The sequence below is a fragment of the Tachypleus tridentatus genome, chromosome 9 (genome assembly GCF_004210375.1).
Source record: "Tachypleus tridentatus isolate NWPU-2018 chromosome 9, ASM421037v1, whole genome shotgun sequence".
Lineage (NCBI taxonomy): Eukaryota > Metazoa > Arthropoda > Merostomata > Xiphosura > Limulidae > Tachypleus > Tachypleus tridentatus.
Window position 1 is genome coordinate 127990364 of NC_134833.1, and position 61218 is coordinate 128051581.

The 61218-nt window shown below is 34.3% G+C and overlaps 1 protein-coding gene across 6 annotated transcripts; it reads right to left on the reverse strand.

The window, feature by feature from the left end:
* Window positions 1–5667: 5667 nt before the first annotated feature.
* On the reverse strand, window positions 5668–60636 carry LOC143226335 (LIM domain only protein 3-like). Of its 6 annotated transcripts, XM_076457162.1 has the most exons (6): window positions 60490–60635; window positions 41416–41475; window positions 40473–40547; window positions 34014–34301; window positions 30930–31055; window positions 26672–27421 (listed from the first exon to the last, which is right to left on the reverse strand). In XM_076457162.1, the coding sequence occupies exons 4-6, from the start codon at window positions 34235–34237 to the stop codon at window positions 27202–27204; spliced, it is 570 nt and encodes a 189-aa protein (XP_076313277.1). In that variant the 5' UTR covers window positions 34238–34301; window positions 40473–40547; window positions 41416–41475; window positions 60490–60635; the 3' UTR covers window positions 26672–27201. The 6 variants fall into 6 exon arrangements, with proteins under 6 accessions (XP_076313280.1, XP_076313277.1, XP_076313276.1 ...); XM_076457161.1 differs by lacking the exon at window positions 40473–40547; XM_076457163.1 differs by lacking the exon at window positions 41416–41475 and having other exon boundaries at window positions 60490–60598.
* Window positions 60637–61218: the final 582 nt, after the last annotated feature.

The window sequence follows — 61218 nt, forward strand, 5'->3', positions numbered from 1 at the left end:
TTTCTATGAAACATGTTCTTACGGAATGTTCATGACATTCCAATAAATGGGCCAAGCATTGAGGGTTCGCTATTAGCATTCCATTACTGTCAAAAATAATATATCTATATGTGAACCACACTTTGGGATTATGGATGTGCTATAATAATGACTGTTAAACTCTACTATTTGATCAGACAAGAAGAATTCAAAAGCTGGCACTAGGTGGCGTTGACTAGTTTTTCATCCTTCTAGTTTATCGCTTCTAAATTATACGCGGCTATCATAGACTGGCCGCGAGTAGCTTTGCGCAAAGTTGAAGAAAGAAACAAATAAAAGTAACTCACACTACTTATGACTTGTTTTAGAATATCTTACGAGTAAAGAAAGAAACATCACCAGTACTCCACGTCAGTAACTCAGAAAAACAATCAGTGTAACTCGAACTGCTCATGAATAACTTTCACTACTTAACAATGGCAGGAATATAAATCTGAATATTTTCGTGGTAATTTCGTACTGTTCTTAACAAACACTTGTGAACACCCCAAACTGAAGAGTGCGCGTGAAGTAATGAACCAGAGAACTAAGGAAGATACAAAGAAGTAGTGCAAGAATTATAAGGACATAAGAAATGTCAGCTTAAGAATGGCACTTAAGAATGTCAGCTTGAGAACGAAATAGAAAAAATATCCCGGATGAGGTTGATGTTTTTTGTGACATTAATTCCACGAAACTGAGCGATCACTGTTCCATAGAAAGTAATGTCTGACGAGGATAATGAATCCCAAAGTAAGAAACGCAAAACAAAAGTAGCTTCTGGAGATAAGAGGAGGTCTTACAGAGATATATCCTAGCGAATGATATCCAAACAAAAACAAGTATGTAAATTTGTAGACTGATATCTAAGGGTTTGTTTGTTTAGTTTAGAATTTCGTGCAAAGCTACACGAGGGCTATCTGTGCTAGCCGTCCCTAATTTTGCAGTGTAAGACTAGAGGGAAGGCAGCAAGTCATCACCACCCACCGTCAACTCTTGGGCTACTATTTTACCCATGAATAGTAGGATTGACCGTAACATTGTAACGCCCTCATGGCTGAAAGGGCTCAAGGAGTTAGTTACTTTTTGGACTTAGGTAACTATCTCTGGACTTGAAAAAATACTTGGAATCAAATGATTAATCAATGAGGCTGGTTATGGTGAAGGCTACTCTCTGAAGAACACTTCTGGTCCCTTCTGCACAAAAGTTTTATCTTTAAAAAATATATATATACGATACACTGTCCTTAAGAAGACTTGTATCTGCAACTAGGATACCAAAATCTAGAAATACCTTTATATGTATTTGAAAACGAATGTAGCTTCTACATATTATTCTTAAAAGTGTCTCTTTGCAGTGGTCACAATGAAACCTTAAGTAGTGCGTCCTTGACTAGGCTTTGAGAGATATGATATTTCGCACTCGCTTTTTGTTCTTAAAGTTCTTAATGTGATGTATTAGTAAGTTATACTTGTGAGTGTAAGTTAAAGTTTCTATCAATTACGTATTAGAAACACCCTTCCTTTACCCTAATTTAATTACTTAATTTTTCTTGTCCCTTCTCTTTTCTCAAGATAGTTCTAAGAAGAAAGATTTGTGATAAAAACAGACAGAAGAAGAGATATCTAGGAGTAAACAGGTGGAAAAATGGAATTGTATGAGAAGATAAATAGACGAAGACAAGTGAGTGAGGTATAAAGATAGAAGAAAAGGTATATGTCAGCTAGACAGCTGGATGAACTAAGATGTTTCAGCTAGATAACTGAAAAGAAAAAACAATCTGTGAGCTAGATAACTGAATAGAAGAAAGATCTGTGAGCTAGATAACTGAATAGAAGAAACATCTGTGGGTTAGATAACTGAATAGAAGTAAGATCTGTGAGCTAGATAGCTATAAGAAATAAAATGTCTGAGCTAGATAACTGAATAGAAAAAACAATCTGTGAGCTAGATAACTGAAAAGAAGAAACATCTGTGGGTTAGATAACTGAATAGAAGAAAGATCTGTGAGCTAGATAACTGAAAAGAAAAAAGATCTGTGAGCTAGATAACTGAATAGAAGAAAGATCTGTGAGCTAGATAACTGAAAAGAAGAAACATCTGTGGGTTAGATAACTAAATAGAAGAAAGATCTGTGAGCTAGATAACTGAATAGAAGAAAGATCTGTGAGCTAGATAACTGAAAAGAAGAAACATCTGTGGGTTAGATAACTAAATAGAAGAAAGATCTCTGAACTAGATAATTGACTAGAAGCAAGATCTGCGAGCTGGATAACTGAATAGAAGAAAGATCTGTAAACTAGATAACTGAATAGAAAAAAAGATCTGTGAGCTAGATGGAAGAATAGGAGGAAGGTCTGTGAGCTAGATGGAAGAATAGGAGGAAGGTCTGTGAGCTATATGGATGAATAGGAGGAAGGTCTGTGAACTAGATAATTGAACAGAAGGTAGATCTGTGAGCTAGGTGGATGAAAAAAGAAGAAAAAATATTGATTTTTTTGGCTATTATCCAAATAATACCTTACGAAATTCCACCAACTTATAAGGTTTAAGTAAATCCTACGCCCTTAAACTAAGCAAACAATACAATGTTTGTAATAATTTCAAAACTATTCATAATTTCTTCTAAATAGCACAACCACCATAATTCGATTAAAGTTATTATAAACAAAAATGAAATAGGCCAATACGTACAAAAACCAAAGAATCATTTATTATCAAGATTTGCCAAATATAAACTTGCTTATAGACTTTCTTGTATTCTAAGCAGAGCATATTCAACATCACCTACCGACAAAAGTTGTAAATAAAGACGGAAAAAAAAAACTACCAAACGTACGAACAAAAACACGGCAGTCGACTATCCGGAGTTAAAAATAATAAAACCCTTCCGACATTCTGTTAGAAGGCTTTTATTGTTTTTTAAACAGTGCGTTTCAGTGAAATATAGATAGAAATAGGTTCGGATATTTTCGTGAAGCTACTCTAAGGTCACTCGCTTTAGCCATCTCTACTTTTGAACTGATAGACTAGAGAGAGTGGCTATTTAACAGCATCCATTGTCGACACTTGGAGTACTCTAATCGAATAGAGGAACTTTACCATCACCTTTATAACATACCTACGGCCCAAGCGTGAGGCGCGCGAAAACTGGATTCGATCTTATCACTCGTGAGGATCTCTGTCAATCTACGTTCCAATCTGATCATATGTTAAAAGTGGTGCATCGTCCGTTTTACACATATATGTTAATATTTCGGTTTACGAAAGGAATCATTGGGACCCCAGACAGAAGAGTTCTGTGAAAGAATTAGAGCGATAAGTTTCGTTATTTTATTTTTTGTACGCTTGTCTGTAAAAGTCGCTTGTTTGCTTACATGAAAATTCGTTCGAAACAGTAAATCTGTTATTCAATAATTCCATTAACACGTATATAGCAATAGAAATGGTTTTGTAAGTGCAGTAAGGTTTATTTTAGGTCAGCCAATATTAAGAAATAGTTATTGTTAATATTCAGATATTTTAAAGATGTTTTTGAACGCGAGATTTATGACGAGGTTGTAGATACTGGATACCAATTCTTGTCATTGTCAGTTACCTTTACGACCACCGTAAGAAAATCATCCAATCAATAATTAAATCTAGATGATCTTTTAAGCTATAAACAATTCCAGGGAGTTTGATAAACCACAAACAAGCAGTGCTTTGAACATTCTATATCTGTATTTTTTACACTGCATATCAGACAAATGACTGGTGTTTGATTTCTTTGATTATCGTTGTATGCAAAAATTAATACACAAAAATTAGTGAAGAGGACAGATCTCTTGTATTTTCGTTGCGGGATATAGCTATAATCCTCAGCAAACGTCTGGAGCCATTAGCCCCAGACATTCCAGATTTATTTATAGTAATTACAACTTTTATTAGAACACTTCTTGCTGTAAAAAAGAGCTCGTATTCCTCCATTGCCAGTTCCCTATGCACGAAGTAATTCTGTTATAATTACTAATTTATAATGCCAATTTCTAACAATTCGGTGAATGAAATAAGTTTTAGTTTATTACTGATACTAACGGGTAAAAAAATCAAACGCACAGAAAATAAACAGAATCGAACTTAAGTCATAAAGGGAAACTTTGCTAGGTTGTATCTGCCTTCAGTGATACAATCTACAAAATACAAGTCCTCAACTGGTGCTCATTACCAATTTCAAATATATACTAAACTGTGACCTCAGTTTTGTGAAGGTGGCAATTAGCTATAACTTACACCAATAGATAATTGTGAAGATACGGATTAGCTATATATAAAGGTTTTAAATAATATCAACAAGCGAAAGGCCTAACATTTGCCACAAGTACAATGTTAGCGTTAAATACATATATACGTATTTGGCTATCTGTTAAGGTGTGACTTGTATTTTAAAACATACATCGAATTGGTGCATATTTTTGTTTTCGAAGAAATAAAAAGACGAGTAAACGTTGCTTCAAGACAGTTACTGTTAAAGATAAAACACTTTCACTTACAAACATTCAGAATATCATAATATGTTTTTAATGGCGATACGCGTGGTTTCATCTCGAAAGCTACGTTTAAAAAAAATACCATAGAACGGGTAATCCTGGAAAAGTCGTGTCGCCTCCAGACAAGCCAGATTCCATTCGGTGAGCTAGTAATAAAACCATAAGGAGACGGGAAAAAACAACCAATAAATCGCTTCCATTAGTTACACTTTTGTAGCAGTTTGTGGCTTTTTTATCGAAAGAGACAACAGTCACACAAGAATGAAGATAATATTATCTATTTTATCGTCTTTCATGTAAATGGCCAAGTAGATAAACCCCCTCCTGACACAATCTTTGTGCAATTTAATGAAGAGAACTCTAGTATATATTGACTCATCAAAAAATCATTAAAAAGTCGTTATATGATATCCATTTCCGTCTCCCTATTTCTGAATAGACTTAAGTGGAGAGCACTCGCTTTAGAACAAGTTCTTTATAAACTTAAAAGTTCTAGCCTGGCAAATTGAACGTTTAGGCTTAAACTACGTATTGTCGTGAGTTGCGTATGGATGTTCATCGTTGTCCAATAAAACTAACGACTTTACGTATGTCGACACCTTTATCTAAAAACATCGTTCGTTTACGCTTAGAAATTATTTTATCTGAACATTTACTTGATTTTTCTTTTTCTTTTTTGACAATCTGGAAAGAGTTAAAACTGTGAAATGGTACAGAATTAAAAAACAGATGTCCTGAAAAAATAAAATAAATGTCACAGATGGCTGAGATCTAGCAGTTAGCTCACCTGATTATTAGTTCATATATTTACATATACTTTCAGTGTTTCCTTTTATTTACCAGGCTGAGCTTAGTAAGTCTGGCGTGTTGTATTTTTTATCCTCTTATACAACACTTCACCTTAAGTTTTATATCTAGCCTTGTTCTTATAACCAATTTGATAATCACACGTAAAGGTTGTTTTGCACTATAATTACCGTTTTTACGTATGGATGTATATTATAGCAAATGAATATATTATATTAGTACACTGTAATAATACGCAATTAGATTAGAATTATTGCTTCGCTTGGTGATATAATAATAAAACCGATAACGACTGCATTACGTATAGGTTTTAATTTAATACAAGTCCAATCGAAGCATACAAGTTTATCCCACACACGTAATTATCTTATTGCTTGGAAATCGTATATGAATGACTTAACTCATCGAACAACGTAATCTGCTTTTGATTTCCAAAGCCACAAAAATAAGTTAACTTGTTGTAATAAAAAATTAATCACTTAACGAATATTTTCAATACTATAAGCACTTCTCGTTGGGGACTTCTGTTCATCAGAAATTACAACACGAAACTTGATTAAACTTGCGAGAATACCTTGATGTAGAGATATTCTGTCGATAGGTTAACGGTAAGTTCCGGCTTTCTTTTCCTCCAGGTGGGAAGATTACAGATTGTCCATTGAGTAGTTTTGTGCTAGAAAAAACAAACAATAGCCTAAAAATAGATAATAATTGGATTTTACATCAATTCTTTATTTCTATTTATTTGTTTTTTTTCTTCTTATTTCTAGTTGAAACGAAGACTACACTGCAAATGAGGACAGTCTGTAATATATATATATATATACGTTTTCAATGCAAAGACTGTGACTTTGATACCCAATTATTTAGGGGGTAACTATCAGCTAAAAATTTAATATTTTCCTAAGTGATGGCCCATGTGGGTCCTTAGGATCGGAAAATGTTTGGTTTTGGTTTTGAATTTCGCGCAAAGCTACAAGAGGGTTATCTGCACTAGCCGTCCCTAATTTTGCAATGTAAGACTAGAAGAAAGGCAGCTAGTCATTATCACCCACCCACCGCCAACTCTTGGGCTACTCTTTACCAACGAATAGTGGGATTGACTGTTTCATTATAACGTCCCCACGGCTGAAAGGGCGAGCATGTTTGGCGTGACGGGGATTCGAACCCGCGACTCTTGGATTACGAGTCGCGTGCCTTGACCCACCTGGCCATGCCGGACTGTGCCTTTAAGTCGACTGAGTTTTTATCAGTTCTACCTGTATTGTTTTCTTATTAAAATCATCATAAAAATTTGAAGAACAAAATATAACTTTCCGTTAATTTCTTTGTGTTATACTAGCTTAACCTTGAAAGTATATAATAATAAAAATTAATAATTTAATCTTGAACAAAGGAATAGATATAGATTATTTTAGTATGTGTAAAGTGGAATTTCTTTCTAATCAGAAAATCTAAGCTTTCAAACGGACATGGTTATTATGTAATTACCAATAAATAATTCTAATTGTATATTCATACAAATATAAAACCAATGTGTTATTACATTTTGAATCTTGCCCAAAACGTTGCGTTTTGAATCTATGCCATAGTTAGTTGCTTATATGATTACCTAAATATAATTATTATTTAACTTACTTTTCAAACATTACTATATCCTAATTCCCAAGCAAGAATATTCAGGATTGGATAATTTGTATTGCGGTTACTTGTATTTCCTTCAGCAGTGACATAAAATTGACGATCTGCATTACATTGAAATTGAGAAGTCAAAAAAGCAGTTTTATCAGTCACAAACAGGAAACCCTGGCTTAACTGGTACTTAGAGCATAAAGCTTGGACAATGAATGGCATAAAGCGTGTGATGTGATCTATGAAATCGTATTTCACTCTTCCATTTACTGACAACAGTAAATGTGTGGATATTTTTCCAACACTACTTATCATGCTCTGATAGTGCAAGCCTCTGGTTGCAATATAATGGCATGGAAGTCTTTTCTTAAGAAAGGTAGAGGTTTTCTTGTTTGTTTACAAGTGAGACTAACATCCAAGATGTACCTGGACTTCGTTACCTATCACGTGCACCCCACAATGCTGCAATTCCACCCAAAAAACTAAGACCCTTCACGGGTCATAAAAAACAAACAACCTAGTTCTACGAGTCTCAGATTGGTTGTAAGAAGGTTAAATAATATTTCTTGGCCAAAATGACCTTTATATTCTCAAACCGATTTCAGACAAAACTCATATATGGATGGGCTGCATTAGAACAAGATGTTTTCGACAACTTGGTAGAGTTTATATCATGCTAACCTCAGACTGAACTTGATAAAGTGGCCATTCAGTAAAATTTAACACACCTGAATATGTTTTAGACAATTTTAGTTTTGAGTTGTGAGTCGATAAAAAACAACAACTATTAGCTGACCAATCAACGTTTGTCAAATACAATCAGCCGTTTCTTAGTTTCTATGGTCAAAAGAATATCAGCCACCAAAAATATATTTCTCTTTTTTTCAACCTTAATCGTTTAAAATTTTTGAATATGTTTTTATCGACATTATCTTCGAATTTTTATCAATTATTTAGCGTTTCATCAAAATTGTTTTCAAGCTCAATAATAAGCACAATAAATTCTTTGTCGCTTTTATATGACCCAAATGCTCATCTTTTTACATATACCAAAATATTATGCCCGGCATGGCCAGGTGGGTTAAGGCATTCGACTCGTAATCTGAGTGAGGGTCGTAGGTTCAAATCCCGTCGCACCAAACATGCTCACCCTTTCAATCGTGGGGGTGTTATAATCCCACTATTCGTTGGTAAAAGAGTGACCCAAGAGCTAGCGATGGGTGGTGATGACTAGCTGCTTTCCCTCTAGTCTTAAACTGCTAAATTAGGGACGGCTAGCGCAGATAGTCCTCGAGTAGCATTGCGCGATAATTCAAAAAACAAACAAACAAACCAAAACGTTCAATCCAACATAGTTGTAAGTCTTGAATTATCTGCAAACAGCGCGCATTTTGCAAAACGCCGTTTTAAACCAATGAATCATAAAGTTTTGCTTCTTTTTTCTTTCTTTATGTTTTGACGATTTGATCCTCATCATTTGTTAGTCTGTCCGTTATACTATTTTATTTTCTCTTCACAAACCACACATTCATCCGACGAATATTCGGTCAGAATTTCATCTGGGATCTTTATCAGCAACCCAAAGTAATGAACGAAAAACCTCCTAATAATTGATATCTCTAGGCAGTTTCTTGCCTCAGAGTGTACACTTAAAACATTGAGAGTATAAGCCTCTCCACCAACATGGTGGAGAGATACATTTGTATTTTACATCAGGGATGAAATCCCACGTGGTTTTCTAACCAAATGGACTGTCTTTAGTTTTGCTTTAAAATTCGCCAGCATTTTGTTGTTCATCACGACCTTTGAAACTGGCCATGTTCGTAATGAATTAATGTGGCGAATCAAATAACATTACAATAAAAAAACATATTACAAAACATAATGATAACTTGTTCCTCTTTCTCTTGTGCTGGGGAAAATAGAAAGTTGTTTGATTTGTCCCGTGAAGGTTGTTGAGAAATGTTTGTTCAACATTACACGTTATAGCAGTATTTCATATTTTCTTTCTGTTGACTGTGCTACAAGCTGAAGGTATATAAAGAATTTTGAGTTTCGCATTCACAATATGTATTAATTGAATATGTTTAGAAAGATATTTCTCTTCTACGGCAATTGATTGCACAGACCTATCCCAGGTTTGAATGGCAAAGCCCATCGAGTTGAACAAGCTTTTACTTAAGAAAAGGCTTCGACAAAGATGATTGCACTAAACTACATCTTTACGAGTCGAGGCAGATGCAACCCATAACTTTCTAATCCATTGCACAAAGTTTACTGAGTGTATCCGGAACCAAGATGACCTTTCAAATGGCTGCTAGCGCTGAAAATGTGACTGCTCAGTCATAAAAAAATTTAAGAACCTTTTATTTTGATTGTATCGTCTGGCACAATAGAGATTAGCGTGCACGTTACCGTAAAACAAATCACGTTCCGCACTTCGAGGCTGTAGGTGGATTGTAAGACTGACGGTCAAACTCTACTATTCAATTAGTGTAACTCAACCGTTAGCAGTGGACGGTATCGACACTCTGCTTTACCTCTAGTATATCACGTCAAAATTAGGGACGATTAGTTCATACAGACTTTGTTATAGATTTGCACAAAAATCCAACGAACAACAACTGCAAAAATATAAAGTAATTTTTATGGTCCTAGACCAGTAATATTTTTTCGAACTTTCCTGTACAATACTTAGCGGTGTGTAACAATTGTTAGTGTTAGCAAATTAAAAAAACAACAACAAACTAGTTCTTATAAATTCCACAAACTCCTTCAATGTACATATTACTCCAGCTGTCAGTAATTATGCTTACTCTGGAGTAATTTGGTGGCCCGGCATGGCCAAGCGTGTTAAGGCGTGCGACTCGTAATCTGAGTGTCGCGGGTTCGCGTCCACGTCACGCCAAACATGCTCGCCCTTTCAGCCGTGAGGACGTTATAATGTGACAGTCAATCCCACTATTCGTTAGTAAAAGAGTAGCCCAAGAGTTGGCGGTGGGTGGTGATGACTAGCTGCCTTCCCTCTAGTCTTACACTGCTAAATTAGGGACGGCTAGCACAGGTAGCCCTCGAGTAGCTTTGTGCGAAATTCAAAAAAACAATAACAAACAAGTAATTTGGTTGCTTTCCAATGGAGGAAAGAACGAATAGACATTAATAACTAAAATAAAAGAGGATTTAACCACCCACTTCTTGTTGTTTGACATGTATTTTTCCTATAATAAAAAGGAACTTACAAGTAACATAAAGTTCTACGAGGGGCCTAGCATACGCAGGTGGTTAGAGAGCTCGACTCGCAATCTGAGAGTCACGGGTTCCGATCCACGTGCCATCAAACATATTCTTTCAGCCTCGGGGATATTATTACGTGATGGTCATTCCCACTATTCGTTAGTAAAAGAGTAGCCCAAGAGTTGACGGTGGGTGGTGATGACTAACTTCTTTCCCTTTAGTCTTTCACTACTAAATTAGAGAAGGCTAGCGCAGATATCCTTCGCGTAAATTGCCGGAAAAGTATTACGAATGTTGCGTGATTTAAAACTGCTCCCTTAGCAAATTCGACCTTGTACGTGACTGGGACTTTATATTAAGTATTATACACAGTACTGAATTGCATGAAATGCTACAATACTCTTATTACCATGACAATTTACTTTTTCAGATTTCCATAGCAAACCATGTTAATTATACGTCTACAGCAAATGTGATATAAAATTCACCAGAAAATGAATATTTTTATTGCAATAAAAACATAAGACTTCGCTTGTACTTAAAATAAATAACATTTGTAAATTCAATGTAAAACGTAAAGAAAAAAATTTGTTTGTATATTTTTATGTAATTTTGAATTTATAGACACGGCCCGGCATGGCCAGGTGAGTTAAGGCGTGCGACTCGTAATCTGAGTGTCGCGGGTTCGCATCCCCGTCACACCAAACATGCTAACCCTTTCAGCCGTGGGGGCGTTATACAGTGACGGTCAATCCCACTATTCGTTGGTAAAAGAGTAGCCCAAGAGTTGGCGGTGGGTGGTGATGACTAAAATCAAATCCCAGGAGTTTCAAAATGCCAATTTTTAGTGTTTGACACTATTGACACTCAGTAAATCTTATTAATCTCAACGTTAATTGTCTCTTAGTGTCTCAAAGACTTTTCTTTTATTCTCAACTGCTCTGATAATCTTACAGACAGAACAATCACCACAATAGCTGGAGCAATAGCAGAAGTTGTTTTTGACCTAACTGAGTTGAAGAAGAGTCTGAACCCAAAGTACAAAGTGTGAATAAATCAGTCTTTGTTTATTCAGATCAGATGTACTTACTCTCTAAGATTTGGAAAGGCTTTAAATCAGACGAAAAATTTACCAAACTGATCAAGGTTTAAAAAACGGATTAACCACAATAAAGTCAATTTTTCCAGTGTGCACTCTCCACCAATGTAACTTTGTTATATCATACGTCAAACTAAAAATGGCACAGGTTAACAAAGGGATGCATTAAAACTTCTGCTCTGCTGGTGCTACTAGAGAATTAATGTTCCCAGATTACAGGCTTTTCCAGTGGAATATTGTATGAAAAAGTGCAGTAACACTAAAACTTCAAGACATAGCATACTTGATTTAATCGCACAAGCATAGTACATGCGTATAACTAAACCTGTCCATCTAAACGAAAAAGAAAATATTTAGTTTCTTGCACACTACTTAAAAGCCTTCAAAACGTATCTGCAATAACTAGCTGTTTCTGGTTGCTATTCTGGATGAATCTTTTATTGATATTCTAAATAAACGCGTGTTCTGAATGTAAAACAAAAAAAACAGTCTAGTTCCTTTCAGTCTGTCGTACAATAATTATCCAGATGGAAGAAGGTGTCGCTACGTTACTTGTCGTCAAGCGATGTCTTTTTATCGAACAATAAACAGAAATTTGTCTACTTGTCAGATCTGAGAAGAAACAGATGTAGGATAACATTGATGAACGATTTACAAATAATATTCATTCCATTTGATTATTATTCACATTATCAAGAAAAAATCTTGTGTGATTAACATGTGAATTTTATTGTTTTTATGGCCAATGTTAAAGGTCAAGTTATCACGAATGGTTGGTATAAAAAACATTCATTTGGTTGCAGAATCACGTGAATGTAGAACATGACGAAAAGCAAAATATTATATTAGGTTTTAAGATTTTTGTTTCAAGCAGTATTAAAATATTGAATTCCATTCTCGTACACATGCTTATACACTAAAGTTGGAATAACATAAAATGCTAATTCATCTTGGTCGAAAACGACAACATCGTTAAGTTAATTGGGCCTTGATAATTTAAAAAACATGTAGAAACTCAACCTTGTTTTGTCGCTCAACAATATTTAAAAAAGTTCTCAGAGAGTGTGGAAACAACAATTTTTACTATAATTAACTTGTGTTTGTTTTTGTAGCATTTAAAAATTATACAACTAATTTCTTCATAAGTAACCGACTAGAGTGATATGTCATTTCAATAAATTTCTTTACCATATATAAATTTGTATGTTGACAAATGATTAGATATTTAGCAGCAAACATGAGAAGACAGTGTTATAAAAACTATATAATTTGCACTGCATATAAAGGTTGTGATATTTAAAATAAATGAATGACAAAATATAGTACGAATTAGTGCACAACTACGTAGTTACTTCCGGCTACTCATGTGTTAGAAACTGTTACAAATACTACTGTACTTACGTTTGAACGCCACGATTTTGGTAGATTACTGTTACACATTTTAGTATACCCAATTTGCAAATCCTATAGTGGCGAATTATTGTTATAAATGCTATTATAGCTACTTTTTCACACCACGGTATTGGTTATTGATATTGTAAATATTGGTAAAACTTAAGTTTTGACACCTCAGTGATGATGAACTACTGTTATAAAGACTAGTTGTTACGTATTATAATTTATGTGACGTATGTTACGTATTACGATTTCAAATAGCCGGAAATTTTAATTTTAATTTATAAGTTAATTGAACATCGATATGTATCGAATTTATGATATTTGCCAATAAGATTCATACACACAGTTTTCTTTCTTAATATAAATATATTTTAATATACAAACAACATTAAAATTTATAATAACGGTTATTATAGATAGTTATTAGAAATAATGATTTATTTACAAACGTTTTACAAGCTTACAAACAATACTAAGTATTCTATCTGGTCTGAAACTGAATATTTTATCGATGGCTCATGATGAGCGAATTAATACCGAGTTTATATTGTTAAACTTTACTTAATGACCAGCTAACAACCTCTCTATGCTTGGCTGGACTCACGCTGTCTAAAAGCTCACTTTACTCCAACGAAGACATCTAACGTTTCCGTAGAAATACTAGCATGCGAAGTTAATTCACTGAAGTTAAATGGTTTGTAATGTTCGAAATCTATAAACGTTTCTGTTCAAATATCTGTAGTTTTCGATTAATAAGCGTTTATCACAATTATAGCTTCCGAGGTTTATAACATATTAGCTACAGCATACCTACAATATTAACCTTTCTCTTCACACGTCGATTTACGAATTTTAAGGCTAGGTTCTCGAAAGTTCAGTTGGCAACAATTTTGGTAATCACTAGTATCTTACATACACACACAGTACATTATTTATTCTTAAGCTTGAGAATCTTCTACAGATTTAGAGAATAAGCTGAACTCTCACAATGCACATTTTAACAATATAACTTACAAGCATTTCTAAATATATATTTAAATGAAAACTAAAATCAATATTAAAATAAATATATATTAGTAAATCCGTTACACACTATATCTATCATTACCCGTCTCGGTATTGGTGAGTTACTAATATAAATATTGGTATGGTTACGTTTTATGTATACATATGTATATAAACACTATAGCACTGCATACACATATCGAGAAAACGCAATACTTACTCTGAGTTTAACTTCTAGAAGGAAGAGACCATAAAGCGGAAACAGCTCACCAGTTTCTAATAGGTTTAAGTACCCATATCTATTTGTACATTTTAATCTCTAATTTTATTTGACTTTTGATGCATGGAAATGAACGTAAAAGTACATGGATTATGTGTTCTATCCCTACCGTCACATAGATACACTCTTTATGTTTTTTTTATATATCTTACTTTTTCTGGTTATTCCTTTGAAGTTTAGTATTAATATGTTATATAATTTTACCATGTTATTACCATCTTTGCGATGAAATAAAAACCCTATAACCCGAGCATTTTCGAAAGGTGGACCTTTCTTCTTCAGGGGTAAACCTATGTGTTTTTTTTTAACATAATAAATTATCATTTTTGCCATATTCTTATGGACATGATTATATTATTATTCTATAGTGTCTGCTTGAAAGAAAACTGACGGTACAACAGCATATATTATTCATTATTTGATCATTTTATTAATATTATTGACTATAACATTTAAAATAATTTGGTACATCGTTTATATTGTACATTTCACACTTATAAAGACTATTGAGAGATAGTTGCTAAAACCCCGTTAATATCAACACATACAGATAATTCTGGACTCAGATTTTTCTTTTGTTTTAATATTTAGCATTATGCACTTATTGTTAGTTTGCTGTACAGAATTTACTTTATTAATTTTAAAGTCACCTTTTAGTTTGGATTGACTTTACCCGTCTTGGTTGTTTCTTTCTTCAAGTGGCATACACAGACGAGATGTCTCGAATGCAGCAAACAGGAACCACCAATTAAAATTCAGTATAAATGAGTAATCTAGTCTTTGTATTATGCAAAGTCTAAATAAATTATTGTCTTAGACCTCCAGAGAACACTAACTGCAACTCCATCTGGTGATTATTAACAACAGTGCAGCACAAATTCCTTCACTCATAACTGATTGTACAAGTTCCAAAGGTTTCATGCATCTGTGTTTTGTTCATCTTTTTGTCAAACGAACTTCATGGCACTGACGCGTAAGAAGCACTTATGTTAGATCTGGATCCTTAAGTTACTCCTTTTAACAGTAACATCCATCTACTAGTAGGATCTCTCACTGCATGACTTGACGTTGCTGTGGTGAAAATTGTTTCAACTTCCTTCAGTATTCTGGATCAGAATATTGAATAAACGAACAGAATAACACCTTGTGAGAAAATCTACTCGCATTTGTGAGTTATGGGTGTAGGCAATGGGTTCTAACCAAGTCGTGTAGCATTGTTATCTAATGTACTGTAATTCTTTCTCGATTTTTAAAGTTCATTAACAATTTCAGTGAAGTATGGTACACCTAGATAATGGAGATTTTACAATACAGGTAGTGTTGATGGTTCTTTACAAAAACAAAAACTGCAAGCAGTTCATCATACAGTATCTTTGTTTCAGGAGCCATGAGCACACAATTAGCAAAAACAGGTTGTTCGACGCGTTGTTTCTGCAACTGTGTTACATGGCATCAGTATACTAGCTTTTATCTGTAACAAACCAATGAACAGTACTTGTGTATGCAGAGGTACACTTTGATTTTATTCTCTATTCTATGTACACTCGTTCATAGACGTGAGTTCACTAACGTTGGATAATTCTCTCATGAAACTTCAGATCACTTGTTGTACAGGTGAAAGTTCCTAATGGTTTCTGCAGCATGATTAACCTGAATTTGCTAATGCTAAAACCAAGATCAGAGATGACTGCCTTCATTCTGTGAATGACAACTTTTAGACACAGCTGAATATCTACTTTTCCATTCACATATAGATTGTCATCCTTTATCCGAACAAAGCTAATACTCATTTGTTGAAGTGGTGGTCTCACTTGGAGGACTTGAAAAACCAAAAGATCTACCAGTATTCTGGCCATTCCAGAAACTATATCTCCCGCCTTATACCCTCAAAGTTATGCACTGAGCTTTACTCAGCTTCCAGAGAAGATGATAAGTTGGAACAGAACAGTCCATTGTAGTATTCTGTCTTTTGGAGATTTAAGACATTAAAGTTTCTGACTAAGCCATGCTATGATAATGCTGTTACTAAAGTGGATCCAAAAAGAGAGTTTTACCTCTTTAACAACTGCATAAGGGAGCTGGGCTGACCTACAAATATTTCAGTACAAGCTGATAGCAATGCTTCCCATATCGCTGATCAGACTCAGTTTGGTTTCTGTTAACAGTGTGAAGTTGTAGTAGCAACGTTTACTACTTACTGTTGGTTCTTTTGCATCTGTTAAACCAGCAGTCAAAACTGATAGCATTAATTACTTTGCTGCTTGGCAAATTTGACAGTTCACTCAAAATTGAACAACATCTAAAGCACATGTTTTGTTTCTCTCTTCGAAAATGTCACCTGGATAAAAGCATCACTAGTATAGCCTTTGACATAAAAACAATGGAAGGACTTGAATAACCCTGCCCATTCACTGGAAGTCAGTGTGGTTACATCACAGTATCAAGATGTGTGAGTAAATAGTTAATAGCTGCATGGATCGAGTTCAATGTGGTTGAGGTATCTTGGTAGAATGGTCTGTACCATGCGTAACCACAACAGATGCTACTCCACCATTCTTCCTCTTTTGTAATTGGTTCAAGGCTACTACTGTGTACCTAGTCACTATGGAAGTTGCTTATTTAAATGTGAGGATATTTCTCACATCGAGTTGATGTGTCATCATTTCACTTGAAAGTACTTTAAGAAAATTGTCCACGAGGATGTCACCTGCTAAAGTCATCTCAAGGTATGCTTAATCATGAAGATCATCCACGAATTGAGCTTTTGTTTCAAGTCTTGAACTCGATATGGTAAATCGCTTGATTTTCTACTGGGTCAAATATTCAGTATAACTTGGCCACAACTGTATCCAAATCTTCCAGTTATGCCTCACTTAAGTGTTCAATGCAGTTCAGAGCTTGACCATCTAAACTCAAGATTATATATTAAATTGTCAGTCCCTGAGACCAGTTATTTAATAAAGTTACTTGCCTTAAACTTGTAGGAAATGACCTAGGTTTGCCTTTTCAAATCCTTAAACATCGCGTGTGTTAACTTGCTTCTTTATATTCACATGGTCTTACCTTGTGAATTCTCAACCAAAACCTAGTAGCAGGTATAATGCAGTATGCATAGTCATGACTTCGACCTTCAAATCGGATTGTCGATCTATGATTCAGAATTGTAGAGTATAATTGTCTATTGTTTATCATTATCCATAATTCAATGAGATGAAAGATTTAAAGATTAGTCTTTATGTACTATTAGAGAGTTTTATTTTCGTCGACTTTTGTGTTTGTGTAATTAGAGTCGACCCAGTTTAGATCTGACGTGGATAGTGATTACCATATCGGACTACGAATCAGAAAGCTCACAATTCGAGCCACAATGCCGCCAAACATGCTCAGTATTTTTATTTAGGGGTACGTTATAGGAGCGGCACTTAGTCCTATCATTCTGTTTCAAGTTGAAAAATATTGGGACTTCCTGAACTGATTGTTTAACACACAAGCACATAAGGCTTAGCATGAATATATCAATACCACCTTTTGCCTAGCTTAGAGTTGTACATCTGTGTATATATATATATATATATATCTTAGCTTTAACACATTTATTAGAACCCTGATAGGAAATCGCTCTAATATGAAAAACTTAAACAATGTACAGGTTTGTAATTGAGAATAAATAACTTTAAAAGTACATACATTAGTGGATACAATAGTTTTCTCGACAGTAAGTTTTAATGTTTGTGGACGGTGATTGGTGGGCTTATAAGTAGAAAATAATAATATAATTTGTTCAGTTATACTTGTGAGTAAGCATTATGTTCCCCGCTAGTACAGCGGTAAGTATACGGATTTACAACGCTAAAATCAGGCGTTCGATTCCCCTCGGTGGGCTCAGCAGATAACCCGATGTGGCTTTGCTATAAGAAACACACACAAACAGTAAACATTACTGGCTTGTAATATTATATTACTACAATCTTTATCTTGTTCCTTAGGGATTTCCAGGTATTAGAAAACTGTATAACAATAGTGTTTGAACCGTACTGTTCTTTACATTCATTTAGCCAAGTACAGAACTCTTAAGACCGGTTAGGACACAGTAATGGTCACATTGTTTCTTAGTTGGTTTGTTTACGGATATTCGTTCAGTACTAATCAAGTGTCACGTGTATTAGTCATTCTTTTTTTTACGTTGCAGCCAGACTTATTCCGTTCATGGACTACGGTCCTATGTTCAAGGCTGGGCTTTGCGCCTGTTGACAGCATGCATGGGACAAAGAACGTTCCAACAGGTTCTTCTAGATCAAACCTACTCTCGCTGTTTGGCCGTCTAGTTTCCACATTGGTCATACCTTTTTCACCCATTGTTTTCTTTTGTTTAATGTCGATGCATTAATGTGTAACCTTTGTGACACTCAAGTCGTAATAGCTTACATTTTACTGTTGGCCGTCGTTACGACCGTGAGCGACGGCACCATTCTCGTCATTTATATCATCAGAAGTTACTATTGACTTGCGACGGTGACACTGTCCGTGTTGGATGTGATTTCAAATTTTTACGGCCCATCGGCCTTTTTAATTCTATCTAGGTTTTACCTTTTACTGCAATTTCAAAAAAAAATCCAATATTTTAATACTTTTCGTTTTTTGTTTGTTTGTTTGTTTTTTAATTTCGCGCAAAGCTACACAAGGGCTATCTGCGCTAGTCGTCCATATGAAGACATTTGATGAAGTCGTCATACAAAGAACCTATAGATTTCTGCTTAACCGTATTGAATTATAGAAAGCAAGAAGGAAGGTTTTGTATGCTTTGGACATGACAGTGTTACGTCGAAAACTTTTACAATGAAAACTATGTCACAGTTCTATTGTAAGGAGCATTATCGTTACATACAGCATAAACGGACATGGTGGCATAGACTGTAACGACGTGTTGATACTTTATCATAACTGCATTTTTACAAAACAAATAATAACTTGAAAAAGGGCAGATTAACCATAGAAATGGCCTATCAAATAGAAATTTCCCCAAACAATAATTCGTTTTCCCTCATATTTAAGTGAATGCTACATAAAAGGGTTATTTGAACAATAGAGGTACATTTCAAGCTGTCTATCAATCTAAACCTGTCTTACTTCATTTATACAATTATTATAATTTTTAAACAAAAATATTATTCAAAGCTCAATCCCAAAGTTATTTCCTAAAGTGAATTTAGACGTGTTTGGTTTTCGTTGCATCATCGTTATGTTTTGTTTGTGTGCTTAGAGAAAGGGATATAAGTTTTAGATCACGTGCTAAACGTTTATCATAACTTAGACAATAGCTTTTTCCAATTTTCAGTTCGATGTATGGCAGCACCACACGACGTATATAAATTCAAGCTTCAGGTAGGTAATAAATGTTTAGAAATAAGAATTTATGCCATGCCATCATATACTACATCAACTTTCCAACATCACGATTACCTTCTGTTCTTCTTCACGTTGACTATGAGTAGTTGTTGATACAACGTCTATTTTTCATGTTTGATTTACACGAAACTTCATGCGTTAAAAAAAACACTTCCTTTATTACTATAGTATCAATTTCGAAATGTACTGTGTAACGTAATCGATTCTACAGAAACTGTTCCTCGTTCAGATAACACAATTCAAAGCGTTATATGTTTCTATATATTCACACAAAATGTTTGAGAAATACACTGAAATAGCTGAAAACAATTGAAATCGTCTCAGAATAGTTTTTATTATTATTATCTGGTTACCTAGTACTTAAATTTTCTTTTCTTTTTTGGAATAAAACTCTTAGTGTCATGCAGACAAGGGTAAAAATGTTGATTTGTTTTAGAGCAAAGCCACATTGGGCTACATGCTGTATCTAATGCAGAAAATCAATCTCGAATTTTAGTGTTGTAAGTCCGTAGACTTACCTCTGATCTATCGGGGGGAAAAGATTAACAGAGAATTTGGTGTTTATAAAATTAATTTATGATAATTCTATGGTGTTTAGATGTAAGTCTCAATTAAAAATATAAATGTTACATTAAAAAATAAAGTGAAAGCTGGTAATTTATTTGTTTTGATTTTTGAGGTAAAATTATACATTTAGAGAAAACAAAATTAGAAAAGGAAGCGAGAGGCCCAATCTATTTTTGGATTTGCCACAAGTCATTCAGTAAAATCGGTTTCGGGGATTTTAAATCCTCACCACTAACTTTGGACAAAGGAAAACTATGGAAAACAAAACAAAACAAAACCAGACATCTTCTTTAGCGAGTAAAGGACATTTCAAATATCGTACGTATAGTTTAAAATATACCTCAAAAGCTCTAAATTCAAGCTGCGAATTACTACCATTTTTAATTTTTTGATAAATCTGATAATCCTATTTAAACACATTAATGTTTCTTGTCTGAAAAACCAAATACATCGATTAAAGTTTTTTTTTTGGTCTGAAAAAATCAAATACATTGATTAAAGTTTTTTGTCTGAAAAACCAAGTACATCGATTACAGTTTTATTTTTGTCTGAAAAAATCAATTACATTAATTAAAGTTTTTTGTCTGAAAAACCAAATACATTGATTAAAGTTTTTGTCTGAAAAGCCAAATATCTCGATTAAAACACAATAAAATTTGTAATTGGCATTGTTGTTCAATTTCCTTTAATAAAAGAATTTGTTACGCCACTTGTTTACGAAGTGCTGCAAATATAATAATTTCCTGTGAAAGTATATTGTGAGAGATTATCTTACGCGTACTCTTTCAACAGAAGGACTAACTGATCACTATTTAGCGTACGAGTTACGTAGGGAAGTAACACCATATGCTGATATCTCTTATGTTAAATTACGTCCTCACGCCCAACAGATCAGATTGTTGATGGGAAAATCGTTAGTGTGTCTTCTGTACATTACACTATGCCAAAGCCAATATTGGTGTGATTACGACAGCTTCAAAACGAATGGAGTCATTTCTCCTCTGGTGTGAATATGTCAACATTACTTGGTACGAAGAGAGAGTAGGAAGTGTTGCTCATAAGATACAGACATGTTTCAAAATTTGATCTATACCTATTCCAAAGAAATTTGTATAAGCACACATATAATTAAATATTATATACATATATGTATTATGTATATGTCTTTCAGATTTGTTTATTTCTAATATTTCTAAATTATTATTTTGAATGTTACACATCAAATAACCTTCGTGTCAGTTTAATGGCAAGTCGCCAATTTTAAACTGTTTTTATTTCTAGTATTAGAATAACTTCTAATTCTATTTCAATTGGGCTCGCATTCAAATATAAATTACCATTTTTCTAATATTATGTCACGAAGACTAACCTTTTAACGACCACATGGGAAAATATGTATATTTCACTTAGTTGAAATAAAGACACAGCGAAAACAGGATTAAGGCATGAATACAAAGTTGTGTTCATTCTATTATAACTGTTTTTAATATGCACGCTAGAACATCTGCTGATATAAGAAAGCGGTGGAACAGCGTACATTAAAACCATAAATAATACACTTACGGAACTTTTTCTAAGTTTCTTGGTCAAGCGCTATGGAAGACCTTTGTCCGAAGAGTTTGAATCGCATATTGGATTTTTTATTCAGAAGGCCTGGCATGGCCAGGTGGTTAAGGCACTTGACTCGTAATCTGAGGGTCGCGAGTTCGAATCACCGTCACACCAAACATATTCGCCCTTTCAGCCGTGGGGGCGTTATAATGTGACGGTCAATCCCACTATTCATTGGTAAAAGAGTGGAAGGAGTTGTCGGTGGGTGGTGATGACTATCTGCCTTCCCTCTAGTCTTGCACTGCTAAATTAGGAACGGCTAGCGCAGATAGCCCTCGTGTAGCTTTGCGCGAAATTCAGATCAAATCTATTCAGAATCTCCTCACTCGTGTATCGCTTAGTAATACCTTTCAATGCAACGATAATGTTAAGCGATAGCACAAGCACAATATCATTGTCGTCACATAAAGATTGGTTTCGATTTCAACTTGAGTTTTTATTTGCAAAGCATTTCACACAAAAAACACTTAACCCGTGTGTAATATCCCGAGAAAAAAATGAATATTACACAAAATACAATTTATATCGGCTTTCTCGTCTTATTTAAGGCCAGCATACATACGCATGCGCAGTTTGTTCAAAATCACGTGTGTATCCCTTTGTGAACATGAATTCAGACGTTTTTGCATAATCAGTTACGTTTGCCTTAATATGTTTCATTTACTTTACTGTGCAATAGTTTAGCTTCGGTTCGTTTCATAGCCTGCTATAAACACCTTCTAATTACATTTTTCTTCACTACGAGGATTCTTCTTCGTTTTTGTAAATGTTTTTGTTTTAACTCATAAAACAAAGTACACTAAACGATCACAACTGTTTCACACTCTCTACATTATTATAAATATTATTAAAGTAATGTAAAGTTGGGTTGTTTTTTATTGTTGTTGTTTTTATCAAATAGTCCAGGATTTGTTGACCTTATACATAATACCTGCAACAAAGTGTCGCTTAAATGACATGCGTGGAAATGACAGAATAAGGAAAATTCAGGCCAAGAGAGTTAACTATTACAATTGTTACACGGGCTACGGCTGATTTAAAAGTGTAGTATATTAAGATATAAAGATGAAAACTGTATAGGGGTTGAAATGTGAAAGAATAATGTAGTGACATATAAGGAAAAAATATTATAGGATTAAGAGTAATGTGGTAAATGTAAGGGTAAAACATTATAGGATTAGAATTGTAAAAGGGTAATATAATAGGTTTACGGATAAATATACATTTGACTTTAATAATGCAAATTTGCAATAATACACAGATACACTTAATTTTGTTTTTGTTTGTTGTTATTAAACACAAAACTATACAATGAGCTATCTTTGCTGTATTCACTATAGATATCATAACCCGGCTTTTAGCGTTACAAGCCTTCAGACTTACCGCTGAACCACTAGGGGCAAAAACTGAATTTGTATTTGATTTCATTGAAATATCTTATTTATTTCCTACTAAGCGCTTAGTTAATTTCGAGATAATAAAGCCCTGCACACACAGGTGCTTAAGGCGTGCGACTTGTAATCTGAGTGTCGCGAGCTCGAATCTGTCACACCAAACATACTCTCCCTTTTAACCGTGGGGGCGTTACAATGTTACGGTCAATCCCACTATTCGTTGGTAAAAGAGTAGCCCAAGAGTTGGTGATGGGTGGTGATTACTAGCTGCCTTCCCTCTAGCATTACACTACAAATTTAGGGATGACTATCAAATAGCCCTCGTGTAGCTTTGCGCGAAATTAAAAAAAAAAGCAAAAACAAAATAACTAAGTAATAAAAATGCATGTTGGTTTTCCAAGGATCTAAACCACTGTCCCAATAACAGTTGAAGATATACATAATCATATTCAGTAGATGTAACTCCAACTACTGGAAAAAAACTAAACTTAAAGATCCTCTGCACCTTACTTGTGGACCGAAACATATGCGAGAAGAATAATATGACAGTTTATAAAACATTATATTACAGTCCACTGTTCGACAAAACAAAGGTCGACGTGTGAAAAGGATTGGGTGTATGTACGTGTTCTAAAAGTGGTTTTACCATTACGACGTTCTCGTATTGCAATATGGACGATGCTGTTATATATTAATGCCATTATGCAAATAGGCTTAACCTCCAGGTTGCTGAATACGTAATCATATACAGATTAAGTAAGCGTAAGAGTATGCATGTGCTTTACACTTAGAAAGCTTCAGCTCTTATTGAATGCCTAGCAAATCCTTCCCCAATCTAAAAAACAGCTTTTGAGTGCAAAGCATTTCGAAATACAGTAAGTTGGTAAAGTATTAAACGAGGAAACCTTAAAGGCACTAACAAATTACAAATGGTAACTGATCTTCAAACAAGCATTAAAATATCCACAAGAAAAATAAACTAGAAGCAAAATCACGAATACTATGCTTTATTATTATTGTTATAACCACTCTTAAACATATAATGATGACAATTTTACAAATGTAATCTGTAATTAGACTCTATTTTTGGGTGTTTCGCAGTTTGGAGGTTTTATTTGGGAGGGGGAAATGGTTAAACAACTCGAGTAAATATTTACGTGAAACAATAATCAATTTTTCGACATGAGATCCACGGTTTGGATCTCTTACTAGTAGTTCAACATCTGGTAAAATCTACATTGATGCGAAAATTATACCCTCAATGAGGAGTTTGATTTGATTTATTAATCTACGATACATAACTATTCACTTGAAACTTAACTAAGCACTCACATTAGGCTTGTTGATGATAAGAATCTACGAAATTAGTGGTAGTTTTTAAGAGACGTTTAAGCATTAATTCTTTTTTTGTTAAAGAAACACCTGTTTCTTTCCATCTATTTTTAAATAGTGCTTAATATAAAAATATTTTTTTTCTATTTATGTTTTGAATTTCGCACAAAGCTACTCGAGGGCTATCTGTGCTAGCCGTCCCTAATTTAGAAGTGTAAGACTAGAGGGAAGGCAGCTAGTCATCACCACCCACCGCCAACTCTTGGGCTACTCTTTTACCAACGAATAGTGGAATTGACCGTCACATTATACACACCCACGGCTGGGAGGGCGAGCACGTTTAGCGCGACGGGGGCGCGAACCCGCGACCCTCGGATTAGGAGTCGAACGCCTTACGCGCTTGGCCATGCCACGCCTTCTATTTACGTGTGAAAGATTAACTAATAATATAAAACGTAAACAAATTAATTACTTTTAATCGTTTTTACTAACAAATATATTTGTGTGAAATATTGTTTTTGAAAGTCGATAAACGAGTTATCTCTTTTAAATATTATAATATACGAACACAATTTCAAACCAATATATTTTGTTTTTTATTATATTTATAAGTGAATAATAAAAATATTCATTGATTTGTTTTCACGCAATGGGCTATCAGTGTACTTGAGTGTGGGTGTGTTTTCATACAACAAAACCACATCAGGCTATCCCCTGAGTCCACCGAGGAGAATCGAACCACTGATTTTAACGTTGTACTAGCAGGGGGCATTTGTGTTCTTACACAACTCGGGTATGGTACCCGATTTTTAACGTTATAATTCCACGAACTTATCGTTAAGCCACCAGGTGGCAATATGTATCAAATAAAATTTACCATTTACAAGTTTGCAAAAGACATTCAATTAATATTATTTAATTAGTCTTCCAGTTAATGATGAGTTTCGAAACCTAAATATAGAGGGAGTTAAAGTATCGTTCAATCAGTTTCAATACGCAGTGTCGTTTCTATGATTTTTTTTTTGTGTTTGGTAGGATGGAAAGAATTAATGTTGGTAGCAGAATGGGGGTGTCAGTAGAAAGATCGAGTGTTATTAAATACAACAGAAATAGTGTCTTTTATCTTTAAGAAGTATCTGTTTATCCTTTACGATAACCAAAACGTCCAAATTACTTCAGGCTCTCTTAAAATAGCCTTGTGGCAGTCTGTTGCTGTTTCAAACTATTATTAAACCGATACACTAGGTGTCATCTGGTTTAGTTTGTTTTGAATTTCGCGCAATGTTACACGAGGGGTATCTGAGCCAACCTTCCCAAATTAAGCGCAAGATTAGAGGAAAGGCAGGTAGTCATTACCGCTCACCGCCAACTCTTGGGCTATTCTTTTACCAACGAATAGTGGGATTGACCACAACATTACAACGCCCCATGGCTGAAACGGCGAGCATGTTTAGTGTGACGGGGATTCGAACCCGCGACCCTCGTATTACGAGTCGAGTGCCTTAGCCACCCGGCCATGCCGGGCCAGGTGTCATCTGATTCGAGATACTTCATTCAGTTCAAGTTACGTTCAAGTCTAACATGCCCTTCCAAAAAGTAAGACTTCCATATCAGTGGGATTAACACTATAGGGAAAATCTAAACATCTTACAAAGACTAGATCTTTTTATTTCGTTTTCTTATAGGAGCTGGCTGAAATTAATGGTAATTATACACTAATTTAAAATAATCTTATTCCTGAGTATACAATAAGCATTCTGATGTTTAGCAATAACGTTGTATTCTCTTACAGATATATATGTGAATTTGGAAAGGCAGTTTACTTGATTGTAACTTCTGGATAATAATATTATGTTGTTCTAGAGCAGTCTTAACTCTTGTTAAAATCAATGTAAGGCTAATTAATTTTTTTATTCTTACTAACTTCTGTAAACTGCTAATATGTGGCTGTGGTGTCAGTGAGAAAGAAAATAGCAAACTATTAGCGGCCTATGGACTGGCATGGCCACATGGGTTAAGGCATTCGACTCGTAATTCGAGGGTCGCGGGTTCGAATCCAGGTCGCACTAAACAAGCTCGCCTTTTCAGCCTTGGGGGCGTTATATTATGACGGTCAATCCCACTATTCGTTGGTAAAAGAATAGCCCAAGAGTTGGCGGTGGGTGGTTATGACTAGCTGCCTTCCCTCTGGTCTTACACTGCTAAATTAGAGATGGCTAGCGCAGATTGCACTCGCGAAGCTTTGCGCGAAATTAAAAAAAACATAAACAAAATTAGCGGTATCATCCAGTGTGGTATGATTTTTCATTATGCTAACATTGATTTACGGTTTTTAGAAGCATATATTTTAACACTCAATAGTATACTTAATTTTATTACCTTGTGGTTTATTATGAATAAACGCAGTCATATCGTATACATATTTTACAATAATTATTTAAACACTTAATACTATATTACATGTAAAAGCGACCTCTACAGTTATAAGTCACCTACTGAAATTATTCACAGCTGGAATAAATCAAGGCTGTTGAAAGTCAGCTTCACGTGACCATCAATGCACGTGAACACAGTGTTTGGTATTTAGATACATTAAGTCCACCTTTGAATCCTTGTTCTTAAATGAAGACTTGGTGTCTAAACTTCCAGTTTTGTAGGCAAAGAGAGAGAGAAAGAGCCGACAGTGAAGTACACGACTCAGGTTTAGATACCGTACTGTAACTGAATAAAAAAATGGAAAGTCAAACTTAAGACTTTTCTCTCAAATTTAAACAACATTTACCATTGCCTCCAAAACCTGGACAACACTTAATCTTCTGGGACGAAATACAGATTCCTCCATAGCGGTTATTAAGATATACAGACGTATTCTGTGTAGGTACTGAACACTACTTTCCGTCACTGAAAATTGAATCCGGGCTACCATAACCACTTGAAGCGTCGTCGTGGGAAGTGACACGGGAGGTGACACTTAAGTCTGCAGTTTGCTTCTTTAGTTGAGAGAGACTATCGTCAGTGTACGGAAAATTGGCGAACGAAACTTCGTCGTAATCATATTCACAAAGGATTTTTCCGTTGCTCAAGTAAAATTTGTCTCCCACACAAAATCTAAATGAAGGCAAAAAATGCACTTTTACATTATTTTAATCAGAAGCTGAAAAATACATGAATACATTACATTATGTGGAAGAAAAACGCAATAAGTTTTATTTAGAACCTTATATAGGATTCACTTATTATTGTATATCAAGGAAACACGTATACATTGTCTAACGCCTTCGCATGGTGATGTAATAAATTACTAATTATCTATCTTTATTCTACAACTAACGTCTCAGCAGAGCAAACCCACTGAATATTTTAAGCGTAACTTCTGAGAAGATATAATAAATGAAGAGAACTTAATTATAGATTTTAAAACTAATTTACAAAAACAAATTTAAGTCGCTTGTTTCAGAAAATATGAAAAGCGACGGATGAACAATGATTGTAATATGACTTCAGTATAGAGAATTAAAGGACCGAAAACATATTAGGGTTAAACTTCATTAACTCAGAAGTTGGCCATCCTTTCTATTTCGCACGCACGAAAGATATCACTGAAATCACAGGCACTGGATCAATTTACTCTCGTCCACATTCATTTTCTTAGCAATTAAACAAAAATAATTAATCTGCTTTAGTTTAACCATTGCTCCTCTTATCTTGTAGTGTAGAAAATGTAATTATTTTTGTGCAGTTAATTTCCTGAAGTTAAAATACGTACCACTTAAATAAACAATAAAAAAGGTGCAACACTATAACCTATTTAATTAGTGTATCAACGAAAGTCTGTAATTTGGTTTTGGTTTTGATTGCAATGATCGTATCTCGATTCTATCCAACCTATGATTAAAAACCTAACTGCTACAATTTAAAAAATGGAAATTGTTTTATTACAAACAATAAATAACATGTATGTTTGTTTTAGCTCAAAGCTACGCCGTGGGTAATCTGCATTCTCTCCGCCACGGAGAATCGAACATCGAACTTTAGCGTTGTAAGTCCATGATATTATTGCTGATCCACTGGGGAGACCAATAGTTTGTTTGTTGTTGTTTTTTTTTAATTTAGCGCAAAGCTACATTAGTGTTGTCTGCTCTGTCCGTCCTTAATTTAGCAGTATGAGTACCTGCTTATCACCACCTACCGCCAAATCTTGGGCTACTCTTTTACCAACGAATAGCGTCACATTAAGATAACTTTACCTTTTTCACCAATTAATTAATGTCACCTTAAACTGACAAATTTTTGTTTTAAGACCCTGCCACAGAATGTGTTTACTGTGTTCATGTCTAGACCTACTGCTTTTAAAACTTCTTCCAATCATCAAGACTTCTGAAAAAAATAATTAAAATAAGTACAGTATAACACTTTTTGTGTTATAATTTGGATCATATGTTTATTACAGATGGGAATCCACTCAATAGCAACACTGGAGAATGACAAGTTACTCAAGTCATCACAACAGTGCTCTATTGCTGTTAATGAACCTAATATAATTTTAGGGTGTATTCATTTGTTTGATTTGAATTTTGTATAAGGCTACATGAGAGCTACCTACACTAGTTATCCGTAACTTAGCAGTGTAAAACTAGAGGGAAGGCAGCTAATTATTACCACCCACCGCCAACTCTTGGACTACTCTTTTACCAACGAATAGTGTGATTGACTGACATATTATAACGCCCTCACGGCTGAAATGGCGAGCATGTTTGGTGTGACGGGGATTCAAACCCGCGAGTTCTAACCAACTGGGCCCGGAGACAAATAGTTAAGAAATCACTGTGTGCAACAAAGAAAAGAAATATATTTTAAATATAAAGTTTACACGCGCTATAAAGCATGAGGTAATTTTTAAGCCTTAAATAATTCATCAGTTATGATACATGGAACTCCCAGGCTCTATAACAGTTGTAAAATGTAAGTAACTCGTCCAGAGCCAAGAATTCCAGATGAGCTAATATTTTATCCACAAATTATTCAAATCCTGTAACATCATATTTGAGCTTAACTCGCAAGTTATCATTAAATTCGCCTGAAGCTCTTTCTCATTACATGCTTTCCTTGTTAATAGTACGTGTTTGTGTAATAAGTTAATAATGTTGCTCTTGTTAGTAGCACATGTTGTGTAATAATTAAATAATGCTGTCCTTGTTAATAGTACGTGTTTGTGTAATAAGTAAATACTGTTGTTCTTGTTAGTAGCATGTTTGTTAATTAAATAATGCTGTCCTTGTTAATAGTACGTGTTTGTGTAATAAGTAAATACTGTTGTTCTTGTTAGTAGCACATGTTTGTGTAATAATTAAATAATGCTGTCCTTGTTAATAGTACGTGTTTGTGTAATAAGTAAACAATGTTGCTCTTGTTAGTAGCACATGTTTGTGTAATAATTAAATAATGCTGTCCTTGTTAATAGTACGTGTTTGTGTAATAAGTAAATACTGTTGTTTTTGTTAGTAGTACATGGTTGTGTAATAATTGAATACTGTTGTTCTTGTTAGTAGTACATGGTTGTGTAATAATTAAATACTGTTGTTCTTGTTAGTAGTACATGGTTGTGTAATAATTGAATAATGTTGTCCTTGTTAGTAGTACATGGTTGTGTAATAATTGAATACTGTTGTTCTTGTTTGTAGTACATGGTTGTGTAATAATTGAATACTGTTGTTCTTGTTAGTAGTACATGGTTGTGTAATAATTGAATACTGTTGTTCTTGTTTGTAGTACATGGTTGTGTAATAATTGAATACTGTTGTTCTTGTTTGTAGTACATGGTTGTGTAATAATTGAATACTGTTGTTCTTGTTAGTAGTACATGGTTGTGTAATAATTGAATACTGTTGTTCTTGTTTGTAGTACATGGTTGTGTAATAATTGAATACTGTTGTTCTTGTTTGTAGTACATGGTTGTGTAATAATTGAATACTGTTGTTCTTGTTAGTAGTACATGGTTGTGTAATAATTAAATAATGTTGTCCTTGTTAGTAGTACACGGTTGTCCTTGTTAGCAGTACATGGTTGTGTAATCTGTTGTCCTTGTTAGTAGTACATGGTTGTGTAATAATTAATTACTGTTGTTCTTGTTAGTAGTACATAGTTTTGTAATAATTGAATAATGCAGTTATTGCCAGATAAAAGTAAAAGTCTTTCATTTGTATTAGTTAAAAAACAAATAATTTCTTTTTATGGCAAATGAATCTAGAATGTGACTTGTCTTAAATCCCCTTGAAACTAACCCTTCTATAGTGGATTACCACGAATAACCGGTTTTGATGAGAAAAACATCCAGTTAGTGAGAGATACGTTTTGCTATATGACTATATTAATTTCCAATCAGAGCATGTTATGCACTTAAAGCAAAACTAAAAATCAGCCTAGCAATTAGTATAGCTAACTAAATACACCATTCTAATATTTTTACTTATAAAGATTACAATGCATAATTTTATCACATGGGTAGTTTCACCGTTCATGATATTTTCGACCATTAATCAACCTGTTTATTTGTAACTGATAACAGTTCTTCCTATAATCATCAGTAATTTATTTATTTGAAACCCGCGTGTCTCACCTGTGATTGCAGCACTGACAAACGAAGCAGTCAAGATGGTAGACGTTACTTCCAGCTTTCATGACCATCTCAAATGCTGGAATGGTTTTATTACAGGCTGAACAAAGTCCTGTTGTACCAAATAACCTATTGTTGGAAAGAATGTAAATATATTAATCTCTCTCTCTCTGACCACATCGTTGGATTTTGGTAAATGGAAGTGAAATATAAAGTTACAAACTACATTAAATCTTTCATATTTGAATTTTTGCACAATATGAAACTGTTTCATGTAAGATTTTGTTACAATTAACAACAACGTCATGTAAGAACTTTCTTGCAGATGCAAATATTTCATGTGTCATACAATATACTGCTGTTTCATGTTGCAGTATAAAACTATTTGTATATGCGTTTTATACAGTAAATAACTGTATTTTTATGTTATTTACACTACATTCAAATATAACTATGATAATAAAAGGGTTTTCCTGTGTGTGTGTGACCGCCATAACTCCAAGAGCAAAGAACCTAGAAACCTGAAATTTTGAGTCAATACTAAGTGAACCCTGAGTGTTTGCACTTGGATATTATTATTTGTCTATGTGCATACACACATATCCGTGCGCATCTTTCATGCAAAAAACCACATAGAATAGAAATGTGACCACCATAGCTTCAAAAGGAAAGGGCCTAGAAAGCTAAAAATTTGCATCCCATATTAAGTGGACCCTGAGGGTATGCACCTGGGGATCATCACTTATCTTAACCACGTGCTTGCGCATTCACATCTTTTTAATGTGGTAAGCTAGCGAAAAACCACATAGAAAAGAAGTGGTTCCATACATTACAAAATGCTAAGTGGACTCTGAAAGTGTACTTATCTTATCCACGTGCTTAATTAGGCAAGCTAGCGAAGAACTGCATAAAAAATAATTTTTTTAATGTTTGTAGGAAATAAAAATAATTAAATATTCATTACTGTTTATCTGTGCCAAAATACGTTTAGAATACACACACTAACATAATCATCTAAAATACAACAACCTAATAACCCGAGAGAAGCCGGTTACTTCCGCTTGTGTGTGTGTATATATATATATTTATATAATTTCATACAAGGGTATTAGAAAAGATACATTATTTCATGTATGGGTTTTATACAACATGAATATTTCATTTGCGTCTTCGTATATGTTTTTTGTAATATATATATAATCGTTTCACTTGTGCCTTTTTGTGACACGATACAAATGTTTTATGAACGTTTTAACACAAATACACCTGTTTCTGTTATTATCACAAAGTCTTTGTGATAATATAGACTATTTCATAATCATTAAACAAGTTACACTATTTTTCTGCATCTGATGTTCTTCGTTTTGATGTAAACATAGTATACTCAAACCTTAGATGAAATATAATTATATTTGATTTTTTAAAAAGCACAGCTACAAAACAAACGTCCAACATCGGACACAAACCATAGGGTGGGTCATAATGTAAAGTGCCTTAGTATATTGAGGTTCCAGCGAAAGTAATACCTGGATTGTGTTAGGGTTACACTGTCTACTTCGTTTATCCTAAATTTTGCCGACCTCACACGCTTGAGAGGGAGAGAACAACAGATAGGGGTTCTCAAGCCCAGAATACCCCAAATCTTTACTAATCTTTCGCTGCCTGCAGCCAGAAATGGGAAGGTGTTTTCTCTCTTGTTACATCTAATTAAAAATGACATAAAATAGTAAGGAAGACACTAATTAAAGTAAACACCAATAAAAATACACCAAAACTCTTCTTGGAGTTGGATTTTCATACTATTTTTAATTTTTTTTAAAACTAAATCTAACAAGAGAGCAACCACCTTTCCATTCCTGCCTACAAACAGAAGAATATGGGGCATTGTGGGCTTGAGCATCCACATAGACAACTTAATCTGTTATGTGGTCATTAGCCAGATCAAGTGATATGTCCATTTCCATCTTAGTTTTGTTTGGCTCTTTTTCAAGTCCAGTAGTCAGGCATACGTTGTTTTGTTTATTTAACGATATGTTTTTCGTAATATTTGTATAATTGTTTAATATATGTTTTTTATACACTATACATAATTTCATATATCGTCTTTATCGAATATATAGCTGTTTCAGGCATGTGTTTTTTTCTTACAATATTAAAATACTTAATATACGTTTTTATATGATGCATAATTATTCCACGAGTAACTTTTCCGACAACATGTGGCTATTTCATACATGCTTTGTATACAATATGCAACTACATACGTAAAAACGGCTCGTTTGGGTTGAGAAAATATTTTACGTATAGAAGCGAACAACGTTTCGACCTTCTTCGGTCATCGTCAGGTTCACAAAGAAAGAAAGAGGTAACTGACCGGAATCTGACCACATGTTTGAAAGAGGTTGTGTAACTGAGTGTCGGAATGTGGGTTTTCTCGACATCACTGATCAATATGCAACTGTTTCATTTGTCCCTTTTATACACGTACAACTAATTTAGGTATTGTTTTAATACAATATATATACAATTGTTTTATATATGCTCTTACACAATACATTAAGTGTTTTATGTATTTCATATATACTTTTATACAATATAAAACTGTTTTGTGTCTGTGTGTTTACAGAGCGAACGTGTAACGTCTACTTGTTTTAGAATAAATTCTCTTTTAACTTTGTTATTTCTGATCTTTACCTGTAAATTTCAAATAAGATTTTATCTCACTAAAAAGTTTTCAGCGATTATTTTAAATGGGAAAAAATATTTCTAAAGCTCATTATCTGGAATATTATAAAGTTATAAACTAATTCATCATAATTAAACACTCTTCTATTAATTAGTTTGTGGTAACAATGTGTAGAGATCTTCACACTAAGAATTAGAATGTGGGATTTCTTTACATACCAGGATTGTTGTGTACACAAAGCATTTTTACAGGGCCGTTGTATGTAAAATTAGTGTAAATTGACAAGCTAAGTTGTCATGACACTGACCGTAGAACCTTTTTAACCAGTAATTTGAAGCATATATTGAATTAATGGTTATTTCAAAGAATTTTGAAAAAAACGTGTAAAGAAAATTTCATACCTTAGATAATCTCGTTTACACAGAATGAGATTTGCCTTCGTAAAGAGGGATGAACCGACCTCTCCTAGTCTACAGTTGCAGCACGTGCACTTGAGACAGGCCTCGTGCCAGAATTGGTCCAGGGCTTTCAAAAGGTATCTCTCTCTAATACCTTTCTGGCATCCGCCACAAGTTGGAAGAGATTTCGTGTCGAGACAAACGTTAGGGGTCAAATCAGGATTCATGTTCAAATGTTGTGTTTGTTGTTGACAAACAGTTTGGTAGGCAAAATCTCCGCTTTTTTTCCCCCTTTGAAGAAAAAATATACCAACATAAACAAGTAATGATATATCTTTCCCTTCTTTATAGCAATATATGAAATACTCTTTTTGCGAGAAAAATAGATCAGGTGTAATAAACAAAGTTAAATAATTCTTATCAAGCCGTAGTTGATCGCGACAATGCTACGTTTGTTATATTATCAAACATAAAAAAAAAAAATATTATTTACACATGTTTGTGTTCCTAAACATTCTTTGAATTGGGATAGTTAGTATGTACATGTTTCCCATTAAGCCAGACAAGTCTTATTTTGAATTGTACGAATACTGATAAACTTAATTAACTATTGAATTAATTTTTAAAAATACCAAACGTTTAAATATTACACTATGTAACACAACTTTTGTTCTCGGATAGTATGTGTTATTTCTTAATTGCTTATGTTGTAAAAGTACAGAAAATGGCCATTATTCCCTTCAAACTTTGCTTTTGTGATCTAGATAATAAAATTTAGAAACTAATCTATTTTCTATGTAAAAACGGGCAAATTTGCACATTTTCATTTACATAAGATTTGAATGAAACAACAAATAAATCAAGATTTACATGTATTTATATTAAAGTTATAGAAAAAATGAACAAAAATGTTTAGTAGTGAGTAGTTTTTTTCGAGATTTGCGACTGTATGTAAAACACTTTCACGTATCAGCCCCCAAATATAGTCTCCCATCATGTTTTCGTTATATGCTTCCAGGTCACAAAAGCAAAGTTTGAAGAGAAAAATAGGTCTTTTCCATTTACTTTAGGCATAAGTAATTGGGAAATAACACTTTCTGCTCAGGAACAAAGAAAAGTAAAAATTTTGTTACATAGTGTTACCATGAAACATATTTCGACCATAAAACGTGATTCGAACAAAGATAAACAAAATTACATGTACATAGAATATATAACATTCTTTTTTTTTCTATTTTACCAAATTTTATGTCTTATACTTAAAAACAAAAGACCGGAAAGCGGGAAATAAAGTGTCCATAAATCATCAAAAATGATATAATTGTATTTCACAAACAGATTTCAAAGATGTATCTTTATTAGGAAAAATAGTGTATCAAGAGAGAAATGAATTCAACTAACACGATTTATATAAAACTGCTAGCTTTAGGTGAAGTATAATTTGTCAGGTTTTTTTCTTCTTAGCAGGTAATCCTTGTTTTTCTCAGAAACTAATATGCCTACATACTTTGTTCCTGACAGAAGAGGAAATTAAATCGCTTACTTTTAGCTTGACTGGAGCTGTCACGAAGTTCAAAACACAATAATGGAACATCAAGACCTGGCAATCTGACAAGTGATGATCCAGACGGACTGTAGCAACGATTTCCGGCAACTCAGTTCCAGTGACCATAAATTTCCGCCCGATAACGAACTCCGCTGGACCAAGTCAATATCTTTTCATATTACCCTCCTTTATATATCGTGTACAGCAGACAGTTTTGTAGCCTGCGGGCGTGGAACCAGGCACACCCCTGATACTAAAGGCGATAGACGGTAGCCGTCGAAATTGCTTCTGTCACGAACACTTCGTCAAGCTGGCCGAGTGATTTTCCTCTTGTGCTACCAACTTAAGTGACACATTGATTAGACTTGGGCTAACATACGCTGTAGATTGTTCCCCCCACAGCGTAAGCTACTTCGGCCTTTACGTTTTTTCCCATGTGGCACTCAGCGGCTGAAAGGTAATTTTGGAAATGGCATTACAGGAAACCCTTTAATCTATGAGCGCAAGCTGCAGCCCCGTCAACATTCAGCCCTACGGTGTCATTCTTGGATTTGTGAATCGATTTGGAAGGATACAAAGAAGAAATGGCAATTTACGTAACTGGATGCTGGGCCTAACTTATATCTACTACAAGGAAATTCGACATAGCTCAGTTCCGCTCTTTCTTAACTTAATCTCTTGGGAGAAATATATCATGAAAGGAAAATTGCTGCAGATAAAAATACATAAGATACTACATAACTAAAAGAAGTAAACAGGAGAAAACAGCAAGGAAGGAAAACGTCTATAAGAAACTTAATTATAAATGAATATCCTTGACAACCACACTGTTCCCCGAGTGGATCGCTTCTAACTCTCTTAACAACCTTCACTACTTCTAATCAAAATTCCTTAAGAAGTCTAAGGTATTACTTCACATTACAATAATAGTAACTTTTACAATACGCAGATGATTATTTTAATAATTACAGTACTTCGACCCATTGTATCGGGCCATCATTATGTACGAGTTACATTCAATTGTATTTTCTTTCTCTTTTAGGCCTGGCATGGCCAGGTGGTTAGAGCTCTCAACTCATTATCTAAGGGTCGGGGGTTCGAATCCCCATTGCACCAAACATGCTCACCCTTTCAGCCATGGGGGCGTTATAATGTAACGGTCAATCCCACTATTTATTGGTAAAAGAGTAGCTCAAGAGTTAGCAGTGAATGATGATGACTAGCTGCCTTCCCTCTAGTCTTACACTGCTAGCGCAACTCGCCGTCATAGAGCTTTGTGAGAAATTAAGCAAACAACTGTCTTTTTTTTTTTTTAATGATATTGGCTCGATAACATAGATCAAAAGGCCGATATTTATGAAAATCAGAACTTGCATACTGTAAAAGTTATTGCTGTCGTATTTCGAAATAATTATTTAGTTCAATAGGTTCTTCATTAAACATTAAGACCAAAGATCTCTAGCAGCCATCACAAATAAAAAAAGAGTTAAACACAATCACATATGAATATTAGCGACATCGAGATTATTGCTTAGATGGATCTCTTCCTACTCTCTGTATAAGCTTCAACATTTCTAATTAGAAGTTCTTAACAAATCTAAGGTGTTTGTTTGAATAACAGAAGACAAAAAATTGCCAGTTTTTTGCATTATTAACAACTTATAATAAAAACAAAGACGTGTATATTCCATCTCAATAAATTAGATATTTAGGGAGACATTTTGATTTACACATTTTAAAAAAGGCAAAATCGACCACCTTTCCACGTTCGAGTTGAAACATTTATATCCAAGGCTCTCACAGTACAACTTTTAAAAATCTAGTGATTTACTCTTGTGTTTAACATTATGAAAATTAATAAAAACTTTCCAATAACTGCTTATAACTGAAACTACGTTCCAAAGCTTTTGCTGTTTTATCCTATCAGTTTTTCTAACCCTCTCTTGTTCTTTGTTGACTGTTTTATTTTTCACGCATGCCACATATATTTCAATTTCTATATTTCTTCCTCTTTAGTATTCTTTCCCTTTTCTATTTCCATGTTTAATAAATCTTTTACTTTTCGTTTTCTACATCTCTCATTACATTCGTTTCTACTCTATCTGTTGGCTTTACTTCCTCTCATCTTCTCTGTCATCTCTCAGTGTAAAATCTTCTCTCTCCTCTTCACTTTCTCGATCTCTAATTAGTATACTAGATTTTCAACGTCTTAAACTTTTCTTTTCAATTCCCACAGAGCCTCAATTTACAAATCTAGAGTGTGGGTTCCAAACCCCGCGCTTGGCACACCACAGATAGTCCATTGCGAAGTTTTGTGTTCAACAACAAAAAAAGCAAACCTTTACCTTTAACTTAACTTTTTTTTGTCTTCAATTGATTTCATCGCATCTTTTTGCTTATTTTCACTTTTTTCATTTATAAAAAATTATCATCCTTTTTATTTGCCTTTCATATCGCTTCTTTTCTCAACTTTTGTTTCTTTCTATGAACATTCTTTTATTAATTTTAATATACTTTATCTAATATCTTATCTTACTATATAGATTTTCCCTTTTTTTCCAGTTTAAGTTGTATAATTTTTCCTGCCATTATATTTGGTCAGTGATAGTTTTTAAAAAGCAGTTCATTTATTGTTATCATCTATACACATGTATATATACATTTATTTGTCTCATAATATTGTAGTATCTTAAAACAAATACCAACTGCGACTACACAATAATATTCAACATTCTCGGTCTGGTACTAATGTGGAAAAATGTCGCACATAAAAAGTACTTCATGTAACCACAATTCCAGTAAAAAAATACTAGGATACAGCACATGTTGAGTGAGTATCTTTGTGAAAGAAAAACCGTTATGCATGCGGAGGAACTCTTCTCGTGTCATGACGTAGAATGTACCCTTTAAATAAATGTTTTACAAGTTATAATTGATTTGGTTTTTCCAGTCAAGCATAAGATCCTTTATGAAAAAGAAACAGTATATGTCCTAGTTATTCCATGAATGAAAAGTAGTGTTAAAAGTTGTTTTTTATTGTGTTGTGATTTCGAAAACTTATGTTAATTGATGCTGAACACATGACTGTGAAGTACAGAATCGGAAATTATGAATTCCGATCTTTGAAAGATAACTGAATGAGAACTCAAGAACTGAGAACTAAATATTACATTCACAATTAAGATCAGTATCTAGGTAATAAACTAAAATATTGGAGGAAAAAAAAACAACTTAAGTTGATCATAGACAAACACTAAAGATGATATCAAACATACTGGATATATCAAACTGAAACATAGGATCAGGAGTCATTCATATTCACACCTGGATGTTAGTTAAGTAATTACGCGGTATTTGAAAATAAGCATGCTACGTTTAACACAGATTACAATAAACTGTTGTTGTTGTTTGTTGTTTTGAATTAAGCACAAAGCTACACAATGGGCTATCTGTGCTCTGCCCACCACGGATATCGAAACCCGGCTTTTAGTGTAGTAAGTTCGCAGACATACCGCTGAGCCACTGGGGGGCATTACAATAAACAGAGGATAGATTGACAGATGTTATAAGTAGGGCTGATAAGTTATGTTCATATTGAGCATCGATATCTGGTAGTTCAACAAATGCTGGACTCGAGAGAGTAAACAACGACAAGAAACAAATTATTATCAGATGAGGAAATCTTCTAATGATGTCATTAATCACAATAGGATAAGCTCATCACAACCACATCACAACCAGAACCAGTGTGTTGTCTGGTGTCCCTGTTCTTATCATCACAGCCAGAACCAGTGTGTTGTCTGGTGTCCCTGTTCTTATCATCACAGCCAGAACAAGTGTGTTGTCTGGTGTCCCTGTTCTTATCATCACAACCAGAACAAGTGTGTTGTCTGGTGTCCCTGTTCTTATCATCACAACCAGAACCAGTGTGTTGTCTGGTGTCCCTGTTCTTATCATCACAACCAGAACAAGTGTGTTGTCTGGTGTCCCTGTTCTTATCATCACAGCCAGAACCAGTGTGTTGTCTGGTGTCCCTGTTCTTATCATCACAACCAGAACAAGTGTGTTGTCTGGTGTCCCTGTTCTTATCATCACAACCAGAACAAGTGTGTTGTCTGGTGTCCCTGTTCTTATCATCACAACCAGAACAAGTGTGTTGTCTGGTGTCCCTGTACTTACCTCTCTTTCCTTGCGGCATTAGCCTTATAGCATTGTTGTTGTTTATAATACTATTGACTTCCCTATCCTCTAGACGACTCAACAGATCTGTCACTGTAGTATTTTAGCGTAAGTTAATATTATTTACTAAATGTTATTGATTCATAACTATACATACACATACACACAACGTGTTCACAATGAGTCAATTCACATGACACTATTAATTGGTAGCAGCAACTATTTATGAAATGATTCTTGATTTTAAACTTTCCATCAGACATCTAGCAATGTGTCATAAAAAGAATTCGCAAATTAAGTCAATTAACAAGAATATTTACATAAAGTCAGGTGACACAAATTTCCACATAACATAAAGTCATTTAACAAGAATCCCCTTATAAAGTCGATTAACAAATATCCCTTCACGAGGTCAGTTAAACAAGAGCCTCCAGATGAAGTCATTTAATAAGAATCCCCTCATGAGGTCAATTAACCAGAATCTCAAAATAAAGTCAATAAACAAAAATTTCCATATAAAGTAAATTAACAAGATCTCTTCACATAAGGTCAATATTATATATTAGGGTTGATTCGTGGTTCGGACTTATCTGCTTTATTTGTATTGGTTCAAATACAAGTTAATAGAAGGTAGCAAATACTCACATCGGTCAGTTAATGACCGTTATTTATTCAAATATTAATACTGTTTGTTTGTTTAAGGCTAAGCACAAAGCAATACAATGGGCTATACGTACCTTGCCCATCATGAGTATCTAAACTCGGATTCCTGCGTTGTAAGTCCGTAGACATACCGCTGTGCCACTGGGGAGCTATTAATAGTGTCGAAAAGATGGGATAAATATCGTTCGAAAATTTTATTAAAATCCTTATTGGTTTGGCATTATACAAAAACACGTAAAAATAATCAGAAAACATTTATAAAAAGTGATATAAAATATTGGTTTTATATTAATGGCAACTGAAAAAGTTGGAGTATAACTCAGTTTACTGTACATTTGGCCAGGTGGTTAAGGCACTCGACTCGTAATCTGAGGGTCGCTGGTTCGAATCCCCGTCACACCAAACATGCTCGCCTTTTCAGCCGTAGGGGCGTTATAATGTTACGGTTAATCCCACTATTCGTTGGTAAAGAGTAGCCCAAGAGTTGGCGGTGGGTGGTGTTGACTAGCTGCTTTCCCTCTAGTATTACACTGCAAAATTAAGGACGGGTAGCGCAGATAGCCCTCGTGTAGCTTTGCGCGAAATTCAAAACAAACAAACAATACTATAAGTTAAAACTGTAGCTTGTATTCTATATATTAATCTAATAACTATCAAACAGAACTTTCATATCTTACGCTGTTAAACGAAGCAGTTTCTATTATATTATTATTTTCTGTTATATTATTGACTTATAAGTTAACATTGTTGAATTGAAATTTAAATGTTTTTATTTTTGTAGTTTTATATCCCAGCAATAATTATTGAGATCATCATGACGGTTCAGTTTTTATACAAAACCGTTTGTAATCATGGAATGCATTTCTCTCATAATGTTTCTTACTGTTATTCCTAAGACCGACAATTACTCAAACTTAATGCCTTAATTTTTCAAAAATTAATTAGTTTTTAACACGCTAATTTATAGAAGGTCAACCTATAAAGAAAAATTAGCCCAAAATAAAAACAATAGTTTACCTTGAACAATTCTGCCAACAGGTTCTTACTGTTTTGTTGCGTTTACAAACATGACTTCTTCTGTTGGACAAACAAAAAATTATTTAGATTTGTTTTCCTTTTATTTTTACTACAGAAAAAAAATCACTGAAGTACATCATTCTCTTCGAGCTTAAAGCGCATTCTGAAACTTCAAGAAACATTAACTTATAAAGCCATTGTTATCTTGAATCGATTGGCTAGTTTTCGGTATAGATGTTTTTCCATCACACAATATTATTCCCATACGGGTCCTTGCAGACCTCGAGATGATTTCATAAAACACTTAACTATTCTCCCATAGAAGGGTAGACGGTACACCCATCGACACGAACGAGGATTTTAGTGAAAGATACAATACACATAACACACTCACCAAGAAAACAGTGACGCAAAAACAAGTTAAAAATTAACATCGTATATCTAATACAAGAGATGGCACACAAGGGTTGGGTAAGTCAATTTTTAATGGTATTATTCTTGCAATGTATTAAAGATAAGTGGATACAGCTCCACTACAACAGTTAATATTCATGTTAGAGATAACTGCCGGAAATAAAGAAGCGTAAAACCACTATTTAAACTTAACATCACGTTAGAGTCACAGATATTTTTTTCTCTGATTCTATTAGTGAGGCTACTTCATTTTATCTATATCATATAGAAAAAAATCATTCTGTAAGAAACAATCAAAGACGTGCTACTGTCAGCTTCTACATACTGCGTATCGATCTGAAACAGTCAAGAATATTTTCGACCATGTCTCCCAGAATCCGCAAGAATTTGTCAAAATGACAACAATAACATTATTCTTCTGTTTATCATCTAAAAAGTGCAAGTATATATTAATTTATACACTATATACACCTGTCTGACTACTAGAAACTGTATATTTGTGTCAAGATAACAACAATCAACTATATACTCCTATCTGATTACTAGAAACTGTATATTTGTGTCAAGATAACAACAATCAACTATATACTCCCGTCTGACTACTAGAAACTGTATATTTGTGTCAAGATAACAACAATCAACTATATACTCCCGTCTGACTACTAGAAACTGTATATTTGTGTCAAGATAACAACAATCAACTATATACTCCCGTCTGACTACTAGAGACTGTATATTTGTGTCAAGATAACAACAATCAACTATATACAACTGACTACTAGAAACTGTATATTTGTGTCAAGATAACAACAATCAACTATATACTCCCGTCTGACTACTAGAAACTGTATATTTGTGTGAAGATAACAACAATCAACTATATACTCCTGTCTGACTACTAGAAACTGTATATTTGTGTGAAGATAACAACAATCAACTATATACTCCTGTCTGATTACTAGAAACTGTATATTTGTGTCAAGATAACAACAATCAACTATATACTCCCGTCTGACTACTAGAAACTGTATATTTGTGTCAAGATAACAACAATCAACTATATACTCCCGTCTGACTACTAGAAACTGTATATTTGTGTCAAGATAACAACAATCAACTATATACTCCCGTCTGACTACTAGAAACTGTATATTTGTGTCAAGATAACAACAATCAACTATATACTCCCGTCTGACTACTAGAAACTGTATATTTGTGTCAAGATAACAACAATCAACTATATACTCCCGTCTGACTACTAGAAACTGTATATTTGTGTCAAGATAACAACAATCAACTATATACTCCCGTCTGACTACTAGAGACTGCATGTTTGTGTAAAGTTAACAACAATCAACTATATGCTCCTGTCTGACTACTAAAAGCTGCATATTTGTGTGAAGATAACAACAATTAATTATATACTCCTGTCTGACTACTAGAAACTGTATGTTTATGTGAAAATTACAACAATCAACTATATACACCTGTTTGGCTACTAGAAACTGTATATTTGTGTAATATTAGCAATAGTTAACCATATACACCTGTCTGATTACGAGAAACTACATAAATTTCTTACACATGTTACAGCGTTCAAGAATATACTCCTGTCCATCTTAAAAATTGAATGTATTTCATAAATCTGAAACAACCAAGAATATGTTCTTTTCCATTTTCTAAAACACGAATGCACCTAAAGATTTGACACCAAAAACTGTTCTCTTTGACTCACAGAAACTACATAAGACAGCACAAGTATCTGCATTTGTCTTACCTTTAAAATTACTTGTATCTATTCATCTCATAACGATAAAAATCATTCCATGAACCCCATGTCTGTAGATGTCAGAATTACAATAAACATTCCCCTATCTTGTCTTTTAGAAATTACACATACATTAGAAAGTCTCATAAATTTCCGAATATTCATTCCATCTCTTCTTTAACAAAAATAGAATGTTTCTGTAAATCTAACAACATTTAATAGCATTCCTCTGCATTTTCCTGGAAACGAAGGGTTTCTATGGAACTGAAAACAGTCAAGAGTATTCTGTTATATATTTATAGAATGTATAATATTGTAGATATCAATTTTCTTATGTTTTCTAAAAGATTACAATATAAAGACATCCTCCTCTCTTTGTATTCTAAGAACCAGTTGAGTCTATACATCTGAAAACAACGAAGAACAACAACACGTGTCTCCAGATCTAGCAACAATCAACAATATTCTCCCGTCCGTCTTCTAAATATTGCATGTTCGTTGATATTACAAAATTAAAATATATTCATTTACGTATCACAGAAATTGCGTGTGTCTATAGATCAGATAACAATCAAGAAAGTCTGGTTTGATTACTAGAAACAGCATGTGTTTATAAATTAGTCGGCACTGAAGAATATCATGCTGTCTTCTTCCTAGAAACAGTATGTGTTTATAAATTAGTCGGCATTAAAGAATATCCTGCTGTCTTCTTCTTAGAAACAGCTTGTGTTTATAAATCAGTCGGCACTGAAGAATATCCTGCTGTCTTCTTCCTAGGAACAGTATGTGTTTATAAATCAGTCGGCACTAAAGAATATCCTGCTGTCTTCTTCCTAGAAACAGTATGTGTTTATAAATCAGTCGGCACTGAAGAATATCCTGCTGTTTACCTTCTAGAAACAGCTTGTGTTTATAAATCAGTCGGCACTGAAGAATATCCCGCTGTCTTCTTCTTAGAAACAGCTTGTGTTTATAAGTCAGTCGGCATTAAAGAATATCCTCCTGTCTTCTTCTTAGAAACAGCTTGTGTTTATAAATCAGTCGGCACTGAAGAATATCCAGCTGTCTTCTTCTTAGGAACAGCTTGTGTTTATAAATCAGTCGGCACTGAAGAATATCCTGCTGTCTTCCTTCTAGAAACAGCTTGTGTTTATAAATCAGTCGGCACTGAAGAATATCCTGCTGTCTTCTTCTTAGAAACAGCTTGTGCTTATAAATCAGTCAGCATTAAAGAATATCCTGCTGTCTTCTTCTTAGAAACAGCTTGTGTTTATAAATCAGTCGGCATTAAAGAATATCCTGCTGTCTTCTTCTTAGGAACAGCTTGTGTTTATAAATCAGTCGGCACTGAAGAATATCCTGCTGTCTTCTTCTTAGGTCGGCATTAAAGAATAACAGCTTGTGTTTATAAATCAGTCGGCATTAAAGAATATCCTGCTGTCTTCTTCTTAGGAACAGCTTGTGTTTATAAATCAGTCGGCACTGAAGAATATCCAGCTGTCTTCTTCTTAGGAACAGCTTGTGTTTATAAGTCAGTCTGCATTAAAGAATATCCAGCTGTCTTCTTCTTAGGAACAGCTTGTGTTTATAAATCAGTCGGCATTAAAGAATATCCAGCTGTCTTCTTCTTAGGAACAGCTTGTGTTTATAAATCAGTCGGCACTGAAGAATATCCAGCTGTCTTCTTCTTAGGAACAGCTTGTGTTTATAAGTCAGTCGGCACTGAAGAATATCCAGCTGTCTTCTTCTTAGGAACAGCTTGTGTTTATAAATCAGTCGGCACTGAAGAATATCCTGCTGTCTTCTTCTTAGGAACAGCTTGTGTTTATAAAATCAGTCAGTCGGCACTGAAGAATATCCAGCTGTCTTCTTCTTAGGAACAGCTTGTGTTTATAAATCAGTCGGCACTGAAGAATATCCTGCTGTCTTCTTCTTAGGAACAGCTTGTGTTTATAAATCAGTCGGCACTGAAGAATATCCAGTTGTCTTCTTCTTAGGAACAGCTTGTGTTTATAAATCAGTCGGCACTGAAGAATATCCTGCTGTCTTCTTCTTAGAAACAGCTTGTGTTTATAAATCAGTCGGCACTGAAGAATATCCAGCTGTCTTCTTCTAAGGAACAGCTTGTGTTAATAAGTCAGTCGGCACTGAAGAATATCCAGCTGTCTTCTTCTTAGGAACAGCTTGTGTTTATAAGTCAGTCTGCATTAAAGAATATCCAGCTGTCTTCTTCTTAGGAACAGCTTGTGTTTATAAATCAGTCGGCACTGAAGAATATCCTGCTCTCTTCTTCTTAGGAACAGCTTGTGTTTATAAATCAGTCGGCACTGAAGAATATCCTGCTGTCTTCTTCTTAGGAACAGCTTGTGTTTATAAATCAGTCGGCACTGAAGAATATCCTGCTGTCTTCTTCTTAGAAACAGCTTGTGTTTATAAATCAGTCGGCACTGAAGAATATCCTGCTGTCTTCTTCTTAGGAACAGCTTGTGTTTATAAATCAGTCGGCACTGAAGAATATCCAGCTGTCTTCTTCTTAGGAACAGCTTGTGTTTATACGTCAGTCGGCATTAAAGAATATCCAGCTGTCTTCTTCTTAGGAACAGCTTGTGTTTATAAGTCAGTCGGCATTAAAGAATATCCTGCTGTCTTCTTCTTAGGAACAGCTTGTGTTTATAAATCAGTCGGCATTAAAGAATATCCAGCTGTCTTCTTCTTAGGAACAGCTTGTGTTTATAAATCAGTCGGCATTAAAGAATATCCAGCTGTCTTCTTCTTAGGAACAGCTTGTGTTTATAAATCAGTCGGCATTAAAGAATATCCAGCTGTCTTCTTCTTAGGAACAGCTTGTGTTTATAAATCAGTCGGCACTGAAGAATATCCAGCTGTCTCCTTCCCAGAAGTAGCACCCATTAATAAAGATATTTCTAACCCAGAGCTACACAGTTGTCCTTAATACTAAATGTGTGACTTTGCGAAGAAGAATTTCCTCATTTTGGCTCGTGACTTTTCCTCTAAAAATTAGCGTAAGAGTGTAATATAATCACAAGAATTAAAAGTATCACATTGCGTGACACGGTGTACTTAGCACGTCATTAGATTCCCTGATGAACCTGATAACTAATGCCAAGGCCTATCAATAAGCAGAATCATATGAAACCTATGCATTATGTAATTTTAATTTTAAACAAACAGGAAGTCCAGAACCCATCTGGTACTAAATTCTTTTAACTAAAATAGTTTGGAAACTATTCCATTTCTGTATTTACTGCCACTAGTCAGGCATGAAAATTCGTCTTTCACTAAACGTTATTTTCTGATAAAGTGCCAGTACTTCTTACAAAAGCTACAGTAGCTTCGTTAACTGTTGAACTTTTCATATGTTATTTATCAGGGACCAAGACAGCATTTTTTATTAGAAGTTAGATAAATAAAAGCATTAGCAAAGAGATAAAAAATCATTCCAAAACACTCAGAAAATAAGAGACTAATCTAGATTCCTAAAAGGCTGAGAAAAATGTTCGACAATTTATAAATGGTATGTATAAATACAAATGGTATGTATCAATAAATACAAATAGTATGGATCAATAAGTACAAATAGAGTGTATGAATAAATACAAATAGTATGTATGAATAAATGTAAATGGTATGTATCAAAAATATGTATCAATAAATACAAATAGTATGTATCAATAAATACAAATAGAGTGTATGAATAAATACAAATAGTATGTATGAATAAATGTAAATGGTATGTATGAATAAATATAAATAGTATGTATCAATAAATACAAATGGTATGTATTAATAAATACAAATGGTATGTATCAATAAATACAAATAGTGTGTATCAATAAATACAAATGGTATGTATCAATAAATACAAATAGTATGGATCAATAAGTACAAATAGAGTGTATGAATAAATACAAATAGTATGTATGAATAAATACAAAATCAATACAAAAGAAGTTATGTTAATAGTATACAAATTTATATTGATCTCTAGATATTAACAATATTTCTGCTTGTGCTCAAAGGTTAAATTGCTGCAGAATGGCCCGGAACGGCGTTCCGCCTCTTGAGAACTCAAGCCATTAGTTTTCCGATTGGTAGAAAAAAACACTGTTGTATCACGCTACGATCCACGTTGCTGGTACAAAGTGGGCCTTGAAAGAAAGTTCCGCCTCTTTCAAAATCCCTGTTTAACTACTGTTTGTGCCCTGTACAATTCATGTTCCTACAGATACGATAGCAACAATAAAAGGTTTTTTTTTCTATAGTATAAAATCTTCATAATTCATTACAAATATTAAAAACATCCTTTTGCCAGTGATCTAGATACTGCAAGATTTTGGTGGTGTTGTTTTTTATAAACATCAAAGAAATACAGATCTATAAATATAGAAACTTCAGATACATATAAAAAAATAAAAACATCTTTTGTTTATGATCTATAAGCATCATGTTACTACGGATCTGTCTCGTGCACGTGTTGTTTGATACTTTCTAATTAAACACATGGGTTAAACTGTCAGGTCAGAGACCCTGGGGTTCAAATAGAGTCATTCCTAATTCAGGAACTGTTGATCAGAGTAAAATTTACCTCTCCTATGATACAGAAACTTCACTGACCTATAGAAGTTAAAAATAGAATTATTCTTCTGTTTGCAACCTAAAACTGCGTGTTTCTATAGCTATATAACAACGCTAAAAACCGAGTTTCGATACCCGTGATGGGCAGAGCACAGATAGTTCATTGTGTAGCTTTGTGCTTAATTCAAAAACAACAACAATTAATAATACGCCATTTGAATAGGTTATAAAGTTGAAAAACAAACAACAACAAACCTCTGTCCATAAAATATAATACTTATTTATTAATAAATATGTTAAAAAAATATCCTTCTGTTTGTGACCTAAAAATTTCGTGTTTATATAAATATGATAACAGTAATATCCAGTTCAGTCAATAATACAGAATCCGATTAGATTATATGTCTGACAATAATATAGGATCTTCATTTATCTATACATTTTTAATCTCTCTGTGCGTGACCTAAACATTTTGTCTTCCAATAGATATGATAATAGTAAAATACAACTTTCTATTAATAATACCGAATCTGAATATGATAAATATTTGCCAACAATAAAACACAACCCTATGTCAATAATACAAAACTCCATTTCTTTACAAATATTAAATTAGTTGTGACACAAAAACTTTATATTCCTATAGACCCGATAAGGCTAAAACTAACTATCTGTCAATAACACAGAAACTGCATTTGTCTTTAGAATGGTTTGGTTTGTTTTGGAATTTCGCGCAAAGCTGCTCGAGGGCTATCTGCGCTAGCCGTCCCTAATTTAGCAGTGTAAGACTAGAGGGAAGGCAGCTAGTCATCACCACCCACCGCCAACTCTTGGGCTACTCTTTTACCAACGAATAGTGGGATTGACCGTCACATTATAACGCCCCACGGCTCTAAGGTCGAGCATGTCTGGTGCGACGGGGATTCGAATCCGCGACCCTCGGATTACGATTCGAGCGCCTTAACCCACCTGGCCATGTCGGGCCTTTGTCTTTAGATATTAAGAAGTGAAATAAAACGTTATCCTGTCCTGATCCATAACCTTATTTTTTTTCAGATCTAACACACACACACACACAAACAGCTTGCTGTTGATAAGAAACAAAGCAGAATTACCTACGGGTTTTTACAATAAAAAAAATACTTTTCTGTCCGTGTCCTAATTACGTCACTAATCTCTATGTATATTGCTAACCCTAACAAATTAATATTACACAAAAGTAGGGAATATTAATGTATACATGTTAACAAGCATTTACGTCCTTCTTCCTGTTCCATAGAAACTTTATTATCATATAGATACAAATTTGTATCGATAATACAAAAACTGCATAGATAATACATATCTGATGACAACAAACACATTTATATATCAGCCTCGTGCAAACTGCATTTTCCTATGACTCTTGCTATAACGAAAACAATTTTGTGTCGATGACAAAGAAACTGCTCTATATATAACAATTTTAAAAAATAAAACATTTGTCTCTCTGTTTCTATGACAACAACAATAAAAGCTATTGATAACGTAGCAATTTCGTTTATCCGTTACTGACAATGTCTGTTTGTATTTTAGAACTTCAAGTTTCTATTGGTATTGACAACAATAAAAAACTACTTTCTTGTTGATAATATAGAAACTTAATTTATCTATATAAATATTTACAGTAAAGATAATTCCTCTGTCCACTCACTTGAAATTCCCTGTGTCTGTAGATATGAAAAGCAATGAATAACAGTTGGTCTAATGGATAGAATATTAGGTTTACAATTTGTCTCGTATGGGTTAGTTAATTCATCATCATTTAGTATCACGATGCACCGATAGATGGCCTGCAATTGTTGTTTGTGAAAGTGCTAAACTGGAGTAAGTAAACTACAATCTAAAGTCCCAGAGGGTGGAAAAAACATATTTTACGTGATCAACATGTAATAAAATAAGCTTCTGGAGATATAGTTTGTCTTCAATATAATATGTCTTCTCTCTGTACTATATGGTACCACTCTCAACGCTGGCAAGAGCCAGCCTTGTGTAACAACTATTTCCACTGTCAACTGTATCAATTTTCAAAAATACAAAGTTCACTGTTCTGCACAAGGTATAAAATTACTTGCATATATCTCTTATTGACGTGATGCGCTGTGACATGAACAATTTGAATGTCTTATAAAACAGTGTTGTGTCCTTATCTTTTAACTGGATTAGCTCATATTATATCCATTATAAACTTTCTACGTCACGATCTATATGGCGTCGAAAGAAAATATCTGAAAAGTAATAATAATAATATAATTTTACGACAAAACTATCTTCCTTCTATCCACAAAAGGAATCAAACTCCGGATTTTAATCTTGTAAGTCTACTGGCTTTTCGTTAACTCACCATGCACAAGTAATAAATGAATGAAACGTAAGTAATTCGTGTCGACAAATTTCAATTTTCATTCCACATGGCCAGGTGGGTTAAGGCGTTCGGTTCGTAATCTGAGGGTCACGGGCTCGAATCCCCGTCACACCAAGCATGCCCGCCCTTTCGACCTTGGGAGCTTTATAATGTGATGGTCAATCCCACTACTCGTTGGTAAAAGAGTAGCCCAAGAGTTGGCGGTGGGTGGTGATGACTAGCTGCCTTCCCTCTAGTCTTACACTGCTAAATTAGGGACGGCTAGCACAAATAGCCTTCATGTAGCTTTGCGCGAGATTCAAAACAAATAAATACCATTTCACATTTGTTATTTAACTAACCAACTACATAATTAAAAGACCTTTTCGTCTGTCACATTGTTACAATAAACTCTAGTTTACGTTAACACCAACCAACTGATCTAGCTCTGTATATGTGAAGAAAAGGAAGATCAAGTCTACTTATTTATCGACATAGGCCTTTATCATTCACATCTTCAATTAAAGTTCCTCTTTCATGAGTGATCTATTTTTATTTATATCAAGTGTTTGAATATCGTCAAATTTTCTTGAATCAACCTTCATTTTCGATATATATTTTTTGTACAAAATGCTTTACTTAATCTTCAATCACAGCACTATAAACCATGTAGAATAAAAAAAAGGAAAAATCACAATACAAAAAATCCGATAAACTGAGCTCTTTAAACCAGGGGTGAATTTAAAATGTGTTTCTATGCATCCTAGGGAAATGACTTGTAGAGACTCACAAATAAATAGATGCGTTGTATATGAAAATTGAACTACGCCATATATTTCGAGAGGACAAAGAAGCAAATGAATTGGACTTGCTATGACAAACTTCAAAGTGAGGCTTCGCTCAATCAGCAGAATGCGCCTTGGGCAAAACGAAGCAATTTGCTGTCAAAATGTTACCAGGCCATTTCCAGTGGTGATAAGCTTAATACTTCAGTTTTCTAAAAGGAGAAAGAAACGTATATTGAATATTTGATTAAACTCAAAGTTGCCTCAAGGTATTTCTTGAATTTAGCTATAGCTTATCAAGCTGAACTTGTACAGGTGTGTTTTGATAAGTTACAGTGATATAACCATGCATATTTGGAAAAGAAAGAGACTTCATTATACAGTTATTTAAAAATCTCTGAGAGAAATTCAAAAGATTGAAATTGAGTGCATCATGCATTCATCACACCACACTTAAAACCTAGCATGATAACTAACAAAATATATATACCTCCCAAGTTGCCCTAAAATATAATACACCTAATTCTAATTGGTTTATTAAATTTAGTTTTGAAGTACATGTGAAGAGCAAAATAATATACATATTTATTTACCCCCACCCACCCATAAAGTTATCACATTTATATCATATTCATGGTGTATAATTTATTACGTTAATTTTAACAGTGCAAAATAATTTTGCATAAAAGAAACATGTAAAGATAAGAGACGTTAAGTTACTTCTTACAAATCAGAATGTATTAAGGGAACCCGACATGGCCAGGTGTGTTAAGGCGTTCGACTTATAATCTGAGGGTCGCGGGTTTGAATCCCCATCGCATCAAATATGCTCGACCTTTTAGCCGTGGGGGCGTTATAATGTGACGGTCAATCCCACTATTTGTTGTCAAAAGAGTATCCCAAGCGTTGGCGGTAGGTGGTGATAACCAGCTGCCTTCCCTCGAGTCTTACACTCTTAAATTAGGGACGGCTAACGCCATAGCCCTTGTCCGAAATTTTAAAAAAACAATGCATTAAGCAGTGAGTTTCATGATGCATTAAGCAGTGAGTTTCATGAATAAACGATAGAGAAAGGTTTGAGAAAATATAACGCTTTGAATAAATAATTTTTAGAATCTATCTTTAAATCAGTTTTTATTTCTTAAATTTTAGCTTTTGTAACCTGAAAATACGTTGCATAGAAAAAGAAATTTTCTAAAAGCTAGAAAAGGAACAAAACTTCAATGTTCACAAAGAATCCGCGATGACGAGAAAACCCACTTGTAGAGAAAATTATATATTTAAAAACGGCTGGTATTAGAAACGGTTGGTTTGGGTTGTTCGCTTCTCTACTTTATAGATTAATAAACGGTAATATGAAGTATATTAAACTTAGACCGGGTAATGACATTGAGACCATGACTAGTTCAGAGTCAGGTTTCGAACTCTAATAACTCTCATGGACAAAACTTGGTTGATGTTTTCTATAGCTACGTTTAGAAGAAACTTTTAGCTGTCACGCATGTCATGTGCGATTATATTTCTCTAATAAATATACAGTTAAGTTCTACAGTGTATCTACACCGTTATTTCCCAGCCTATCCTACATGAACAACTGCAGTATAGTAAATATTCGTATTGTAAATATTAAAAAAATTCACAAAAGTTAAGAATTAATAAACAAATGCAAAGAAAGAATTAGTATGGTTTACCTTATACATGTACATAACAGATGTGTGAACGGGAAACTCTACAAAAAACAAAAACAATATATATACACATAAGCAGATCTTTATTTAATTTAAGCCAGACACAAAGCTACACGATGAGGTATATGTGCTATGCCCACCCAAGGTATAGCAACCTAGTATTTAGCGTTATGAGCCTTCAGACTTACCATTGTGCTACCAGGGGATTTTTAACAGTTGAAATAAATTTGTTTAGACATACAGTTAATGGTAACGTACAACGTAATATTTGATGTCATAATTACACAGTCTTCATTCACCTGGATAATTAATTCTTATGGAATTTTAAGGACATGGCAGCAAAACACGCTTTTAAACATAAAGCAAATATATCGGTAGTAATATCGGTTTCTTTTGTTTGTTTGAATTTCGCGAAAAGCTACACGAGTGCTACTTGCCCTAGCCGTCCCTAATTTAGTAGTGTAAGACTAGAGGGAAGGCAGCTAGTCATCACCATCCAGCGTTAACTCTTGGGCTACTCTTTTACCAACGAATAGTGGGATTGACCGTCACATAATAACGCCTCAACGGGTGAAAGGGGCGAACATGTTTGGTGTGATGGGGATTCGAACCCACGACCCTCGGATTACGAGTTGAGTGCGTTAACCACCTGGCCATGCCGGGCTTAGACTACAGAGAGAGAGAGACAGAAAAGTTCATGTTATTTGTTCATTTTAGCCCAAAGTTGTACATTTGATTATCTGCGTTCTAGCTACCCCAAGGGAATCGAAATTACACATTAACGTTTTAAGTGTGTAAAATTACACATGACCCAGTGGGGTAAAAACAATAGGAGTAAAACGATATTTTTCTTTAGAATACGTTTTATTTGAAAAATTAAGTGCACGAGCTATTAATAGTTTATATTTTTACTGACTCTCTTTAACTACAAAAGTTTCCTCTGCAAACAAAACAATATTATCTTGACATTGTTCAAAAGAACAATACAAGTTGAGTACAACTGTAGTTGGAATATCCTGCATTTAATCTACAGGTTTTTATTTTTCTTGGTTTTGTTGTTTATTTTATTGTTTTCTTATTAAGTACAAAGCTACACAAAAGGCTGTGTTCTGCCCGCTACGGGTATCGAAACTCGGTTTCTAGCTGTATAAGTCCGCAGGTATACCGCCATGCCACTGGGGGTCCTTTTGACCTTGTGTATAGAATCACGTTGGGACTTTTATTATTGTAGATAACAAACAGCACGTGCGTGGTGTAAATCCTATTTCTATTCTCTTTTAAAACATCGTGGCACCTTCTGTTTGTCTGATATATACATGTTTTAATTTTAAGGAAGATCTTTCTTATCTTCTTTACAGACCAGCTACTAGAGAAAGAGTTCAGTTTCTGTCATTCTCACGTGCTAGGTCAGCGAAAAACCTACACTGTAAGAAGAAATAAAAACAGCCTTTCACTAAAGCATGCCTTTTGACCTAATCGAATAATAGCCTGTTGGGTAGAGCGTTAAGGAAAGCTGTTTGCACTCTGTAAATGGGGATTTTTCAGCTGATGTAGACACATTAGGACCACTCAAACAGCCGGACCCATTAGTGCAGACCTCGTGAAATGAAACGCCTGTCGAAGCACGCCTCATCCAGCAGGAGCTACGGAACAGTGAAAAAAAGGAATAAAAAAAAAAGAAAGTGAAAATAAATAAACTGTCACGAATAATGCTCGGTATTGTCAAAAGGTAATTCGGTATGTCTGTACATGCACCTTGTGCTTCCACGCACGCACTCGAACCGTTCCGGCTGGTTTGGTTAAAAGCACCACCACACCGCGATCATTCTTCAATGTGCCTCACTGCCAAAGCTCTTCGGTTCTCCGGTTTCAACCCCCGTATTAAACTTGCAATGTCTCGTACAGACCTCCTGGATTGTGGCTAATATTTGAGTGGCGCAAGATGTACAAACAAGCGATTTCTATGTTTGCCGTGAGTTTATTACATAAGCGCTTCTCGAGAAATGCCTGTCGTCTTGCGAAGTGTACATAAGACAAAAGCTTCACGCTACATGAACATGCAGCTGTATTTTATTTTCTTAGCTACTTCCCAGTTATCTTATACAGTAGAAACTAATATATATATATTTATATTTATATGTTGAAAGTATGCATCACTACTTTTAAAGAGCTGTTTAGTTAAGAAACTGTTATGTACAACGAGGTGACGGAACAGCCTTTTAAAGTTGACTTGTCCCTAGTCGTCTATTTACTCATGCGTGTCCAACGCTTTAAACGTTCCAACCTTATGTGTTTGCTAAACACAAAGAAAACATTGATGAGTAGACCTTACGCATATAAACACCAGCAAAAACTACAAAAACAATCTCTATAGACTTTGGCCCGTAATGCAAACAACATTACAAGACATCCACACATCCAGTGGTAACAGCGAACGGGATCCACACGTACAGACTTTAGAGAAACGAATAACATTTCGAGTACAGGTCAAGCAGGTGTAAACTGATATAAAAGACTTGCTGCAAACGTACGCATTAACACATTTTTATCCTCGAGATAATATCTTAGTGAATGTTTATATCGTTTAAATATACACACGTATATTCAGTTTTATTTCGGAGTGTAACACGCATACCAGAGTTCCCTCTTTCACTCATGATAAATATTTTGTTATAGTTTATTATTGATAAATAACTTAAATTCGTATGAGTTGAAATACACAAAGGCAAACAATACAAATTCGCATACAGATGTGAAAGTCGCTAAAAGGAACAATTACATTACAGGTTACACTGTGAATGTCAGTTGTCAATGCCTAAATGACCAGTTTCTTCTTTCTTTGTTTCTTAGGTAAGACAATATCTCAGTCTTTTTGTGAAAAATACTGCGCAACCTGAGACTTTGAAATATTTACTTATAGTGAGATATTTAATAAGGCTTCGAGTTTAAACTAAAAAAAAACAAAACACACAAAATATTATAAACTGAGTTTCGTTTCTCGCCCTGTAACTTCTTGTCTGTTTTTGTTGCTTGTTTTTTCATTTTATTATCTTGATTGTATTCTGAGTGTTTGTTTATTCAACGAATTTATTTCAAGTAAAATGGAAAATTTAACTCGATAAGTTCTCCTGGCAGTTGCGTTTTGAGAGTCCTTGGCTTCATTTTTAAGTCATGGATCCTTTTGGTAAAGTTAAAAATAAAAATGCTTTGTTTTTGTTTTGTTCTAACGCAAAGCCACGGTGGGTTATCTGCTCTGTCCACTGCGGATAATATAGTCTTGGATTTTAGCGTTGTAAATCCATAAGCAGGGTGGGCGAAATGATATGGAGAGTTGAAAACCTTCTTTATAAAAAAAGGGAACATTTTGCAATCCTTTAACGCAATAATCACGATTCGTGAAATGTTATGATGTCCCTTTATAATGCCATTAATTCATATCAGTATACGTGGCTTCAACGCATCTTTGTGAGAGGTGTATATTTATGTATAGGTATATATATTTATGTATAGGTATATATTTATGCATAGGTATATATATTTATATATAGGTAGATATGTTTATATACAGATATATATTTATGCATAGGTATATATATTTATATAAGGTATGTATTTATATACACGTATATATTTCCTAAGAGAAGAACATTTTTCTGTTTAATGAAATTTATAATAAATTATACATGTCCTTAATGAACGCGCAGTACGTTCCCGTATTTGTTCTTTATGACATTTAATGACGAAATCGTCATCATCTGGATAAAAACCATGAATCATAATGATTAGCAAAATTTCAATGTTTCTAGGTTGGAAGTAAAAGATATAACATGATCTATTCATCAAACCTATAAAAATACGACCCTCTATACATGTCAGCAGTTAATAATGACGAACTAAGAATTTGTTTGTTTGTTTTTTAATCTCGCGCAAAGTTACACGAGGGTTATCTGCGCTAGTCGTCCCTAATTTAGCAGTCTAAGACTAGAGGGAAAGCAACTAGTCATCACCACAAAGGCCACCTCTTGGGCTACTCTTTTACAAAAGAATAGTGGATTGACCGTCACATTATAACGTCCCCGCAGCTAAAAGGGAAATCATGTTTGGTGTGACCGGGTTTCGAACCTGCGAACCTCAGGTTACGAGTCAAGTGCCCTAACCACCTGACCATGCTAAGACTCTTGTGATATATAGTTAATGGGGAGAGATATCTGGTGTTGTCATTATCATGTATCGATCCATAGAGCTTAGGAAGTTACTGTTGTTTGTGTTTTTCTCTTAATATTTCAACGGGTTATCTAGAAGTCTGTCGTGCAGTTTAGATATTTCTGTTTGAATACCGAGTTTGTTGTTGTATATATTTTATGTACTGTCATCATTACTGAGTTTTCATTGTTTGAAATTTCTTTACATTGACTGGCGTAATATTAACACGCTGGACAAGCGTATTCAATTAGTGAGTGTATGTGTTGCTTATAAATGTTTATGATATTTTTTGTTATTTCTCCTGTGTTTTGTTAGACAGACTCCTAACGTAGTTTGCTAGTCGATATATATTTTATTTTTGATTTGGTTAACGTAATTTATCCATGCTAATTTACAATCACGTGTTAATCCAGAGACTCTTTTACTAATGAATAGTGGGATTGATTCTCACGTTATAACGAACCCGATTAGAAGTCGAGCGCCCTAACCAAACCGTAACGTTTGTAACGTTAAAATTAGATTCAAAGTATCTGAGAATTCTGAACAACGAAAGAGGAGCTGTAAGGACATTCTTGGTTATGACATTCAAGTGTTAGGACTCCTAATGGCTTCTTAAAGAGACTTTCGTGATGTTCAATTTTTAATCTTTCATAGTTAACGGAAAATATCATGAAATTTAAGCTTTAGAGCTAATAATAGTTTGTTAAAAAGATACTCATGGAATTGAATATTAAAACGCGTTGTAATTTGTTAAAGAGCTTTTCGTATGAGTTGTTTCATTGTCACAATAATGTACTGCACAGATCTAAGGTTTGATTAGGCATAAAGACATGCAAGCATAAGTTATAAATGGCCCTCCGATGGCACAGCTGTATGTGTGTGAACTTACAACGCTATAATCTGGGCTTCGATACCCGTGAAGGACAGTGCACAGATAGCCCATTGTGTTGCTCTGTGCTTCATTTCAATCAAACAAAGTTATAAATGTTTTATTTCGTACAATCTCTGGTAAAATATTATTCACTTATACTTTAGTGTAGTTACCACACCTTCACATGGTCTATCCATACTAAAGGTATATTTGTTTCTTTAGGATTTTTAGCGCAAAACTACACAATGGTTAGCTGAGCATAATTTTATAACTAATAGACTAGTGAGAAGGCAGTTAGTCAACAGTATCCAACTCTTGAGCTAATGTCTGACCATTGAATGGCTTCCATATGTCATGCTTACAGCGCGTCCATTGCCTCATAGAGCTGAGTTTATATGCACACACTAACCGTGAACTATTAGCCCTTGAATGCATAGCCTCGGATCACTAACCACTAAGCCATATCAACGCATAAGATAGTTTCAAAGAACTACTACAGTCTTGTGGCATGTTTATATGTGTAATTCCTGCTTTGTGAGCTTCATGCTGGTAAAGCCTATCTCCCTCCGTAGACAAAATTTTAGAGATTTTCATAATATCCAAGCATATTTTCCCCTCTTTGTACATTATATAATTATTACTCTCTTGTGGGAAAAGTGTATATTAAAGCTTTGGGATTATATTAGACTATTATAATATAAGTCTAAACGTCTTAAAATAATACAATTAGAAAATTTAAGTTTTTCGCTGTCACTTTTCTTTGTGGACTCCGGATATTTTTAAGTAGATACTATTTCTCATTGGTCTTGTTTTCAAACAGCGTTAGTTATATCAGCTGTACCTTTACACATCGAGAAGATAATAAAACCTTAAAAGAAACCTACAATATTTTGAAACTTTATAAAACGTATAGTCTAAAATATCCTTCGATAACAGTACTCCTTAAAATAAGTTGGACCATGATTTAACAGTTATACTTTTTGATTCCCACTTAAAAATCCGGATCCTATTCATAGTTATAACTCACAACAACTTTAAGTTGGTAACTTGACCGTTGGTTTACAGCGTTTGAAGTCAGTTGGGCCACTCAACTCGCAACATGAGGATAGCGAAAACAAAACTTGTCGTCGAACATGTTCGCTCTTTCTGCCTTGAGGACTTTATAACGTGACACTCAATCCCACTATCCTTTGGTAAAATAGTAAGTAACCCAAGTAGCTGGTGTTGAGTAGCTGTTTTCCTACTAGTCTGCCGAATTAAGGACGTCTAGTGCTGATAGTCCTCGAATAGCCTTGCACGAAAATTCAGCAGACAAAAACAAAGTAAATTAGAGATCTACACAGAAAAATAAAATAAAAAATAAACGTTGGACTTCTTTGTAAGGCCACATATAACAATATCAGCTGTGATAGCTAAAGTACCTGTTCTTTTTAAAGAACAAAACGAACAACCAAATGACTTCTGCGAAACAAGTCCTGTTAACATAATTTATCTCTTAAGTTTACAAAGAAAAGGATCTTTACATCTGTGTGTACTGATGGAGACAAACTGCCGACGCATGCTTATCGTACACAGATGTCAGAAATTCTGAACAAGTACGTGCACAGCACTATAAGAAATATTAAACACTGTGCTATCTAAAGTAAAAGTTCACGTATAACAGTATTAAAAAGTTATGAAAGCGTCTAAGTAACATATTTTACAGTTTATGTGATATTGATTACATATTTCTACAGCTCAAACGAGTCGGTTAATCACATACGAAAATTGTGTTAGTCCATCAGAGGAAACGATCGAATTAACAGACTACATATACTAAGGTAGAATTAACTTTCGGTTAACTTCACTGCTTCAGGTTAAATCTATTTAGATTTCTAGGGATTTACGAAGTGCTAAGACACTTCGTCAAGTTCGGTTATATAAAAACGTTAGTAACTTGATAACATTTTATCATACAGATAACAGATAGACAGATATCAATCATTATAAACATACGCATGGTTGCGTGTGACAAACAAAATCGTTTAATTACAAACTTAGCTGACTCAAATTGTTATGTTGAAACTCTCACATTTTTTATATAGATAAGCAAGACTAGAATATGTAGTTAAATTAACGAAACTGCGCTGATCCAATACGACCTGAACCGTAACGACTGCTTTCATCAATTGATCACTCAAACTGATTTAATACGTAATACTGAGAAACGCCACATCAAACTTGTGTGTTGTTGTACTATACAAACACAAACTAAGCTAGTTTTGTATTCTTTCTCTGTATTTTTCTTCATAATTTCACATCTTATTCTACTCTCATAATGTTGTTATAACTCAAATAGAAAACTATCTTCGGTAGAAGAAACTTACCTTTATTCCCGAACGATGTACGAAGGTGCAAAGTGCTCCAGAGTTACGTTCGTGAACGGCTAATCTACTTAGATTCCTCGAAGTATATTCTACAACTGGCACCACTTGATATGTTATCATTCTTTTCCACCACGTAGCCCAGAGTGCTGATGACGTAAACATCATATCACCGCCAGGGAACTTTTATTAGGTGTAAAACTTAAATACGTCAACAGATGGAGACACAATCTGAATGTTTGAAAGAATATCTAACTCATTTATCATCAAACAGCTGTTTTACTTATAACAGCAAATTTTTGTTACGACCATCAAAAGAAAAATAAACAGTTACATTTGAAGGTTTCAGTAATAAGTATTAAATCTTAACAAACTCTAGATGAGTAAAACTAATCACTTGTCTGACTGGGTTCGCATAAATTGTTCATACTTTTTCAGGAATACCATTTTTAAAGTATGCCCTTGGCCCGGCATGGCCAAGCGTGTTAAGGCATGCGACTCGTAATCTGAGGGTCGCGGGTTCGCATCCCCGTCGTGCCAAACATGTTCGCCCTTTCAGCCGTGGGGGCGTTATAAAGTGACAGTCAATCCCACTATTCGTTGGTAAAAGACTAGCCCAAAAGTTGGCGGTGGGTGGTGATGACTAGCTGCCTTCCCTCTAGTCTTACACTGCTAAATTAGGGACGGCTAGCACAGATAGCTCTCGAGTAGATTTGTGCGAAATTCAAAAAC

Excerpts from the sequence above, each read along its gene's own strand:
- LOC143226335 (XM_076457160.1), bottom strand. The coding sequence starts at position 34,237 with ATGAATCCTGATTTGACCCCTAACGTTTGTCTCGACACGAAATCTCTT. Across the intron at positions 31,056-34,013 it reads TGTAAACGAGATTATCTAAG|GTTATTTGGTACAACAGGAC; the intron begins GTATGAAATTTT and ends TTCCAACAATAG. Across the intron at positions 27,422-30,929 it reads TGTCAGTGCTGCAATCACAG|ATTTTGTGTGGGAGACAAAT; the intron begins GTGAGACACGCG and ends GCCTTCATTTAG.